The sequence below is a fragment of the Lytechinus pictus genome, chromosome 9, assembly GCF_037042905.1.
Source record: "Lytechinus pictus isolate F3 Inbred chromosome 9, Lp3.0, whole genome shotgun sequence".
Taxonomy (NCBI): Eukaryota; Metazoa; Echinodermata; class Echinoidea; order Temnopleuroida; family Toxopneustidae; genus Lytechinus; species Lytechinus pictus.
In genome coordinates, this window is record NC_087253.1 from 13325012 (window position 1) to 13385959 (window position 60948).

At 37.9% G+C, this 60948-nt stretch overlaps 2 protein-coding genes across 2 annotated transcripts; one reads left to right on the forward strand and one right to left on the reverse strand.

The window, feature by feature from the left end:
• Positions 1-16831: 16831 nt before the first annotated feature.
• On the forward strand, positions 16832-20330 carry LOC135155405 (uncharacterized). Its single transcript, XM_064104318.1, has 2 exons — positions 16832-17023; positions 19176-20330. Exons 1-2 carry the CDS (start codon positions 16962-16964, stop codon positions 20233-20235), a joined length of 1122 nt encoding a protein of 373 aa, XP_063960388.1. The 5' UTR covers positions 16832-16961; the 3' UTR covers positions 20236-20330.
• Positions 20331-29883: 9553 nt separating this feature from the next.
• On the reverse strand, positions 29884-60626 carry LOC129268255 (palmitoyltransferase ZDHHC17-like). The gene is made up of 14 exons (XM_064104728.1): positions 60465-60626; positions 58752-58869; positions 57855-58077; positions 52916-52980; positions 51682-51844; positions 48672-48797; positions 47327-47466; positions 46632-46734; positions 45995-46114; positions 45227-45383; positions 43974-44057; positions 42594-42751; positions 39351-39454; positions 29884-36817 (listed from the first exon to the last, which is right to left on the reverse strand). The coding sequence occupies exons 1-14, from the start codon at positions 60613-60615 to the stop codon at positions 36652-36654; spliced, it is 1878 nt and encodes a 625-aa protein (XP_063960798.1). The 5' UTR covers positions 60616-60626; the 3' UTR covers positions 29884-36651.
• Between the last annotated feature and the right edge of the window lie 322 nt (positions 60627-60948).

Genomic DNA, 60948 nt, shown 5'->3' on the forward strand with positions numbered 1-60948 from the left:
TTGGTAAATTCTGTATTATGAACATGATGGACCTGAATTTTCATCAAAATCCTTAAATACGAAATATCTTTATATTTTCCCCATGATTAAATGATTCTCGTGCGCCGTAGAAGCAATTACTCCCAATCTATTGACACCGATGTTACTTCATGTACAATGTAGGTTTGCCGGTAAGTATAATAATGCCGGAGATGTTTTAAATCCTGCCTGAATCTCAGGTCACATGACCACGGTCAAGGTCATTTAGGGTCATTGAACTTAGACCATGTTGGGGGAATCAACATCGAAATCTTGAAATTTCGTCATAACCAAAAAAAGGATCTAGTTCATGAAACTTAGACAAGTATCAGTAAAAACATTCTAAGTGAGTTTCAGATCACATGAGCAAGGTCATATGTCGTTTAAGGTCAATGAACTTTAGCCATATGCATGTATTGGGGGTATTTGTTGAATTGCCATCACAACTTTAAAAGTTTATTCGATGTGGTTCATGAAGCTTAAAAGGGCATTGTATCAGTGAACCTCCTACCTAAATTGTATGTCACATGACCAAGGTCAATGAACTTTCTTCATGTTGGGGACATTTGTTGAATTGCCATCATAACTTTGGAAGTTTATGGGTCTCTAAAAACATGAACATAAGGGTAATCAATTATCACTGATCATCTTGCATGAGTCTTAGGTCACATGATCAAAGTCAACGGTAAAGAGTGAATGAATTATTATCATAGATATATATGAATGGTGTTTTTTGTAAATAATTATTCCATAGTTGTTTTCAAAGTCAGCACTACTGCTATATTAAATCGCGTGATGCAGGCGAGACTGCAAGAGGCGTCCCATTTGTCACGAGTATTTAATAATATGAGATTATGTACGTCAATAAATGGGGTCTGTTGTACTTTTATGAATAATATCGACAACAATCTGATTGTAGGCCTACACATAAAAATGGCCAAAGACTCCAGAAGGACTTTTGAAATGCATAGTGATGTCACGTGCGATTCTCTTGAACTGTTTCATACTACTAGTTGGCGCTGAATAGGGCATTGGCTGCATCAGCAAAAGAAAGTAGTGGAAGAGCGGAAGACGAGAATAAATTTGTGTGCCATGCAAAAAAAAAAAGCGCGAGATTTTAATAGTTGCTGTGGACTTTGACGCCTTGACGTCACCACTGAAAACATCTCTGGATGCAATCGAGCTCAAGGGCCTAGGCTCCTTTGAGCATGGGGAGATGGAACTAACGTTTGGAAAATCAGCTCTTAAAAGCAGAAGAAGGGGTACAAATTTCGTTTTGCTTGCCAATATCGGAACTCCTCTGAATCAGCGGGAGGGTGCACCCCCCCCCCCCGCCATTACGCCCTTGGAACTGAGAGTGAGAGATTATTATTTTCAATGGGGGAATTCGGTAATCCGAACATGGACCACAATAATCAGGCATTGATGTACTGATGGGGGTGGTTGGGCCTCTTAGTCTAGGTGATGGGTGAAAAAAATGTTCAGAAAATGGTACAAGCATAAAAATTGGCACAAAGGTAGAGTAAGTTATTCTAAACATTTTTAGCAGGGGGTGCCAACGTGAATTCACCAAACATAGCAACGGTTGCTAGGTAACATATTTACCTTAGTAACTGAGCTTAATTGGGCTTGAGTAACATTTTCACGAGCGATATATCATACAAATTTTAATCTAAAGCATGTTTCTTTGTATCACAACAGTTTTTATCAATTTATTCATAGCAACGGTTGCTAAGGGACTCTCTTCCGTAGCAACAAATTCTTTATCTTAGTTCAGATTATTATAATCTACTCAGAACAGCTCAGAAATTAAATCTGGCCAATAGATATGTGGTGAATGTTTCCATAGGTAGACCTAATGAGCACCATAGCAACCGTTGCTAAGTAACATTTTCCACGGTAACAATTAATATAGGGTATCCTTTAGGATTATAATTTCTATGAATCACATCTTTTCTATTGAAGCATTAATGCATTAATCACAACAAACAAAGAACAATGTATACAAACCCATGCGAAGTACCAGTTGCTAAGTAATATGTTTTCTGTAGCAACCAATGGTTAAAGGCCGTATGGTAAGATTATTAATGTGTAAATCATAGAGGTCCTAATAGATGCTTAAAATGTAAAACCTTGCACAAATTAAACTACATCATGATATGGTTCATAGTTCCAAAGACGATGTCTATGGTTTCCATATTATTGGTATAATAATACTTCTTGCATGTTAAAAGAACTTCACCTTTAACACCAATCTTTGTCCATTTGGAAACCATAATTAACTCAAACATATGTAAAATATCGATTATTGGAAGAATTCTACACTATCAACATTTATACCCCCATTCCACAGAGAACAAGACCGCTGAAAGACCTTTGAAAGACCATGAATTCGGGTTGATCTTTCAGAGGACTCTCAATGAACCTACAATGGTCTTTGAGGTCTTGCACGTGTCCTGACCAATCTTTCAGAAGTCTTCGTGGTCTTCATGGGCTCCAAAACTTTTTGAAACGGTTCAGTCTTACAGGAAAATGGTCTTTCAGGAGAATGGTCTTTCGGTGGTCTTTCAGCGGTCTTTCGATGAACTTTCAAAGGACTTAATAGTCTTTCAATGATCTTTCGGCAGTCTCTCAAGATTTTTGCGAAGATCACTGTAAGACTCATGAAAGATCATTGAAAGATCATTGAAAGACCATTGAAAGACCAGGCAAAGTCTATGGAAAGAATTCTCAAAGATCACTTGTTGCATAAAATATCTCTGAAAGACCATTGAAAGATCTCTATAGGACTAGTCTAAGACCAGTAAGACAAGAAAAGTCCATCAGTCTTTCAGAGTTCTTTGAGGGGTCTTTCTGAACTATTCCACAGAGATAACAAATTTCAGTGATCTTGAAGACCGCTGTAAGACCTCACCAATTTTAAGTCTTTCAGTGGTCTTTCAATGGTCTTCGTTCTGTGGAATGGGGGCCTTAGCAAGAGGTCACTCTTGTAGAAGAACGGTTACAAGAGCTCCCCAGGAGGTCATGGGTACTTACAACCTAAATATCTCTGATCTTAGAGAGATAACCACGAAGAGATGACCACCAAGAATTGATTGAGTCAACTAAGTTTAGAATTATTTCAAACACCAAAATCTTGCCAGAAGTTAATTTTCAAATGAGTGCTTGGATACCACTTTATCCCTCGATAACAGTAGTCGTTCGCTAGAAAGTCAACACACTTTGCCTTGGTTTACCCACTCCCTTCCGTAGCCTGCAATGAAGATCAGATTAGTTCTCCATGCCGTTCCCAAACCGAATGTCATGGGCAGGAGTTGATTTTTACCAGGCGTTTTGACTGAGATCAATCCTGCGCAGCTGCAGGATCTATCATGACATGAAAGATCTTGCTAGAGATGATTTGGACATGTCAGTTCCGTTTCTAGGCATGTTGACCTGGATTCTGCAGCTATATGATTGATCTATCATGGCTCGATCCTGCAGAAGTTGATTTGGACCTGTCTCTTCTGTTTCCAGGTGTTTTGACCTGGATCAATCCTGCAGCCCCAGGATCCATGACTAGCTCGAAAGCACGTGCAGAAGTTAATTTGACCTGTTAGTTCCAATTGCAGGTATTTTGGCCGGGATGTTGCAGGTTCAAGATCGATCATGACTTGATAGATCTTGCAGGACTATGCGCATCTGACTTTGTCACCTACGTATATGAAGCACTTATGATATCAGGTTGTCTCGACGCGATCCATACTCGGCCACAAAACATTAGCATGAAGTTCTGATATGCTTCTTCCTTCCATATACCTCCAATACTTCTTGGCATGTCCAACTCAGATGGAAATGATTCTGCTGATGGCACTACCACCTTGTCGCGCAATATAATTTCCTCATGGAGAGAAATGTTTCTTTTTTTGTAATTCATGTTTTATTGATCCTTTTCATCAAAATATACATAACAAAACATTCATGATATAATGGATCACATATAAAAGTTCAGATGACGTTGGCATATAAAATAACATGTCTAACATACAAAATAGTATATAATAAAAAAAACATATGTTTGTATACAACAACACAAAAAAAATCAGGCACTTGGCCTATATAAAAAAATAAATAAACATAACAAAAACAGCCTTCTGCTTTATCGCCTCTTTAAAGTATTCAGAATGATAGCCCACTTGCCATCATGTTTTTCTAATTTGCATTTCCTTTGTGCTATGGTATGTTCAACAGTTTCAAATGATAAAAGAAAGTTACAAAAATGGGGGAGAGTAGGTTTTGTTTCGTCACATCGACATCTAAAAATATATTGCTTACCTGACAGGAGCAGAAAGTTCAATATAAATATATATCTGGGAATTTGGGGCTTACAGATACCAAAAAGAACATATCTTTCTGAGAGGAAATCAGGAAGATCTAGTGAAGCAAAAAGTGTACCAACATTATTCCAAAATTGGTTAACGACATGGCAAGAATAAAAAAGATGCACTAGAGTTTCTGGTGATACTTTACAAAATGTACATAGTGTATCAGTTACCTTGTTGATACGGAATAACCAAACCTTGGTAGGAATCAAAATATTAATAATCTTGAAATGTAAAGCTCGAAGTCTCGTATCTATAGTAGTACGTAGAGATAGTTTTAAGAGTTCTCTTACTTCTTCTTGTTGAAACCCATAAGTGTCTTTTAAACGTGTAAATATATTCGAAATTGATGGGTTATTTTCATTCATAAAAAATGTGTAAAAAATATACTTTGGTACACCCGTTACTTCTCTAGTGATGCCATCAATAGTTAAAGTTGGAATCAATGAAATGTTGTCGACAATGGGATGAAAGTTTTGAGATAGAAAAAATACTTTCCATTTTGATGGCATAAACTTGTAACAATCAAGAAGCAAAAAGTATTCAACAAATGTAAAGCCTTTATTTTTGGCATCTTTCCATCTTAATGGTCTGCCATACTCATCCAACATATGTGACACTTTAACAAAACCTTTGTTTTTTATCTCTGGCTTATAAAAAGATTTTCCATTTTGTAATATGCATCTATTATTCCATAGCATTTGGTTACATATTTTTATGTTTTTTTGAAATACTGTGCTCCAACTAACCATGACATCTTTATACCGTTCAGGAATTGTCAGGTTTAAAATATTAAGATCATAATTACAATGGAATATAAAGTCACCACCTACATTTTGAAGCAGTGTCAACAGGATAATCTTCCATCCCTTTGAATTGGATGTAAAAACTTTTTGTATCCACTTGACTTTTTGCACTTGTAGAAGAGATTTTAAGCATATCATTTTGAGCCCCCCATCTTCATACTGCTTAACAAGTATCTCCCTTTTGATCCTGTCAGGGCCGTTCCAAATGAACCCAAAAACTAACTTATTAACTTCTTTTATATAATAATCTGGGATTTTTAACAAACTTGCAAGGTAAAGTAATTGCAAAAAGGCAAAGGTTTTGACAATTTGTATTTTGCCTATTAAAGATAAATGACGAGATTTCCATAAATTCAACTGTACTCTAATTTTATCAAGTGTTCTTTGCAATTGTAAAGAAAAAACATTGGGTGAATAAGCTATATCTACCCCAAGAATTGTCAAAGACTTCTCAAACTGGATATTCTCTAGTGAATGTTGATTATCTTTACAGGCTCCTATCCACATTGCCTTTGTTTTGAAAATATTGATAGAGAGTGATGATTCCTTTCGGAAATTCTGAAGTGTATTCAAAAGGTGTCTAAATGAAATATTGTCTGAAAGGAAAACCGTTATGTCGTCCGCATACAGCGACAATTTCAATTCTAAATTGTCCGATATTTTCAAACCATGTATTGTCTTGTTTTCACGAATATTTATGGCAAATGTCTCTATAGCTAAAACAAATAAATAAGGACTCAATGGGTCTCCCTGCCTAACACCTCTTTCAACGGGAAAATAACCCGATGACAGACCCCGATTCATTACCGCGCTTTCTAAATTGGTATATAAAACTTTAATAGAGTTACAAAATCCTTCTCCAAAATTGAATGATCGGAGGACGTTCAACAAAAAAGAATGGTCTAGTGAATCGAATGCCTTTTGGAAATCCAAACTTAATAATATTCCGGGAATATTTTTCAAGTCGGAAAAGAAAAGAGCATCTTAAACTGTCCTGACAGCTTCTCCAATAAATCTGTCCTTTATAAATGCTACCTGATCGGGGTGAATCAAATCAGGCAGAACTTTCTTTAATCTTTCTGCAAGAGCTTTAGAACCAATTTTCAAATCAACATTCACTAATAATAATAATAATAATGATAATAATAGTTGGATTTATAAAGCGCTTTTTGCCAGAGGATACAAAGCGCTGCTATTATTACCCCGGCTTTAGCTCGAGCTACCATCACCGGCGCTCAGTGCATGTAAGGAATTACTCCTGCCGGGTACCCATTCACCTCACCTGGGTCGAGTGCAGCACAGTGTGGATAAATTTCTTGCTGAAGGAAAATACGCCATGGCTACGATTCAAACACACGACCCTCTGTTTCAAAGGCGAGAGTCAGAACCACTAGACCACGACGCACCCACTAGAGTGATGGGTCGGTAATTTTCGATTAACATTTTGTCTTTCCCTTTCTTTGATATGAGTGTAATTAAACCTTGTCTTTGTGAACTAGAAAGTTGACCTTGTTGAAAACTGTAGTTAAGATTATCTACCAAAAGCTGTCCAATTTTACCCCAGAACTTGCGATAGAACTCAACCGTTAAACCGTCGTTTCCCGGTGACTTGTTTTTTGACATAAGTAATAAGGATGATGTACATTCATCTAACGTTAACGGCAAGTCACATTTACTCTTGGAGTCTGAGGGTAACTTTGGAATATTTTCTTGTCCTAAGAATAAGGAGTTTTGCCTCGATTCGACATTAGGCTTTTTATATAATTGTGTATAGAATGATTTTATTTCTGGATTAATATTTTTCATATCTGTAAGTATACAATCGCCTTGCTTAAGTTTAAAAATTGATGATTTATTTTTGTGGCCTTTTTCTAAATTAAGAAAAAATTTAGTATTTTTCTCCCCAAATTCCATCCAATTTGCTTTAGAACTTAATATGATGCCTTGTGTTATATAATCTAAATAAGACTCATATTCTCTTTCAAACTTTTTATATTCCTCAGCATGCCTTTCACCCTCGGAATCCAACAGAAATTGCAACCTTTTTAGCTTGTTTTCCAGTTCTCTTCGCCTTTCTTTCCTTTTCCGTGCCTTTTCAATACTGTATTTACGTGAAAATAGGCGAATATTATACTTGAGAAATTCCCAACCTATTCTCATATCATCAAATTGTGAAATATCTTTAATCCACAGATCTAAATTATTCGTCATTTCAGAACAAAACACTTCATCCTCGCATAGGGTGTTATTAAATTTCCAATTCATAGCATTACATCTTGTTTCTTCTTGTACTTTAAATTCTAAAATAATAGCCAAATGATCAGAACCCACTCCGGGTATCATATCTACCTTGCTAATATAATCCTGAAATGTTTCTTACAATTTGATTGATGAACAAGTAATTGTCCCACCGAAGAGGATGATGACTGTAACTTTCTTGATATATTCCTCTGTTGCATCTGATATTCTTTGTCGAGCATACTGCATCTTTGACAGTGGTCTTGCTTTCCCGCACTTATGATTAACCCAGACAGTCTTAACTTAAATGTTGGACTAAATATATGCCCTACTCTGAGAAGGCATGTGCGACACATAAAATGTATGTTCGATTAATTCGCTAGAATTCTACCCAAAGTCCCAAGCTATTGGAAACTTACAGTGTAAATATAATTGATTGCCCAAAATTATGATAAAATAAAAGAGATACATACAGTGGCAATTGCTTCTAGTAAACTTTTGATTAGAATCATTAGTTTTTGTTTTGTTTAAAGATGCTGAAATATAATGGGAAAGAATGATGAAAGAAGTCATTTCAAGTAGGTTGGAAAGCTCTGTACCAACACATTTACATTGCTTTCCATTTTCCAGCCAAACTTTTTGATGTCCTGGTACAGCATACAATATCTTGCATATTACCGCTTCATCTTCATGATAGGATGCGACGTTAATGATTAGTGTCAATTACAGAGATAACCATTTCTATCAAAATGTGTTGTTGTATAATCGACAAATGTACTGCTTCGTGATGTATTCACAAGTGGTACATGTACATGCAGTCGATGCTTGAAGCCGTTTCAGGTATACTGTCCATGCTATACAGTGAACATACAGTCAATGCTGCTTGGGGCTGTTTCAGGTCTACTGTGCATGCTATGTACAGTACACATACAGTCAATGTTGCTTGAGGCTGTTTCAGGTCTACTATACATGCTGTACAGTGAATATACCGTCAATGCTGCTTAGGGCTGTTTCAGGTCTACTCTGCATGCTATGTACAGTACACATACAGTCAATGATGCTTGAGGCTGTTTCAGGTCAACTGTACATGCTCTTCAAATTAGTAAAAAATATCAAAACTTTACCGACAGGTAAGTGTGTGGGCATTAATCGCCATTGCTTCCCAATGGCGCTTTGTCATTTGGGAGCGATTAGTTCATATCAATCAAATTTCAGCTTCCCTTTGCCATAAAAGTTCATCCACTGCAATACCCTGTCTCATTTTTATAACAGGCGAGATCCTATATAATCATTAAATAATAAGCACATTCAATGACGCAGTGATGATTTTTGTCGGTGTGTTAGCTGTGTCATGTATGAATATATAGTATGAAGAAAAAAAATCAAATTAATAAAATCATGCACATCAGAAATTAGGTTTGTTACCTAAACACCATTAGTATTATGCATATATAATATTATTTTGACTGCTATGTATTTTTCAGGCTTATGAGATATTTTTTACTCCCAGGTTTCATACTTTGACCAATTTTTACCATTTCCATTCAAATTTTATGACCAGATGTTATATTTACTAATATTATCTATAGTTGCTATGGAAAATGTGTTGCTTAGCAACTGTTGCTGTATATGGTTGAAACGTTGCTTGATATGTGATTGTAAAATTGGCACTTCGAAGTCAAAATATAGTTTTTAAAATGTAGAAACACCCCCAAAATGGTGGTTGCTACGGTAAATATGTTACTTAGCAACTGTTGCTATACGAGGAGAGATCAGGTTGGCACCCCCTGCTAGAAATGTTCAGTACTGTTTACTCTACCTGTCAGCCAAATGTCATGCTTGTACCATGATTTGAACAATTCTTGCTAATTTTTGCACGGATCATCCAGACTATCTGCCCTCAAAAGGTACAAGAGAAGAAAAGGAGAGGAGAAAAAGAAACGCCTGTGTCTGCAAGCCAGGTTCTGAAAGTAATCAAAGATTCTTCCTCCATGCAGTACATGTAATCTTGATCCAGTCCCCACCCTATTCTTAGATAATTAAGTTTCTTGACGAGTTAGTTCCTATCATATAACTAGTATAATTAATGACTCTTTTGATAATGGGCTATTAATTCCTGGAAACCTAAACTGTGCCAATACCAAACCAAAGCTGAAGAGCTTGTCGTATGACCGTAACGATCTTAAGAATTATCGGATAATAGCAAATATCAAATTTTTGGCAACGGTTGTAGAAAAGATGGCAACTATCCAGTTACAGGAGTATATGTAGGAGAATCTCCCTGCAGAATACCAGTCCTCATACAGACCTTTTCATAGTGCTGAGACCGCATTTTTTAGAGTGGTCCGCCATGATATTCTATTGACACTCGATATTAAGGGGGAAGATGTTATTTTTGGTTTTATCTGATTATTCCTCCGCATTTGAAACGATCAAATGTGATCCTCTTTGACGGTCTATTAATTTTATTTGGAATAAAGGATAAAGCACTTACATGGCTTGATTCATATATCGGCACGTACTCGTAACGTTGTAATACTAATAGGAAATGATCGGTCTTCCACCCACGCACTTACCAAATGTGTAACACTGTCCATATAGGCGGCGGAAGCGGGGAGGGGGGACCTGTCCCTCCCCCCCTAAATTTGAGGTGGTGGGATGATCCCCCCCTAAATTTTTTGTTGATAACTTTTTTTATTTTTATTGCTTGTCAAAAATATTTTGGTGGTCCCCCCTAACATTTTTGGCTTCCGCCGCCAATGCCAGTGTCAACACATGCCATTTAGCATAGAGAACAATCATCATCTGTTTATCTACCTTGATGAAATAATCTTTTCAGCTTTCACAAACCAGAGAGACTATTCTTATAAACTTATATGTATGTGAAATACACAAACTCGTTTTTGTTATCCACAATTATCTATTTGAAACCACCATTTACAATAGTTGATTTACCAAGAATCTAGGATTCTATCTTCACCAAGAAATCTCATATGACATGGTGAACTTATAACATATTAAACTCACAATTAGCATTAAGTGAATCTATTGTCTCACTATCCATACCATAGGCAGATCCAGTGGGGGCCGAGACCCCCCCCCCCCTATTGGCGTAGAAAAAAAAGGGGGGGGAGGAAGACGAGTGAATAAAATAAGATGAGGGGAAGACTTGGAAAATACAAAGAATCTTTTATGCCACTATATAAAATTTTGATAAAAAGCCACGGTGTGATTTAGAAATTGATTTTTAAAAAGTGTTCCGTAAAAATGTTGATTGCAGGTACCTATCGTGTATTCCATAAAGCTTCAAAATATCCCTTTTCAGGTCTGATTGTCAAAACGTATCAGCTAGCGCTGCACGCTCGAATTTCGATTGGCTTTTAGGTATAAATCTCGATTTTTTCCGCTCGCGCTTCGCGAGAACTTGAATTGTTTAGTTATAAAGCTGTCCTGAAAATGCCCAGTTTTCAGGCAATGTTATCATCAAATTTCGCGCCCTCATTAGGCATTAATGAATAAGATATTAATTTAAAAATCAAACTGTCCCTTATGTTTCATCTCGCGCTCAGCAAGAGGAATATAGGAAGATAGTCATCATTTTCATATGATGACATATCCTAAGGATGTCAAAACTTAAAGTAATAATAATGAAAATTATCAGCTCTTTATTAAGTGCGATTCATATCCACCTCACAATTTTCCTACAAAGTGTTTGAAATATAAAGCAGAAATTGACTCTTTTTTTAGATCGGAATATCAAATAGTTAAAGCTCGCGCTTCGCGCTCGCTTTGATTTTCATGATAAAAGATATATTTAGAAAGCCTAGATTCTAGGCCTACGCGCGTGCATGTTTTTTCAGATACTCAACTTGTTCTCTATTTAAATCATTATCCAGTTTCAGATCACAATATCATTTTTTTTCTGCTCGCGCTTTGTGCTCGCATGATTAAGGGATATTACTAATCATTCTTTTCATGATTTACAAAACATGAACAGAGTGACCCGTTTTTGTCTCACCTGCATAGCAGAGTGAGACTATAGGCGCCGCTTTTCCGACGGCGACGGCGACGGCGGCGGCGGCGTCAACACCAAATCTTAACCTGAGGTTAAGTTTTTGAAATGACAGCATAACTTAGAAAGTATATGGACCTAGTTCATGAAACTTGGCCATAAGGTTAATCAAGTATTACTGAACATCCTGCCTGAGTTTCATGTCACATGACCAAGGTCAAAGGTCATTTAGGGTCAATGAACTTAGACCATGTTGGGGGAATCAACATCAAAATCTTAACCTAAGGTTAAGTTTTTGAAATGTCATCATAACTTAGAAAGTATATGGACCTAGTTCATGAAACTTATACATAAGGTTAATCAAGTATCACTGAACATCCTGCATGAGTTTCACATCACATGATCAAGGTCAAAGGTCATTTAGGGTCAATGAACTTTGGCCAAATTGGGGTATTTGTTGAATTACAGCCATAAATTTGAAAGTGTGTTGGTCTTGTTCATAAAACTTGGACATAATAGTAATCAAGTATCACTGAACATCCTGTGCGAGTTTCAGGTCACATGATCAAGGTCAAAGGTCATGTAAGGTCAAAGAACTTTGGCCACGTTGGGGGTATTTGTTGAATTGCCATCATATCTCTATAAGTGTATTGGTCTAGTTCATAAAACGTGGAAATAAGAGTAACCAAGTATCACTGAACATCTTGTGCGAGTTATAGTAGTTTTCAAAATCAGCACTGCTGCTATATTGAATCGCGTGATGCAGGTGAGACGGCCAGAGGCATTCCACTTGTTAGGTCTAAATCTCGATTTTTTTCAGCTCACGCTACGCGCTCGCATGAATTGTTTAGTTATATAGCTATTCTGTTTGCGATTTCAAAAACTAATTAAAATTTTCTATTCTCTATGTAGAAATGTCAAATATTTTCAGCTCGCGCTTCGCGCTCGCATTATTTGATTGTTGAAATATGTAACGCCTTCATGGCTAAGTGCAAGCAGTCCTTAACCTTTTCGATCAGTTCAAAACGTATATAAAAACTTTCTGCTCGCGCTTTGCGCCGCACATTATTAATGTAGGGAAGATCCCCAATTACTAATGCTTTTCATGATTTAGAAAACATGAATAGAGTGTCGTTCAGTAGGTCTAAATCTCGAAAGTTTCCGCTCGCGCTTCGCGCTCGCTTCAATTGTTCAAAGTTTCAAAAGGGCTTAGATTTTCCATTATTTAGGAAAAAATTCAGCTCGCGCTTCGCTCTCGCATTATTTGACTTTTAAGACATGTAACGCCTTCATGGCTTACTGCAAGCAGTCTTTAACAGGTACTTTTTCCATCAGTTCATTTCTGCTCGCGCTTTGCGTTCGTTGTAATTATTTAGTTGCATACACATCTTTTTCAGGATAACAAGCATTGCCCATAATGTTCAAATTTTAGGAAAAAATTAGAATTTCCAATGAAATTTAGTTGGCGCTTCGCGCTAGCATTATATAAATAAGCATTATGATATATATCTATGTTGATAAGAATAAAGCTAAGAAGTAACTGTTAGAAATACCCCTTCAAAGAAACCAAAATTCATCTTCGAGCGGCCGATCGGGGAAAATATGGCTGAAAAAAATCCCCCCCCCCCCCCTATTGGCGAAGGCTGGATCCGCCCCTGCATACATATACCTAACTCTAACGAAGGTGGGATTAGGCCCTGAATTAGCCTATCTATCCTTCACCTTTTGGTATGTAACTGTTGTACCTAGGAATGTTTAGATATATACCACTTGACTACTAAATATTTATATCTCATAACATCCTATACACTGCAAAAACTCAGGAGTTGATTTAACACCAGCCCGGAATCTATATATGTCAACACCAGAGTAGTATTGAAACAACACCAGTTTGGAATCAAACCGATGCTATTTTATTAGTAATTGGTGTTGTATAAACACTTTTCTGGTGTTAGATCGAAACCAAACTGGTGGAGTTTAATACTTCTCTGGTGTGAACATATATAGATTCCGGGCTGGTGTTAAATCAACACCGGTATTTTTGCAATGTACTGTCAGTCAACTCTCAATTCTAATATCATATGCTCTCTACACAAGTTTATAATCATAGTGAGTTGAAACGGACACCAGAACTATATCGACTTTTAACTTTTACAATCAAATATTTTGTTCAGTGCACCAACTCGAATACATTCGGGGCTCCTCGCCCTTCAACAATGACAACATCGACGAAAGTACATGTCTTATCTGACAATCGAAAGTCTCAGTTCAGTTTTCCTTCATAAAATTGACATCCGGCTTGAGGTTCGGGTTGCATGACCAAGGTCAAAGCTCATTTAGGTTCAATGGACTTTTGCAATGTTGGGGGTGTTGTTTCGTAGCTAATACTAGTTGTGAAAATATGCATTTATAAATGTAAAATATCTGATAAACCCATTAAACAATCTTACTTTGTACCAAGGCAATGCATATCGATACAAAATTAAAGTGGGATATACATTTTGATGAAAATGTTAGTATTTAGACCATAAAACAGAAATTTTACAGAGCACATTTTAAAAATCAATTTGTAAATCAAACAAAATAATGAAAGTTTTGTATATATGACTTCAAAATTTGACATTTTAGACTCCATATATTGAGCAAGCTATGTAAATCACTTAAAAGGCAATGCGAGCGCGAAGCGCGAGCGAATTTTATATTGTGACATGAAAGACTTTTTTAGTATTATTTGCCAAATCTTTCCCTCATCTTATTCATTCGTCTTCCTCTTTTTTTCCTTTTTTTCACCTTTCTTTTTCTTTTTTTTTCTTTCTCCCCCCCCCCTTTTTTTGCTCCGCCAATAGGGGGGGGGGGGAGGGGGCGGGCCCCTCGGGCCCCCTGAATCCGCCTATGTCTGGAGCAGTTGGAACATCTCAGTGCATGTGACCCGACAGTTTGTCATTCAACAGCCAACAGTGACAACATCCGGCCCTGCGCTTGCGTATAACAATTTATCATTATTCCAACATCTCAGACTCCGCATCTTTGACTACGCCGACAAACTGGTTTACCTGTTCAAAGCCTCATCTACCGGCCTTGTCCCTTTCTCTTTTTATTTTTTTCCTTCTTTTATTTACTCTTTTATTCTCATTTAGTTTTTTCATATCTCTTTGCCCCTCTTTTTTTCTTTCTTTCCTCTAATTTTCCCCCTCACGCCCATTATCCGGAGAAGGCGGGGGGGGGGGGTGTCGCACCCCACACCCTCCTCCCCTTTACCGGCGGCCCATGCCTTTGTGGGGCCCACGTGGGAGATGAAAACACAATCTTAATTGAAACCACGTACGCGTGCATGGGGGCATGGGGCTCTATATAATATAGGACCCAGATGGCCAACACGTACACGCGGGACTCATTTGCGAACCCGGCCGGGTGCTATTAAGGCATAATGGGGCATGTGGGCCCCATAATGGATAAATCTGGGACCCATATGGCAACCAGATGAACCCATGCAGATAAAACCCGATTGGTCCCCAGTTAATTTTGACATAGACTTCTACCTCATTCTAGATATTCTCATTTCCCTTTCTTCTTACCTATTTCCCTCGCCTTTTCTGTTCCATTTTGCAATCTCTAAATTGATTTTCGCTTTTCTCCGGGCTTTTCTCACACATTTATTGTTATTTTGATATAATCTAGCTGTTCGTGCTCACGTACTTCTTTTCCCCGGCTTTCTTCCGTTTCCATTCTTTCGTCCTTTCTTTTCCCTTTATTCTCGAATCCTCTTTATCTAGCTTCCTTTACGTTTCCTTTCCCTCTCTTTCTTTCTCCCTTTTTCCTAGCTGTCACGCTAAGACTAAGTACTGTTGATGGCCTTTGGAGATCGACTGTTTATTTTGATTTTCGCGCGTGGTGTGGGGGATAGTGCCATCGAGTCCTTCGTCATAATTATTCAAACTTTTAGATATAATACGGCCTTTGAAAAATAAAAATAATGATAATTCATATTATTTACATGTAAAATATAGTTTGAAAAATATAATCGTTTATTTAATAACAAATTATGAATATTTTTTTCGTTTAAATTAAATAATCTATTTTTTAAAAACAAATTGGCAATGATATATTACATGGGGATTCCCCTGATATATACAGTAGATGATGCCGGTGCAGGTGCGCGGTACGGTGTGTGTGAGCTGCGCATTGGCATACTGTAGATGAGTCGGATGTCGTCGATGTTTCAGCACGCAGCTTAATTGCTCGAGCTCGCACGACTTCGCCTTTGGAACGAACGGAAAGAAGAAGAATGTAGATTATGTTCACATTACAAATCTCCATCGTCAGAAGAATGATGCCTGGTATACTCGTTTTTACCAACTGTCTATCGTTACGTTAGTATGCCAACTTTAGCTAGGTTCTAGTCTAGGAGGATCGTCATCATTGATTGAGAATGAGATGACGCCCAGCCCCAGTCCCTTGGTGTGGTGAAATATAATAAGGTTGGTAAAAAACTAACCCAGAGAGCTCCCGCCCGCACAGCGGGCGGGAGCCCAGAAGCTTACCGTGTATTTTACCATTGTCACCGGACTAGGGTGATTTATGGTCTAAATATTTCTCCAAATGAATTGTGAAAACAGAAAGTATACAATTACCACGATTATATGGATGAAGGTCTAACGAGTGGCAGATTCCTGACATCTGGGCACAGTCTGGAACCTCAAAAAAACGAAAAGTTCTCTCCTTCTACCCCGTCTCGATCGGCCATTTTTGTTAAAAATCGTAACAAAATGGCCGATCGAGACTGGGTAGAAGGAGAGAACTTTTCGTTTTTTTGAGGTTCCAGACTGTGCCCAGATGTCAGGAATCTGCCACTCGTTAGACCTTCATCCATATAATCGTGGTAATTGTATACTTTCCGTTTTCACAATTCATTTGGAGAAATATTTAGACCATAAATCACCCTAGTCCGGTGACAATGGTAAAATACACGGTAAGCTTCTGGGCTCCCGCCCGCTGTGCGGGCGGGAGCTCTCTGGGTTAGTAAAAAACTAAACTTTGGCTCTGACTTGTGCTTGATTTTTTCTTGCACTGTCAGAGACTAGTAGTAGCTGTTCATCATATAACTTGGCTCTAGGTCTAGAATTTATTCTAAAGACCAGGTGTAGGTCTAAAGTAAATTAAATTCATTTAATTAAATATTTTTTTTAAAATAAAAACGAGAGATTGTTAGTTGACACTGACAGATCAGACCAACTTTACTTTCCACAATAAAGGGCCCACATAAAAATGTGCTCAAAATTAAAGCCCAACATAAAAATGTGCTCAAAATTAAAGCCCCCCCCCCTCTTCTTCCCCTTTAATTCTCTTGTCTAAAATATAAATATTCTTCTTTTACTGCAGATAATATCCTCGAGTCAGGAATGATACCTCTCATAGCTGCTTCATACTCATAGCCACCCTTTTAAAGTTGCCTTGGCTTTATCAGTAAGTTCCTGTGGGATCATAGGCTTACCAGACCGAATTAAAAAAAAATCTTTGAGTGTGCAGATGACAGAATTAATGGAGCAGTTTCTACAGAGCTGTGAGAGGCAAGCCACTGCTAAAGAAAGGTACCGGTATTTTGTTCTTCAGTAATAATAGTAAGCAAGTAATTAGTAATAATAATGATAAATATAGCGCATGAATAATCAAAATTGCTCTAGATGCACTTTACATACACAAATTGCTCTCCAATATTACAATAACGCTTCAACAAAAATAAGTATGTTTCCAAATGTCTTTTAAACGATTCAACGTACAGAAGTACATGATCTACGGTGAATTTGTAATTGGGACAGCAAATCATTCTAGTGCCTTCACGAGAACGAAGTCAGTAATGTGGCCGGTGATGAATGGGCACACTATCACTATCAAGGCAAGCTGGATCTTGCTATCTTTCTGTAGAGGAAGTCATAGTTTGCCTCATTACAGTTTTTGTCTCACCTGCATAGCAGAGTGAGACTATAGGCGCCGCTTTTCCGACGGCGGCGGCGGCGTCAACACCAAATCTTAACCTGAGGTTAAGTTTTTGAAATGACAGCATAACTTAGAAAGTATATGGACCTAGTTCATGAAACTTGGCCATAAGGTTAATCAAGTATTACTGAACATCCTGCCTGAGTTTCATGTCACATGACCAAGGTCAAAGGTCATTTAGGGTCAATGAACTTAGACCATGTTGGGGGAATCAACATCAAAATCTTAACCTAAGGTTAAGTTTTTGAAATGTCATCATAACTTAGAAAATATATGGACCTAGTTCATAAAACTTATACATAAGGTTAATCAAGTATCACTGAACATCCTGCATGAGTTTCACATCACATGACCAAGGTCAAAGGTCATTTAGGGTCAATGAACTTTGGCCGAATTGGGGGTATCTGTTGAATTACCATCATAACTTTGAAAGTTTATGGATCTGATTCATGAAACTTGGACATAATAGTAATCAAGTATTACTGAACATCCTGAGCAAGTTTCAGGTCACATGATCAAGGTCATTTAGGGTCAATGAACTTTGGCCAAATTGGGGTATTTGTTGAATTACAGCCATAAATTTGAAAGTGTGTTGGTCTAGTTCATAAAACTTGGACATAATAGTAATCAAGTATCACTGAACATCCTGTGCGAGTTTCAGGTCACATGATCAAGGTCAAAGGTCATGTAAGGTCAAAGAACTTTGGTCACATTGGGGGTATTTGTTGAATTGCCATCATATCTCTATAAGTGTATTGGTCTAGTTCATAAAACGTGGAAATAAGAGTAACCAAGTATCACTGAACATCTTGTGCGAGTTATAGTAGTTTTCAAAATCAGCACTGCTGCTATATTGAATCGCGTGATGCAGGTGAGACGGCCAGAGGCATTCCACTTGTTTTTTTAACTTAACCTCTGAAACTTTTTACCACTGGTGCACAAATATTGAGGGGTAATACACTTTTATTTTGCTTGCCTGATGTAGACACAACTAATGTATGCAAACCGGATTCTTAAAAAGAAATCTGTGTATGGCCTAACGGCTTTAAACTCTTCCGAAAATATCAATCAAATTAATGTATGAATTTTGTTTTAAGATTATTTTGCTATTTTTCAAAAGTTAATATTATTCTAGTTTGTATAAATTTTTAAAGAGATAGAAGTAATTTTGAGTGAAAATTAAAGTGGATTTCTCAATCATTCTTAACACAAATGTCTTACAGGCTCTTTTCTAGTGCTGTAATCTGTTTATGATTTTTGTGATTTTTTTAAAATTACTCACAATATGATGAATACCTTCTCCTTGTAATTTTAAGCAGCTTATCATATCATATTTTATTGTATTTTAGAGAAAGCATGCTGAACTGTGAACCAATGAGGTTCCTTCTCTCTTAAACAAACTTAAGTGGGTGGTAATTCTGAGAGCCATGGTTTACTTTAGTCAAACTGTGAGACAACTCCTTTATGGAATCCCAGTTGTGAAATTATTCACCAAGTAAAAATTATTCTTTATTAATATCCTGCTGCAAAAAGTTGTCAAAACTTATCGAGTTGTAGAATAAGAAGGATAGGAAAATAAGAATATACTGAAGTTTAACCAATTATTAATTGGTACATTATGATTGCCATGATAATGGAAGCGATATTATGATGCTGTCGTTCCATAGAGGTGTGGTTTAAAGTTCTAGTTTAGACTAGGGGTAAACCTATGTTTGATCATCTGAATACCACCCAATGATTTTACAGAGTATTGCAGATGGAAGCCAAGCAGGATTCAGAAGGATCTATCGAAGCAGTAGACCAAGGAGCCAATCGTCCGGCTGAAACCCACCAAGATCTAGAGGATGACACCTGTCCGCCTCGGACAAGTACCCCAAAGAAGAACAGCAACCCAAATCCACCAGAGGCACTGAACATGAGAAGCGCCAGTCCCGTTCCTTGCGTCAAAGACCCTCTTCCGGCTTCGCCTATTAATTGTCAGGAGGTTGTAGAGGAGGTAGCGGAGCTTTGTCTGCAAGAAGGAGATGATGCAGATGGGAACGACCAGGCTGAGGTACACTCCGTTGCTGGGGATCTCCAAGAGGAGGACACACCCAACCCTGTGGGAACATCTAGGCCATTTGCTAGTAGTAGTAGTACCCCGGAAGAGATCATGTCTTCCGTCAATTGGGTGACGGATGCTTCGATAGCTAATACCGAGGGAATTAAAAAGTTAGAAGACATTCAAAGGAAACATCGGGTAGCAGCTGTAAACCAGCACTCGAAGTCTATGACTGAAATACAGTCGTTAAAGAATGAAAGTCGACATCATGGTAAGGTTAATGACATGCTGATTCAGAGGATTACGGCCCTTGAAAATGATAAGGTAGTAGCATCTGCAGGTGTCGAGCCATGGAAGATTCCCTTCTTAGAACTTAAAAGAAATAAGAAGGAATTCATCTCTTCCACAATCATTAAAACTAAATGCGGGGGATGCTTTCGGGCAAAGTTTTTCCTGAATGAATTACGGTTGAGGCTAGTCGTCTCTCATATATCCGAGTGCACTGCTGCGGAATCGGCTCATAGCAAGTACCATTGTAGAGTGCATCTCCTGCACTTTCGCAACGTTGCCGATTCCATTCAGGAAGAACAGGATTTACGAATGGGTGTATGTGGCACTGAATTCCTTACCTTATTTCCCATGAGAAAGTTAGAAGAGAATGATAGTCCATTTGTGAAGGATGGGGTCATTTTTATCAATCTAATCTTTGAAAAAATACAGGCCGACAACATTCCAAGCGCAAAATGTTTGCAGAAAAGGTATTAAAAGGTTAAGTTTGAACTAATTAGGCCTGACACGTACCAGTTTCTTTTTCTCTTTTTTATTTACATTTGCCTGTTGGTGATTTTTCGGCGGGAACATCCGGGCAAGTGAAATAGCAAGATTTCACCAAACAAAAAATCAGCCAGCGATAAAGAAATGAATTTCCTTGATATGAAATTTTATCTATCAAATTCAAACCTTTTGAGACTTTTGAAAAATTCAAAATTGCTCATCTAGGCTGGTAAATTTATCTTGTGCAATCAATCAATCAATGCTTACCGTTCACTATGTGCACTGTCTTTAATTGGCCCAACTTAGCATACATATATGCAATATGCAATGTGTTTGCACGCAGGGGCAAAACGGTCAAAGGTTGTTGGAAGTCTGCTCTTACCACAACCTCTGCATCACCAACACGTTTTTTTCCACAAAACCATGCCACAAGGTATCCTGGAGACATCCCAGATCTCATCACTGGCACCAGCTAGACCTTGTCATCACACGAAACTCATCCTTGAACAGTGTCCAAGTTACCCGAAGTTACCACAGTGCGGATTGTGACACAGACCATTCACTGGTTGCCAGCAGGGTGCGCCTTCAGCCCAAGCGCATACATCGCTCAAAGCAGAAAGCTCGCCCACGCATTAACACTGCAAACATATCAAGTCGTGACCTGCAGGATCTCTTCGCCGACTCCATCGAACAGGCCCTCCAGGACTATCCTTCTGCTACTGCTGAAGAAAGATGGAATCACATTCGCGATGCAATCCATCACTCAGCCATGGAAGTATTCGGCAAGAGAGAAAAGCAGAACCCAGACTGGTTCATAGCTGGAATCACAGAGTTGGAGCCTGTCATTGAAGCAAAACGAGCAGCACTCGCTAAGTACAAGAGTGATCCATCTGTGAAGACGCTCACAGCCCTTAGAAAGGCGAGGACGGATGTCAAACGGGTTGCTAGACGCTGTGCCAATGACTACTGGTTAGGCCTATGTCAGAGCATCCAGCTTGCTGCAGATAACGGCAACACCCGCGGTATGTACGCAGGCATAAAGAAGATCTTTGGGCCAACCATAAAAAAGACATCACATCTCAAATCAACTACTGGGGAGATCATTACAGACAAGAAGCTTCAAATGGAGAGATGGGTTGAGCATTATGAAGAGCTTTACTCGCGTGAGGTGATGGTCAACGAAGCTACAATTGAGAGCATCGAAAGCTTACCTGTCATGGAAGATCTTGATACTGTACCCTCCTTAGAAGAGCTTACAAAAGCCGTGAACTCCCTGACCTCCGGCAAGGCTCCAGGAAAAGACGGTATACCCCCAGACCTAATCAAAGCCGGAAAGGACACTGATCTTCTACGCCACCTCCATGAACTGCTCTGTCAATGCTGGAAAGAGGGAACAATTCCGCATGATATGCGCGATGCCAACATCATTACTTTATACAAGAACAAAGGGGATCGCAGTGATTGTAACAACTATCGCGGAATCTCCCTCCTAAGCACTGTTGGAAAGACATTCGCCCGAGTGATCCTGAACAGACTGCATTTGCTTGCAGCCCGTGTGTACCCAGAATCACAGTGTGGATTTCGGGCTGGAAGATCAACCATTGACATGATATTCTCCATTCGCCAATTGCAGGAGAAAAGCCGTGAACAGAGACAGCCATTGTACATTGCGTTCATCGACCTTACCAAGGCCTTTGACCTAGTCAGCAGAAAGGTTCTCTTCAATTTGCTTCAGAAGATAGGATGCCCTCCCACACTGCTTCAACTGATTGTATCATTCCATGATGATATGCAGGGCACCATCCAGTATGACGGCTCTACTTCTGCCCCATTCCCAATCAAGAATGGAGTCAAGCAGGGATGTGTGCTTGCCCCTACGCTCTTTGGGATCTTCTTTTCTGTGCTGCTTTCACACGCCTTCAGATCATCTAAGGACGGTGTGTACCTACACACAAGAAGCGATGGAAAACTACTCAATCTTGCACGACTTCGGGCTAAGACGAAAGTGAGGAAAATCCTGATTAGAGACATGCTGTTTGCTGATGATGTTGCTCTGTCATCCCAATCAGAGGAAGGCCTTCAGAGACTGATTGACTGCTTTTCAGAAGCTTGTGAAGACTTTGGCCTCACCATCAGCCTCAAGAAAACAAACATCATGGGCCAGGATGTACGGAGTGTTCCAGATATCTCCATTGGAAATTACACCCTTCAAGTGGTTGAAAACTTCACCTACCTCGGCTCCATGATTTCCAGCAAACTCTCTCTCGATCCCGAGCTCAACGTACGCATTGGCAAAGCAGCAACTATGATGTCTAAACTCTCAAAGCGGGCCTGGGAGAACACTTCACTAACCACCAACACAAAAATGAAGATCTATCAGGCCTGTGTGCTCAGCACTCTCCTGTATGGCAGTGAGTCATGGACCTTGTATGCACGCCAGGAGCGTCGTCTAAACGTTTTCCATCTCCGCTGTCTGAGACGAATCCTGAACATCAAATGGCAGGACTACATCCCAAACAAGGATGTCCTCAAGAAGGGAGGAATGACAACCATCTATGCTCATCTAACACAACGACGACTGAGATGGCTTGGGCATGTCACTAGAATGGATGACGGCCGTATTCCAAAAGACATATTGTACGGAGAGCTAGCGACCGGGACCAGGGCTGTTGGAAGACCTGTCCTCCGCTTCAAGGATGTGTGCAAGAGGGATATGAAGACCAGTGAAATCAACACTGCAAACTGGGAAGCCCTAGCTGCAAATCGTCCCAAATGGAGACATGCTGTGAAGATGGGCATCCAAAGGAGCGAACAGAGAAGAGTAGATCAATGGGAGGAGAAAAGACAACTAAGACGACAGATAGCCATGGCTCCAACAGCTCAGCCACAAGTGACATTTGTATGCAGCAACTGCAACAAGACCTGCTTCTCAAGGATTGGACTATTTAGTCATCGCAGGAGCTGCACTCTATGAATTAGGAAGTAAAAGAAATAAGAAACTACCAGCGCAAACTCTATTGTCTCTCGAGACAGACAGATGCCAATACTTTGCACGCAGGGGGGTTCACTGAAGGTGGTCAATGTATGGTCGATTCACTATGTTTATATCCATTATGAGACATTGAGGTCCTTTAAAGGGGAAGTTCACCCTTACAAAAAATTTATTGTAAAAATAGCAGAAGAAACAATAAAAAATATTGCAGAAGGTTTGAGAAAAATTCATCAAATGCTTAAAAAGTTATTAGAATTTCAATTATTTGATTTGTGATGTCATATGCGAGCAGCATTCCTACATAGCGAATGGTAAAAAATCAATGAAATGTCATTTTCTCAGAAAATTGAAAATGTTTTTCACTGTAGCTTTTGTATATCAATAGACAAATCATTTCACACCCGATCATGAATAGAAAACAAAATTAAGTCATCAGGAACCATACAAAATTTGAAATTCATGCATTTTATATTACATAACACATGGGGCAGCTGCTCGTTTATGACGTCACAAATCAAAAACTTTGAACTCTAATAACTTTCTTACTCTTTAACGGATTTTCCTCAAACCTTCACCAATATTTTTCACTATTTTTTCTGCAATTTTTCCAACAAAGTTTTCTTTAGGGTGAACTTCCCCTTTAAATATTTAGAACAAATCCCTTTATTTTCATGATAGACCATGTATTGGACTTGAAAAAGCACCACCCAAACTTGATGTGTTTGACAATCGTGTTCTTGTCTTGTTCAGGAGAAAGCAGGAGAACAATGTTGTCTTCTCCTGAATATTTCCCCTGCAGAGGAATAGAACGCACTTATCAAAACAATGAGTTTGGGTGGTCCTTTCCAGGACCAACTCATGCCCACAAAAGAATACATGCATGGTATACCATGCAAACCTCTACACTTTTTCTCATTGCCATGGAAACCTTCAGAAGTTATATCCCTTTATTATTAATTTCAGATTTCTTTTTACCTTTAGGAGTTACAATTAAGCCTGCCCCCATCCCTCTGTGGTCCCTTCTTGTATGTGACTACAACATGTATGTAATCTTGTGCACTGTATTATGCATGTTTTTATTGACATGTACATGGGTCATGTATGCCTTCATTTTTTGTCTCGCCTGCCAGAGGTGAAGGTGAGACTTTATAGCAGGGGTTCTCAAACTTTTTCTTTGAAGAGTCAGATGAGACTCCCAAGTAAACCTGAAAGGGCCAGGGTGAAGTGGATACTCCGAGATGCTCTCTTGTGCAATCTGGTCCTTATTTCGGGAGCATTTAATCCAACAAATTTATAAAAGTTTCATATGGAACGCAGGCAGAATGAGAAGATTTCAAAATACAGCGAGAGTCAATATTAATGATAACAAAATTGTAGAACTTTGTTAAAAGGAATCTAGATTGTACCTATACATACCTGGTATTGGGGAGACAGACAATGTCTTGAAGTATCAATATATTTTGTAGTCAAAGTAGATTGAATAATAGAGCATGTCTGTTGTAGACTCTAACAAGGATGTCAGTCTCCTAGTCACTTTCAATATGGGAAAAGTGACACTGTCTGTCAGCAACAAGTTGCTTGAACCTTGGCACAAAAGGTGTAATTGCCAGACGATGGCACTGGTGCAATTATTCACGGGTCGGGGGGGGGGGTGGATGCTTTAGCCACCTCCCCCCTTTTTTTTCAAAACCATGTTCAAAAACGTAAAAATTACCATATGATTGTGATTTTTTTCCATGGCCAGCCACCCCCCCCCCCTTTGAAAACCGTTTCGCGGCTCCTGTCAGGGTACATGTACTTCGGTATGAGTTAGTTCTTACAAAATGTTCATTGTGGAAAATACACTTTCGCACCTGTATGTAGATCCAAACATGGTGAGAACAGCATTGGTCATCTAATAAGAAAGTAGATCGAACAGACAGAAAAGACTCCACTAAACTTTGAAAGTCAAATTAATTTGACTGCCATTACTTTTAATTACCATTAGGTCTACATGGATACACAATGTAATCATACTGAGCTACATGTATGTTTCATATTGTGACTTTAAAAGTAATTAAAAAACCCAGCAGACTCGCGGGCCGTAGTTTGAGAACCCCTGCTTTATAGGGATCCAAATGTCGTCCGTCCATCACAAACATTATGACACATAACTCAGCAACTTTAAGTCACTTTTCAACCAAACTTGGATGGTAGATATACTTAGGGGACCTGCATCTTATGCCGCAGTCAGGTCACATGTTAAGGTCAAAGGTCATTTTCAGGTCAATGTTAAAATTTGCATGCAAGACTCTCCTATGACACATAACTCTGCAACCGTAAGTCAATTTTCAATAAAACTTGGATGGTAGATGTAATTAGGGTACCTGCATGTAATGCTGCAGTCGGAGGTGACTGGTAAAGTCAAAGGTCATTTTCACTTCAGCGTTAAAGTTTACAAGCAAGACACTCTTATGACACATACTGTAACTCCGCAGCCGTAAGCCACTTTTTACTCAAACTTGGGTTGTAGATTTATTGAAGAGACCTGCATGTCATAGCACAATCAGAGGTCACATGGTAAAGTCAAAGGTCATTTTGAGGTCAATGTTATGACACATAACTCTGCAAAATCTGTAAGTCACTTTTAAACCAAACTTGGGTTGTAGCTGTACCTATGAGACCTCCATGTTGTGTTCAGAGGTCACATGGTAAGGTCAAAGTTCATTTTGAGGTCAACATTAAAGTTTACATGCAAGACTCTTATGACAAATGTTATTCCATCCCAGTGATTTCACAATGAAATGTTGATACAATTCTCTTGCGTGCCCTCGCAAATCTCCATATTTCTGGTTATTTTCATAAGTGGGCAAGACACAATTCGCTTATGCCTTGTTTTAATGCAGCGATTATTATACATGTATGATGTAATGATGTACATCATAATCTATCCCTGATTACAATACTTTATGTACATTCAAGTGTGATTTGTATTCATGTTTGCATATAAATATTCTAGGTTAACATAAGTTTTTTTTCTACCTGGCTGATCATGATGTTGTCGTAAACTGAAATGCTTTTTCTACTGAAATTGTGTTTTTATGTGATTCTTATGTTTTGCAATGAATCTTAAAGATGATATTGCAAATCGCAAAATGTAAATTTTAAGTATAGTAATATATTCTGTTTACGTTACCTGCTTGATTTTTGTTGTTGCTAAAATTGACTTTCGCCAAATTAATGCAGTTGCTTTGTGTAGAAATGTTTATTATTGAATTTATGTTTCTTGTATGCATAGTGTGTGCCTTTATGTATTTTCAGAAAAGAAATGAGAGCTTTCTTTTTTATTTAAGTTAATTGGAAACATTTTAAATGTTTGTTATGAGTTTAAATTAATGGAATTCATTACTACGTAGAATTAGCTTCTACATATCATTTTCATCATAGAGATGTATTTACTTCATATTTCATGTGCCATATCATGTACATTGTATTTTGTACCTAAGGGATCTAATCTCTATATATTGTGAGCTAAATTTTTTTTTTTTATCCTGCTGTATCCATTTTATTTCAATGTATTTATCTCAGAATCACTGGGGGATACTTGGGAGCTATACCCCCCCCCCCCCGAAAAAAACAGAAAAGAAGTTTCTTGACCAAGAAAAAAAGGAGAAAAAGAGGGAAAAGGTTTAAACCGATAAGCCGACTTTCTGATTAGTATGTCAAAATCTATGACAAATTTTCACTTAGTTACCAATTATCTATTGACCAATCACCATCCTCCTGCTTTCCTATTGGTTCATCTTTAATTACCTCTTCATTCCTGCTTTCCTACTGGCTCAGACTTAACTACTTCTTTATAACCGACCTGGTTATAAACCCAAGTTTTCAATCAGATCATCATTCCTGATGACGACCAGAACACGCTGGTCGAAAAGTCGTAAATAGTTCTTTTCAGAGCTAACATACAATCTAGAAAGAATAACAAACAATCCTTTCAGGACTACATACATGGTGTTTACCGTAAAAACCTCCAATATTCTCTCCACCATGGAATCTTTCAAAGATCATTTTATGGATATAGTTTATGAAATGTAGACATAGGGGTAATCAAGTATCACTGATCAGTCTAAGGTCACATGATCAAAGTCAAATATCATTTAGGGTCAATGAACGTAGTATTGTATCATTATATGAATGGTGTTTTTTGTGAATAATTATTTTATAGTAGTTTTCAAGGTATTGATTTTCTAAATTACTGCACATCTTTAATCTTTTTTAAATAAGTTGTACACAGAAATTGTGTACAATGTATAACCTTTTATTAAGAATATCAAAATATGCTTAGTGTATTATTCCATTTTATGAATGAAAATTATTCTGTAACAGAACTTTAAACATTGTACAAAACAATTTTTTTATCATGATGGCCAATTAGGTCTTCCAAAGTCATTGGAAATTTTGATAAAATCTGCTTATTTAATACTATGTGTATGGCACCATGTGCCAAACTTCTCATGAAGTATGATGCTTTAGAATTATGCTTTAATCATGTCAATAATTTGGATTTATCACTGCTTAGAGGAAAATGCTGCTGTACTTTCGAAAAAAGGAAGCACTGTTAAAAAGTATCATTTGTCGTAAATGAGCAATGTGTGTTCGTCATTTACATCGACATCAATGCGATTTAACAGCATATTTTCTTCAATATCTATTTCCTCCCCAAATTTTGCCTGAACGTACAACATGCATGTACAAAGGGTGTTTCAGAAACGACAATAGCTCAAATTTGACTGATGTGTCACTTGCTTCCTTTTGGCAAAGTTGGACAGTATTCATGTCATCAGGTAAACCCAATTCATTCTAGTACTTACAAACCTAAAACCTTCGGAAATTGGGAATGACATAATTCAGTAGCTCAGGTTTAAATATTCCAGAGTCTTGAAATCAACAAAACATTCCAGGATTCTGTAGCCTTAGTCAAGCAAAATTATGATAAAACTACAATTATTGTGGAGAAGTAGCTCACTGTCTCCGATTTAGTGAAGAACTTAAAAGACTTATGACGGTGTTGAGAAATGGGCAAGTAGCTCATTGTCTCTGATTTAGTCAAGAAGCTTAAAGACTTATTCAAGACAGTGTTGAGAAATGGGCCCTTAGTGTGCAGGCACAGACCTTGGTTTTTGTGATGCACATAGTGCATAAAAAAGAGTCTGAAGTAGTGAGACTAGATTCACTGTGTACATGTATTGTGGCTGCCTCTACCACAGAGAGTGGAGTCTAGTCTTTATTCAAGACATGGTGTCATTGGTTAGTGTCAAGTTTGAGTCTGTGCTTGTAGACTACTATTGACCAACTGGGCAAGTGCTTCTAAAAAGTTATGTAGTGTATGTGGTCATGATTTTATAGTACTTGAAAGTTGTGAATAGCTCTCAAGAACAACATCTATCCTGCCATTTACAGTACTAGTACCCCGGGGGGGGGGGGGCCACTTCCATTCACGAGTGGATACCATGCGCGACCATGGGGTCTCGAAAAGCACCCTAAACATGTAATTTCCATATTCTGAAAATGCACCTCTTAACAAGTATTGGCGTGTGAAACCCTACCCTTAACAAGTATTGGAAACAAAACGAAACTCTTTGCAAATATTCCCTGAAATGAACCCCTAAACAAGTACAGGAATGTTTTATTGTTACGGGTCCTTCGGTCGTCGGCTTTACCTTATTTGGTTTAGTACGACCCCACCTTTTACACCTCGCGCAAATCGGACTCTAAACACGAAGTGTTGGGGCGAAAAGGACATCCTTATAAAACATTTTAATTTTGTTTTATCATCCCCGCAAATTCGACCCTAAACACGTAATTTTCCTAGCGAAATAGATACCCTTTTTTTCATTATTTTAGTGTTTTTGACACCCTTATCATGTTACGTACGTAACGTGCCCTATTGTGAAAAAGACATCCTTTTTACATGTTTTTTTGGTCGCGCATGGTATCCACTCGTCAATGTAAGTGGCCCCCCCCCCCGGGACTAGTACGTAGATTGGTTCGATGACATTTGCTCTGGCGACAATTGCTCTGCTGTGAATTCCACACCATAATGGTCTGACCAACTTCAATCCTGGATTAAACCCTAAACCCACACCTAGACCAAACATAAATTAAACCCTATTGCTGCCCTAACCCTACGCAATAAAGCCTGGAGCAATTGTTGCCGGAGCAAATGTCGCGTCACCAGTAGATTTGGGAGATTAGTAGATTTCAGCAGTTTTTAATGGTATTTAATATAGTACATGTATCTCTGCCTTGTATACATGTATTCATGTTTATTTATACGAGAAGTGTAATATTTTGAATTTATTATTAAATAAAGACAATATTATATTTAAGATATATTACCAGTATGATAAATCGGCCCTAAAATGTGTTTTGTCTAACTGCAAATGGGTGAGAATATTCAGTGCGTGTGTATACCTCTACCTCTCCCCCCCCCCTCCCTTTTGCTTCTATTCCTCCATCTTTTTTACCCCCCCCCCCCCCGGTCTTTATCACTGTTCAAACTCTGATTGATATCTCAATAGATACACCATAACAAGTAGCAATAATGTAAAATACTACTGGTGAACCTAACATACATAAAGAAAACACAAACGACACAGGAAATATTCATAATATATACATTCATGATTAAATGGATCCAACATTTACATAAATACAAAATAAACTGACAGGCATGATATACATCAAACATAGCTTCACATGGATGTGAAAGCATAGAAAAGTTCCACTTAAAAAGCAATCAATGACAATAATGACTTGCATAATAAACCAAATTAATAATTCGAGCAGAATAGCTACATAATTTGACATTAAAAACTCATTACATATTAAAATCAATCGCAACATTTATACAAATTATCATATTTCATAGGTTTTTTTTTTTTTTTAATTAGTCCTGACATATCCCATTTCATATGTACAGTGGTGCTCAGAATTTAGTGAATCCCACCGCAAAATGAACATATAATGTAGTCAGTGTTGAGTTTTGCCAATTGTGACATCAGTTATCAAATTTTCACATTCGACGAAATTAGTTTCTCTGGGCTTGCTGAACATTGTGTTGTCCATATTTAACATTCAGCGCGAAGGAGTGCATTTTGCGGCTGGGTTCACTAACCTTTGAGCACAACGGTATTTTGGTTATTCTGATAAATTGCCACTACATTTGCTTTGTTTAATTCTACTTGGTCTTATCCCACATGGTCTAATCCTAGTTAGTCTACTAACCATTTGGTCCAATTGCCATAAAAGCCCATTTATCATTTTTATTTCCAGTTCGTCTACACCCATCATTGTGTAATACCACTTGCTCTAACATCACCAAATATATATAACCATATTCCATATGAATCAAATATTAATTTATAGACAAAGTGTACAAAATAAGTAGATAAAGGGCAGTTCCATAAAATATGTACGTCCGACCCCCTATATTTGGGACTTTCATGAAATTTTCTGTCTCTGATTTCTTGTTCTTTATGACAGTCTGTAATGTTCTCTTTATTGACAATGACTTGGTCAGTTTATGAAGTGAAGTAAGACTTGAGAAAAATGCAGGTCGGACATACAAAAAGGTTGATCATCTTTTGGAATTGTCCTAAAGTGGAAATGAGCCCATCTAGAATCTAGACTAAATTACAGTTTATAGCCTAAAGAATATCGAACCAAATAATGGTTGGACCAAGAATATTTATAGCTCTGATGGTGTATGATGATGGTGTTTTAGACAAACTGATAATTAGACCATCTGCTAGTAGACCAAGTGGGTTTAGCCATGATGGTATTAGATGATCTGATAATTAGACCATCTGCTAAAATACCAAATGGACTCTAACCAATTATTTTTTCGTCAAACCATGTTCAAATTAGATGATTAAAATGCAGTACCCACGCTTGACATACATGTAGCGTGACTTCAATGCATAGTGAAAAATTAAACAAGCGAAATTCTAACAATCAAATTAATTGTCTATATTTCACCTCTAAAATATATGAAAGTAGAATGCTAAAACATTCTAGTAAAAGGACCTTCAAATATATAGACAACACTATTTCCTGAAATATTTTCCTATTTTCTAACTTTGTGCTTGAAATAATAATGCATGTCAGCGAACATCATTTTCCAAAAGGAAAGCCTTCCTTGTTTCATTCATTCAATGTACACATTAATCAAATACATAATTTGGCACTTCCAATTTAAAGTAATTATAAAGAAAGAATCAGATTACAAAAACTACACTGACAAAATAGTAATATAAATTTATCACATTAATCACATATATTAAAAAGAAATGTATTCTTTGGAGGAAATCACATCTAATATCATCATTTTTTTTAATTAAAGCACATGTTTCAAAATTACTAGACTTTTCCAATCTGAATTCATAATACAAGATTTCACAGATTTTCTTTTTGGGTAGGGATAACTTACAACCTATGTTATTTCAAACATGAAATGCACAGCTTTAAACGCTTTGTAGCCTAATGTCATTTTCAATGCTACAGAGAGTAACATCCCACTTTGATTGATAAGAAAGAGGTTCCTCAAATCCCAAGATTAGATTTAATAATAAATCACTCAATTGAATTACCAATTAATTGAATAATTAGTTGATTTAATAGTCGATGGAAAAGAGGGTTCATCAGGGTAAAATCTTAATATTGAAAAATTTAGTACTACTTTTCAATTCAATTGTATAGGATATGTAATTGAGTCAAGTTACATGTAAGTCTTGGTTCTTTTTTCAATCTGGTACTACTTGAGGGTTACCATCAATCAAGAATATTATTCTTTTATCAAAAGATCGAAAATGTTAAAATGTCCCGTAAGACACGGCATGGAATCGCCCATTTCATTATGAGGTGGTCATGTGATTGCGTCATCAGACATCATATCATAAGCTTCTAGGTTCAAACTCCAACCCACTGATCCAAACCCAATTTTCCCTTTGATATAATCCCCCACCTATGCCATTTATTCTGGTGGCAAATCTTTCATTCAGGTTAAGGGGTCTGAATACACAGCCTGCAACGACTTGTATACTGCAGGCCTCAATTGAAACAGTAAAGTTATGTGCTAGTCTTGAGTGAAGACCCAATAGTTGATCAGAGTTTCAATCAGGCCTGCAGAGTATCTGTCAACTTTAATAATTCTTGATATTCAGAACAACAAAATAATAACATAAAAAAGTTTAAAAAAACAACATATTCTAATAAACACTACAAAATTTGAATCTACATCTAAAACCACTTTCATACTGACAGCCGAAATGGAGTTGCTCCGGAGTCCAGAAGGAGTTACTCCACTTTGGAGGGCATTATGAAAATTCTAGGATTATTTCAATCCGGATTCAAAGCGGAGTACTCATCCCACTTCGAGATGAGGGTTACAAACGGAGTTAGTCCACACCGGAAGTGCGGTATCGCTTATCTTGCACCTAACCTCATTCATTTCCGCATGGGGGAGATTCCGCACGTCACACAACTCGCTTGGAAACCACAGAAATGACTGCGGATACACCGCTGCGGAGCTTGCCAGTTTGAAAGGGGGTGTAATGTCGGTACGCAGTACAAGCATATCAACTCAGTCCGGAGTAACTCCACTTCGCCTTCCGTATGAAAACATACAGCATATATGAATTATCACACTTTGGTATGAGAAAATCATGATTTGAAGTTCTGAAGTACTACATAAATTGCTAAAATTACTACTGATAAGTTTTCAAAATATTATAATCCATGATCACCAAACAAACATAACTAAATGCAATAATTAAATAGTGATCTCACTCGTAACTATACATTTTCAAAATTTGGTCCTGAAATATTTGGTAATGAAACAATACATTTGAGGGGGGCCTCCCAGCCCCCCCCCCCCCCCCTGGCCATATGATCTCCAAAAATACCCCAGCCTTGATAGGGTTAAAACCAGACCTGTAATAACTTCTGGGAATTAGACACAGTATTCAGTGATCCCCAAAACTGCACTTTGAAATATTGACTCACATATGACCTTCGACCTTTGGTCCAGTTTAACCTGCAATTATATTCATCCAATCACCTAAACTTGTGTAAGTTTTATGAAACAGGAGACAAATGGAGTCAATTTTTTCTCAATAGGTCCAGTGGTTAGAGCATTGGACTCATAATCGCAAGGTTGTGAGTTCGAATCCCCACTCTGCCATTGTCTCACTTTAATAAAAAGGCCCAAGAGTAATTAATTAATATCTGTCTATAAAGTCAGCCACAATGACTGATTAACCAAGACATAAAATGTTTCCTAGGTAATTGGTTATATATATCAGCTTGGCGTTTACCAGCAAAAAAATGCTATCCTGCCCAGTTCCTAAGGGAGTTACCAGAAACATAAACAAAATTTTCTTTAAAAAAAAAAAATCATTTTTTTTTCCAACATAATATTGCATTTTATGAAGGAAAAAACGTAATTCCATAATAATGTTGCAAAACAGTAATAGTTTCGGCAAAATGCATAGGTTGGCAGCTCTGTGTGAATGTAAAGATAGAGAACTCATAGAGCTACATACCAAATTTTCTATTCTTTTAAAAACCATAGTACATGTATCATTGTGGGGGAAATGCACAATGTATTTTTGATAGCTACATGATATTTGCATAATTACATCCACATGATCAGCATTTTTTTCCAAGCCACTTACCACATTTTCCAATTATCCCTGTAATACTTTACTCTTCATCTATTTGAACGTAAACAATAACAATTCTCCCTATTATCATGATTTCAATGTAAAATTAGATTTCCTGGACCCGTCTTACAAAGAGTTACGAGTAATCAAATCAACCTCACTTATATGGAAATCCATCATCGTCATATTTTTTTCCACAGGAAATTATCACAATGTCCTTTGTAAACAAAGGGGAGCACACTGAATTGTCAAGACAACAATGTATGAATACCCATCATATCAAGAACATATTTTGAAACAAAACTGGCTTGCCATAGTTGTGATTGATCGGATCAATCGCAACTCTTTGTAAGATAGGGCCCAGTTATCATTTCAAACACCATTGATCTGACTAATAATTCGGTGTCAATTGAAATGCATAATATATATATATTCTCCAGATATTCCTAAATACAAATAACAGTAATAAACTATACATCAAAACATTCCTGGTGGGTGTTTCATAAAGCTGTTTGTAAGATACAAATGAATTTACGCACGAATGGTGATCCTTTCTTGTGCTATGTGACATCCCTCTTGAGTTATGACCTAAGAACATGTTACAGTTGTGCGTAAAGTCGTTAGTAACTTTACGAACAGCTTTATGAAACACCCACCAGCTCAATTTGCACAATATAATTTGAATGAGCATTTACTTGTACCTTCCTTTTAAATGGATGAGTTGTTTACAACATTATGGTCACTATATATTTTTTAATCAACCACAACCAATAAAGTAAGTTGTATTTCATTTCATCTCAATATTGTTGCTGGGAGATGTTAAAATCTGTTATCTCTTAATTCAAACAGCAACTCACAAAAAAAGTTTATTCTACAAATACAACATTGTTGCAACACAATATTGTCTGTTCCATGACAATTGCTCTGGCTACGATTGCTCCGCTCTAAATTCCACACACTAATCAAATGACCAACTTCAACCCTGGGTTTAACACTACCCTACCCTAAACCCAACATACATGTAAAACCCAATTGCAACCCTAATCCTACATCTTAGACGAAATTAGGTCCGGTGCAATTGTCGCTGGAGCAAATGTCATGACCACCATATTGTCCCCTTATTCCTGTAGAGAAACATTTCTAGGTACAGGCATCTTTTACTAGGGCCTCGTCTTACAAAGAGTTATGATTGACCAAATCAACCTCAAATATAGGGAAATCCATCCATGTCATAATTTTTCGACAGGAAATTTGCGAAATGTCTTTCGCAAACAAAGAGAAGCACACTGAGTTTTCAAGAAAACGGGGAATGCATGAATGTACATCACATCTAGAAAATACTTTGAACAAACATGTAGTTTAGATGTTGACATTGCTGGCTTTCCATAGTTGTGGTTGATTGGATCGATTGTAACTCTTTGTAAGACTGGGCCCAGTGCTCACACTTCGTCATGGACAAGACAATGGGGGGATGCCCCAAAGAAAAGATGCACATTGGCTGTATAGCAGGTTTTCCTGCTAAAGGACTTGGCGCAGACTTATGACAAGGTACCCTATATGATATTGATTTGTAGTGCATTCAAAGTCAGCAGGATTTCCAGCTAAGAGACTTGGCGCAGACTTCTGACAAGGTACCTTATATAAAATTGATTTATAGTGCATCTATAAAAGTCAGCCCCCTTTACATCTCTTTCGCATCACATGTCCGGAAAAAACAAACACTCCTTCAGCCAGTTGATGCTAATTGGTATGTGCAAAAATATTCACATGACCAAAAAAAAAGAGAGAAATAAATACCTGAAAGATAATTTTGTGATATCTGAGGTCCTTTCTTAGCTATTAAACTGAAAGAACAGGGCAAAAAGGCAACTTCCACAACACATCACTTATACAAAAAGCAACATAGTATATACATACATGTACAGCTATACAAACATGAATTTATATATACGGGACTTCAATGCATATAGGAAGTCTTAGAAGTATAATTTGAGAGCATTTCAACTTTCCTGTGAACTAGAAAACAGAGCAAACTTATTTCAGGAAGGTGCCCTATATAGGGGGTCATACAACTACAGAAGATTTTGGGGAGTGCCATGTCAAAGGTCAACCAGAACCCTTTCACTTGATCTAAGAAAAACAATTAAGAGGTTTGGGTTCTGATTGGGAAATAAATGAGAAGTTAAAAAAAGAGAGAGAAAAAGGAGAATGAAAGGTGCTTCCTCCCAAAAGCAGGAATAAAACTAAAGATTTTTCTGACTTGACTTGTCAATTAAAAATCCCCCCCCTCCACTAAAAAAAATGAAAAAAGGCCACAAAATCTGATTAATAGTTCATTTTCGCCCTGTCAAGAGACACATGAAAAATACTTTTCACTTCCTTCAATTTGAGTACATGATTTATATATTCAATTAACATGATTGCTCAATATTGATATTTTCTGGTATCACTATGATCTAGCCTAGAGTCCAAAAAGGACATCTGGGTGAAAAGGTAGGAAGAAGTTGTTTCATGAAAATAAATAACACAAATAATGACTTGGATAGGCATCATCCGCAGGTATGCCATAAAGGTACTCAAAAACAAAGTTTAGTGATTGAACACATGTTGGATATTTATGACTGATTATACATTGTAGTCAATGCAATCAATCATACGACATGTTCTATGATCATTGCTAAGCTTTGTGTTACAGACCCCTGTTCGATCCTATACAAACTGGTAGTTCTCATGGCTGCTAACACTGACATACGTCGTTGAAGATGATTGGGTGAGATCGGTTGTGAACTGCCTGGCCCAGTTGACCTTCAGAGGGCGACATAAACCTACGCAGCGAAGGCCAAAGAAGTCTACACAGTTCTTGACCAAGCCCCGGCTGTAACATGAAGAAGAAGAAAAAAAATCACAAAATTTATGAATTTGTGGTGCAACATTTAAAACTCTAAAAGAAAAGAAAATAGTTTGAAGAAAATCTGGTTAGAAATACCACTGACTCCTTTTCAGGATTGGTAAGCTCTTACACGGAATTCATGAGGAACACAGAATTTCATGCAACATGAAAATATTCAGGCTAACGAAATTGAATTACACAAAAATCACAATGGGTGATTTTGAGCTCGGTGTTGGTGTATGGTGTTGGAGGCACAGTTTCATCATCATTGTACGGAAGAAGTAGGTAATCCTGTAGTGCTCCCGATCATTCCTTCGAAAATACTTTAACTGGTTTTTAAAAACAACTAACGTGTGTGGAGGGCGGACGATTATGGAAGAATTTGGTGCATGGAGGACCAGTGTTTGTCCAGTCTAGTTTTGGAAATGTTTAAAGTGGATGCCAAGATTACCGAAGAAGGAAGACTGTACGAGGAGTGAATCACTCTCTGACTAAAACAGTTTTTCCTTAGCGATGAGCCCAGGGGGCCACTTACATTGACAAGTGGATACCATGCGCGACCAAAAAAACACGTAAAAAGGATGTCGTTTTCAAGATAGGGCACGTTACGTACGTAACGTGATAAGGGTGTCAAATACAATAAAATAATGAAAAAAGGGTATCTATTTCACTAGGTAAGCTACATGTTTAGGGTCAGATTAGCGAGGGTATACTAAAATGTTTTATTAGGGATGTACTTTTTGCCCAATCAACACTACGTGTTGAGTCCGATTTGCGCGAGGTGTGGGAGGTTGGGCCGTATACCCAATGTCAATGATGTGGTAAAGGTAAAACCGACGTCCGTAACATAACTAAAATATTGCTGTTATTGTTTAGGGGTTCAATCAGGGAATACTTGCCAAGGGTATCGTTTTGTTCCCAATACTTGTTAAGGGTAGGGTTTCACACGCCAATACTTGTTAAGGGGTGCATTTTCAGAATATGGAAAATACGTGTTTAGGGTGCTTTTCGAGACCCCATGGTCGCGCATGGTATCCACCCGTCAATGGAAGTGGCCCCCCCGGGGCGATGAGTTGTTTCTATATTTGTACAGCTTCACGTGATGACCTCGTGTGCTACTTTGGACTACAGGCGTAAATAATTTTTGTAATTTTTTTATTTTTTGGATTGCGTCTCCTAGCTCCAAAACCTACTCTAAGTTTTAAAAAGTAATCCAAGTAATCCAGATTGGCAGCTCAAAATATAGCGAGTTTTCAGGACCAAATTCATTTTATGTTTGGTGCTATGCTCGTGTAAAAATTGACCTAACACTAACACCAAGGGGGCAACATTGAACTTGAAATCACCCAATGATTATAAAAATAAAATTGAATAAGAAGATGGCACATCATAGGAAAACCTGCCAATCAAGGAATTACACAGTGTTTACCTTGTGTTTGTCAAGCTTTGCCTGCATTCCCCTGAGTGCATGTATTTAATGAAAACTTTTTTTTTTCTGAAATATTCACTATTCAAAATTGATTTATTTATCTGTGTGTTTTGTGTATGTCCCCACTGAAAAACAAAGTATTTGACATTTACAACACCAAAGAAAACAGAATTTCCATATTTAGAAAATTAAGAACTGGGGAATTTAGCTAAATCCATTGCAGCTGTAGCATCATACATTCAAAGTAGATAGATGGAGAGAAATTATGTCCAGTACTACAGAGGATTGTGATTGATCTGGGGTCTGTTGCAGAAAGAGTTACGTTTAAACGCAAGTCAAAAAATCAAACGCAAGTCCCAAATGCGCGCTGTTGATTGGTTGAAAATCAAGTTGCGCATGATTTTTAGAGTTGCGATTGATTGCAACTCTTTCCGCAACGGGCCCCTGATCAGTCTCAACTATGGAAATCCATTTATGTCATAACTCTTTGTATAGGAAATTTACAAAACATTCCTTTGGAAACACATTGTTTGGTCATATATCAATGATGTAGGCATGAGAGCTATGATGAAATGTATTGATCTGATTCATCTTATCTATGGAAATCCATCGATATCATGATCAGGCCTGGATATCATAATTCTTTATTACACAGGAAATGTACAAAAACATTCCTTTGGAAACACACTGTTTGGTCATATATCAATGATGTATGCAATGAGAGCTATGAAGAAATGTATTTGTCCAATTAATCTCATCTATGGAAATCCATCAATGTCATAATTCTTTGTATAGGAAATGTACACAACATTCCTTTGGAAACAAACTGTTTGGTCATATCAATGATGTATGCATGAGAGTTATAGAAATCCATCCATGTCATAATTCTTCATGCAAGAAATGTACACAACATTCCTTTGGGAACACACTGTTTATATATTAATAATGTACGCATGAGTATACATCCTAGTCAAGTTTGAAAACGTTTCAAATGGAAATGCATTCTATACGTTGGTGTTGCTGGCTTTCCATACTTGTGGTTGATTGGATCAATTGCTACTCTTCATAAAACAGGCCCAAGGTACTCACTCGAATGGATTGGTGAATTTTCCCGGTTTATCAGGAACCGTATCAAAGTACGAGTATCGTGACATGTTCAGCCTTTCATTCGTGGTTACACCAAGCCAAATCATCTGATAAAACAAACAAAACAAAAAAATGTTTCTAGACATTATGTACATGTAAATGTGACCTACCACCCCAAAACCACCAATAAGTCGCCAGGCAAGGTTCTCTGTAAATAGCCAAAATAGTAATTTAGTCTCCAAGAACCAAAAATTTGAAAAAAGGCTTATCTGAAAGAGCAATTCTTTTTCTTCATACTGTAAACATTTGAAGTTGTGAAGTTGAATAAAAGAAAAGATACAAGAGTTTCTAGGACACTACTTTTTTGGACTGCTTGGAAGTTTCACTGAGATTACACAGTATGCATAGCTCATGCTTGAGTGAACCCCAAATTTCAAACCTTGTATTCTCCTTATTTTTCAAGCTCTTGCTGAATTTCCTTTGCATTCAATCAAGTACTTGTAATGTTTATTGTTTGTCAATTTAAACATACCATTTTAAAGCTTAGGAAATGAATTTTCAAGCCCGATAAAAATCTCACTATTCATTTGGGTCGACTTATTGTTGGTTTTGGGGTGGCAGGTCACAAATGATATCAATAAAATTTGACTCCTTCAATACTGTAATATAAGACATTCATTATCACATGTGCCTTTGTTAACAAAATTATGATTTTCATGTGTTTGGAAATCGAAAGAGACAGTATGAACAAAGAGGAAAGAATAAATACACCCTTCGAGCCAAAAATTAAGTACAAGATAGATGACTGTAAGTGTTTTTCTGTAACAGGTACGGATTATACCTTTCTCGTCATCGAACCGTACTTATAGATAAATTAATCCATAAGAAAAATGCACAGCCAGCATTCAATATATACATAATATAATGGGATTTTTTGAGGGGGGAGGGGGTTACAATTCTGTTCATATAATTATTGAATAACTAATGGAGGCACAATAGCTCAGTCGGCAGAGCGGGGGTTTCGGATTCCAGTAACCCAGGTTCGATTCACACTTGGTGCGCTAGTGCCCTTTGGTAAGGCATTAATCCTCAATACCAGGTCCCTCAGAGAGGACCTTAACCCTAAAAAGACTGGGGGGGGGCTGATTCAGCCCCCCCCTCGACATTTTTCGCGATAAATCCGCCACGCGAAATTTTTTGACCGCGTCGCTCGCTGACTTTTTACCTTCAAGTCTCTCGCAACTTTTGAGACCAAAATTGTGACCCCCGGGTACGCGGTTCCGAAATCACGCAACATTTCGTAAGTGCATGCAGACCCAAAATTACTAAAAAACGTGAATTTGTGTACAAATCCAATGCAAATAGTGTTTTTAACCAAAATTCATAAATGTATCATTATTTTTCCTTTCACTGCTTAAAATCAATTAATTTTATCTATTTTATGGTCGAAGTAAAGTCCCCGACAATTTCCATTGAAAAAACAATAAAAACAAAAAGTCGAAAAACAAAGAAATACATAAGAAATTTAGAAAACAATAGAATACATAAGAAAATAAATGTGATGTTGAAATTTTTTAAAAATAAATTTGATCAGATGCCTATCTAGAGTATGTGAAACAAAAATTAGCATTTCAGGGGCATTATTTTATTAATTAGAGCAAACTTATGATTTTACGCATAAATTAGCATAATTAATGAGACATGAGATTTTTTGCAGAATTTGATATGATAGTTTTGTAGATAATGCCATGGGTAACACGTGTGCCAATTTTCGTCGCAATCGCGCGATCGACGGCCGAGATCATAGGGGGGGCTGAATCAGCCCCCCCCCCCCCGTCTTCTTAGGCATCGATATAGCCCAGTCTATTTAGGGTTAAGCCATCGGTCATCTAGTTGCTTGCTTACAAGCATTCATACTTTCTTAGCAATCAGGTAAAACAAAAATTCCACCACTATTATGAAAATTCCATAAGATTCAAGAAATGAAGAGATAGAAAAACAGAAAGAAAAATTGGGACAAAAATTGTCTAGTCACTGAACTAGATTTCTGTTTTAATGACAGACATATTGGGATATTACATGATACTATGGTATAATTCACATTTGTACTCTTTACTAAAGCTTCAGGCAGGCTTGAACTCTTTGCACGCCATGGACAGAATCACTCCTGCGCTACATTTATTTCAAGAACAACCTTATTTAGCACAACCATCTGAGACAGGGGTTTTGAACGGACTATGCTAATTCCACTCACTACAGCTTTAGATTGGTTTATTGTAAAGAAAAGCTTTGTGTGTACACAGTACAATGCAATGCATATATCACTATTGTGTATGTGTGTATGAACAATAGACTCTACACGCCCTGTGTGCATTCTGAATGTGACTCGAATCCAACTTGGCAGTCTGCTGCACGCGACTTAGTCGAACAAAGCAGGCAAAGAGATACAGAGAGAATGTCTGTTTTCATGGGGAATTTCATACCATTCGGACAAATATCACGTATGGTTGAACTATGGTTGATTGATATTTATGACAGTTGTTATCTAATGCCACAGGAAAATGCCTTTATTTATCTCACCTGGGGGCAGTTTCATCGAGCTGTTTGTAAGTTAAGAGCGACTTGTGATCCTTTCTTAAAGTCGCTCTTGACTTACGAACAACTTTATGAAACACACACCAGGTCTGACAGATGCCAGAGGCTAATCAGGGATGGCCGAACTCGCTGGTACACCGAGTTTGCTTCCCCCAAAGATGTCTCTGTTACAGGTATTTCCAACGCTTTTCACAAAGTCTGAGGTCAGCAAATAATAATCGAATCCCCAAGAAAGCTGATACCCAACTGAATGCAATAGAGTACCAAAGCGATGACGTCAGTTGCCATGGTGTCATGGCGGCCTGGTTTTAAACAAATGAATCTGAAGGCTGTTTCATAAAGCCGTTTGTAAGTTAGGAGCGACTTTCAGAACGACTGGTGATCCTTTCTTATGCGCTAAACCATTGCCAATTTATTACACCATTTACCTCAAGAAAGGATCACCAGTCGCTCATAACTTAGGAACAGCTTTATAAAACGGTGCCCTGTCACAACTCTTAGAGTGATGGTAATAACCAGGGACAAAACACATCATCATTTTTGCAATACAAACGTGTATAGACGATCGTGCAGCTACGACTCAGTTAAGAACCAGCCGGTTCGTTGTCACGACATCGTGACGACACAGTTCGGTACTCTATGGCTACGCACCTGATAGAGTTGACTGAATAATAAAACAAAGACCCAGGTCATGTGGAGTAAGGAGTTGAAGCTGGTCCAGAAAATCCACGGAGAACATGACATGATCTGGCCAAGGTAGACCCAGAAACCATCATCTTGAAACGTTGTGGTACATTGTTTAGACCAATCTAATGGTAAAGAACATAATAAAGATGGTAATGTTGATGATGATGATACAATAAAGACAACAGAAAGACAATCATCAAATGGTAAAAATAGTAATTATAAGGTAGACCCCAAAACCACCCTCTTGAAACTTTGTGGTAGACCAATCTAATGGTAAAGAACATCAAGAAGGATGGTAATGTTGATGAAGAAGAGATGATGATGACGATGATGATATGATATTGATGATGGCAATGATGATGATGATGATGATGATATTGATGATGATGGTAAAGGTGATGATAATGATGATGATGATAATGATGGTGTAGATGATGATGATGACGGTGATGTTGATGATGATAATGATGGTGGATGGTGAAAATAATGGTGATGAGGATGATGACAATGATGTTGATGGCAAAGATGATGATGTTGATGATGGTGAACATGATGATGATGGTGATGTTGATGGTGATGACGATAATGATGGTGGAGATGATGATGGTGATGATGATGAAGATGATGATGGTGATGTTGATGATGATATTGATGATGGCGATGATGATGATGATAATGATGGTGGTGGTGATGATGTTGATGATAATGTTGATGACGATAATGATGATGACGATGATGGAAATGATGATGGTATCATCATCATCATAATCATCACCCTCAACTTGAGGGTGATGATGATGATGATGATGAAGGTGTTGAGGGTGATGATGATGATAATGATGATGGTGTTGATGATGATGATGATATTGATGGCGATGATGATGATAATGATGGTGATGATGATGGTGTTGAGGGTGATGATGATGATGATGGTGATGAAGATGATACTGATGGTGATGATGATGATAATGATGGTGATGATGATGATGATGAAAATTGATCATCATCATCATCTGCTAAAATCTTCAAAGGGCTCAGCAGCCTATCTTGAAGATGATGATGATGGTGATGATGATGAGAGAGATGATGATAGTGATGATGATGATGATATTGATGATGAAAATGGTGGTCATGAGGATAATGACGATTAATACACATAAATAACATTATACCTCAAATAAGCACAATGTACACAAGACATAGACACCATAATCCCCATTTTAGCTTGCCTATGATGACTCAGTCTACCTCCAACGTTGACTATATTTGTTGACAGCTACCAAATGTATGTGACAAAATGCCCCCCCCCCCTTCAAAAAAGGTTGTATTCGCTTGTATACTCACAATTGGTGCATGCAAAGAAGTATAACCCTAGACATGGTAGTAAAGCCATCAAATATAACACAAAATGATGATGGTTGCCAGCTCCTGTGAAAAAAAAAAATAGCATGAAGAGCAACTGAAATGATGATTTGGGCAATTACCTCCAAAATCAATAACCTTGTTGCACATCCAACCTCAATTTTCTTTCCTAATTTCAACTTTCCTTCATGAATTGCATATGCGATGATAATTTTATAACTTTTTCACACATAATCAGAAAAAAAACAAAGACCGAGCAGATCATTGTAAGGAGGTTCAACATATGACTTGCATAAATGGAATGGTTAAAACAATAAATGCTGATTTACGAGCATTTTTTTATCAGCACTTTTGTGTTTTTGTTTACATATTTGTTTAATATCATAAGAGGCAGCTATGTCAATAAGTTTTCTTACCCCCAACTTTCAAGGAATTCATTTTTTATATACAAAAAGTATTTTAACAAAATGTAATTGCTCTTCTCTTCATTTGTCAAAAACAAAACAAAAATTGTGTGGCTTTCTGCAGATAAAAGATACAATATATTCTACAGATGCATAAAATTAAGAAATTTATAAAAGCAAAGTAAATTCACTGAGATGGATGACATTATACGACACCTAGACAGATCCTTGTCATTTGATTGTTTATTTCATATCGATCATTCAGCCCATTTTACAATGACGTCATCAACCGTTCAATTTTTTATCCATTCATCGTGCAATTTTGGATCCAGGCACCACAAAACCACTCGTGTTTGAAGCGTGCATGTTGTATGTACAGTACGCGATAATCAGCAGACCGAGCTCGCACTGCATGACCATATTTTGCATCAAAATTTATATATTTCATATGAAAAAGAATCAATTTTTAGGTGTCATATAAACCAAATAATGAAAGTTCTTTTCATTTGGGCAATAGACAAAATACTTCATTTGGTGAAAGATGAAATGAATGATCCATTCAACTCGGCTATGCCTCGTTGAATGGATCATTTTTACCTCATGAAGTATTCTGTCCATTGCACTCATAAACATTCATTATTTGTATATTTCCCAGACTATCTTTAAAACTAATGAACATGACACTTATAAAATTCCAAACACTTTTCAAAACTTATATCAAATCATATTTTGTGCACGGAAATTCATTTAATCAAAGCAACAGAATTTTTTTTACTTGTTTCATATTAAGCCAATATCAATTTTATCAATAAGAAATGAAGATTGACTGACCGACACAGTTGTCCACCCACGGGCAGTGATGGTCAAATCTGGCAACACAGTGGTCACAATGAGAACAATGCTTGCTTCTGATTGGTCGTTTTATCAGGCAGGTCGTACAGAATTTACTCAATTCTAGCTGACCGGTCTCCGCTAATTCTATGATGGTCTGCAAAAAATTAATAACAATAACAATACAAAAAACAGATAATACTTAACTGACATTTGTGAAAATTCAATGAAGCAAGATACAAGTACATGTAAACCCCCCGAGATCAAAATGGCCAATGCAATTCCAGTGTTCTACAGCAACATGAGCGCCGATGCACACTTTATAGACTGCGCAAAGGAAATGATGTGACTAGGTATTTTACAATTGATGCATAAAAATTTGTCTATAATATCGAAAGTAAAACCATATTTTATAATTTTGTATGAATTGAATAAAGCCAAAGGAAAGTAGTTGCAGCAAATATTATGATTTCATGACAAAGATCAAGGTTAATTGTCACCGTATCATAGATCTAGATCTGTTTTTTTTTGTGTTTGTTTTACATAAACCCAACTCTGTGAAATCATAAAATCTGAGCCCCAAAATGACCATACTGAAGCAGGGTTGGCATGTTTAAGACACCCATTTTCTTACCCAAAAAAATGAATAAAATAAATATTAAAAAAACAGACTTTGATTGATCAAGAGAAAAACATTCTAGAGAAATTTGTTCCATAGTTGAGGATTTCATTAGATTTTCTTTGTTCTTGTGTATATGTTTTACTCACTCTTTTTCTGTCTTCTTGGGTGCATTGGATGACCCCAGGGTCTCTTTTCATTGTTGCCCAGAAATGATAATACATGTAAACCGATGACGCACAGAAGATCACGTTGTGAAGAAATGACTGATGTGAACGGAACCGTCAAGGAACAAAAACAGTTATAATGAATTTACTGCTTGAAAATACATCACTCTTGTGATGAAAGATATTTAAACGGAATTATTTTTCTTTTGATGTGAGAGACATTTTACAGAAAGTAAAGGCAAGAGCCGAGGTAATAATACCTGAAGTGCTTTTGAAATATAAAGAGACATTAAGTGATCATACATGTACATACTGCACAAGAAGGGGATGTTAAAATAATTGTTCATAGTGTTTCATCATACCATCGGTATATTGGAATTTTAATTATCATCATATGAACCAAGTAACATAATTAACTGATTGAACCAAAGTTGCAAAATAAGAGATCAAAATTAATGTTTACAGAAAGAGCATTAATTGCATTTCAACTTCCCTATTAAAAGCAACCTTAAAGTGTTTTTAACCCTACTGGGCTTAGCACATCTATTGTTCTCAAAGTCATTCATGATATCATGAAGACTTTTTACGACGCAGGGCTCTGATGTTGTTTGCAAAGGATATGAGGCCACAGGAAGATAGCATAGGTTCCGTAGAGAAATGTTTTGGTTGCTATGGAGATACAGAGTGACACAAGCTCGCCGAACCGGTGATCAAAAAATGTTCTAGGGAAAGAACAAAATAAAGCAAACTTCCACGGTAATAATTGCATTTTGTTATATTTGTCATTGTGCATTTGAATGCAATCTTTACATAATGGTTTACATGTGTAGGTATAGTCAGTATAATGTATCATTCATTGTCAGTTCATGACCACTCCCCACCCCCCCCCCAAAAAAAAAAAATCATCATCATCGTCATCACCATCATCCGCCTGCTCCTCCTCATGAATATCATGATCATCATTATCCCCCCCCCCCCCGCTCCTCCTAATCATGAACATTTCATCTTCAAACATCATCCTAATTTGAAAATGATTACAACATCATGCTAATTAAATATCATTATTGTTTTCATTGTTTTTCGTCATCATCATCGTCATCATCATCGTCATCATCATCGTCATCATCATCACCAGCACCACCACCATCATCAAACATGCATACATACAGTATTATAATCATCAATCACCCCCACCATCGACACACCCAAACAGCATCATTACCACGACATCACACAAGAGAGGTCTGATCAGTTACTGATGAGGCTACCCTGCTAAAATAAGACAAAATAAACGGATGAATAAATAAAACTAACCTGAATAATGTATAGACGGCCCCGTACGTGCAGAGCCCTGCGATGACTTTGACCCACCAAGGCTGACTGAGCTGAGGAATGAAGCCCATGAGGAAGATGACCAGGAATGGGACGATCTGCATCACCCGTTTCCTTACCGCCTAGCAAAAGAAAACAGACAAATCAATTTTCAGAGCTACCACTTTTAGAACTATTTATTCTACGGTTGTATGGTATGTATTGCATGTGTTTCTTTTTTGTGTTCAGATCATCATATTCATTTCATTACTGGCCTGTGTTTATGTAAATCTTATCTCAGATCAGTAAAGAAATTTCATAGCCACCACTTTTAGAACTAGTTATTTCATGGTTGATTAGTACTGTAGGCATTTCAATTCTAAGTTCAGATTACCATTTACATGTCATTACTAACCCATGTTTATGTAAATTTCATCTTAGATCAATTGCATACATTACTGAATTTTTTCTAGTATTATTATTTTCATTTATTATTATTATTACTATTTTTTTTTTTTTTTTTTTTGGGGGGGGGGGGTGAAATCAATAAATTCAGCATTCGAACTGCATGTCCTTTTCTATTGTCCATAAACCTACTTGATTTGAGTTGTCAAACCACTTACAACCTATCATTAAAATTGTCAACATCGTCAATAATATCAGAATTGAACTGAACTTGGATTGGAATAAGTTGATCTGAACTGAGCTAAAGTGAATACAAGTGAATTCAATTCAAGGCTTTACACTGAAAAACTAAAATCAACAGAAAACATGAAAATATAGTTTTAAAAACAAACCTTTCAATTAAGAAAAACAAAATGAATTGTTTGAATTTCCTAACAAAGCTGTTTCTAATAACCAATCAGTATTTTTTTTCTTGTGAAGATAAATGTGTAAGAATGATAGAAATTATTATAAAGAACCAACTCAAACAATTCTCAGAATTAAATGAATACTTTTTCATTTATTTATTTTTTTACATTTTTCTCTCATTCTTATTCCAAATATAAATGTGTCTTCCTGCCACCTAGAGAGTGTTTCATGTAGCATCCTCTCAGTGATTTTCACCGATATATTTGCCCTGAGCCAATCAGATACAAGGATTTCAGTAGCTTATAACAATCGTAAGTGAAAATCACTGGCTACTTGTTTCATGAAATATACCTTCAGGATGGTAGATGGCTGCAGGGGGATGTTTCACAAAGCATCCTCTCAGTGACGTTCACCGACATATTAGCTCTTAGCCAATCAGATACAAGGATTTCAGTAGCTTATAACAGTTGTAAGGTTACAATCACTGACTATTCATTTCATGAAATGCTCCTCTGAATGTTCTTGATGCACATACCTTATTTGATTTCAGCCTCTTTAGCAATGTTGAATTGTCGACCTCCGCCTCCCCTCTGAATTCTTTTATTCTCATCACTAGGTAGCCATTCCGTCTTAATTTTGCCAGATCCATACACGTTTGATGCTGTACAAATGAAAGAAAATGAAGATAATTATGATAGCTGGATTTACATATTTAGCGCTTCTCCAGAAGGATACAAGGCGGGTGTTTCATAAAGCTGTTCGTACATGTAAGTTCAGAGCGACTTTACGAACGACTGGTGATCCTTTCATGTGGTAAATGGTACACACCATTGGCGATGATTTAATGTGCAAGAAGGGATCACCAGTCGTTCTTAAAGTCGCTCTTATCTTACAAAAAGTTTTATGAAACGGACCCCTGGGGCAACCATTATTACTTGGGCTTAACCCTAAATAGACTGGGCTATTTTGATGCCTAAGAAGACTGGGGGGGGGGGCTGATTCAGCCCCCCCCCTATGATCTCGGCTGTCGACCGCGCGATCGCGACGGAAATTTGCACGTGCATTACCCATGGCATAATCTCCAAGACTGTAGGATAAAATTTCCGAAAAATCTCATAATTCATTAATTATGCTAATTTATGCATAAAATCAAAGATTTGCTCTAATTAACTAAATAAGGCCTCTAAACTGCTCATTTTTTATTCACAGACTCTTTGAAGGATTCTGATCAAATGTACTTAAAAAAAAAATCAATATCACAATTCTTTTCTTATGTATTTTATTGTTTTTTAAATGGAAATCGTCCGCTACTTTATTCTGACCATAAACAAGATGAAATTGATTAAGTTTGATTAGTAAAATTGAAAATAATGATACATTTATGAAGTTTGGCTAAAAACACAATCTGCATTGGATTTGTACACAAATTCACGTTTTTGAGCAATTTCGGGTCGACATGCACTTACAAAATGTTGCGTAATTTCTGAACCACGTACATGGGCGTCGCAAATTTGGTCTCAAAAGTTGCGCAAGACTTGAAAGAAAAAATTCATGGAACGGCGCAGCGCCAGCTTTTAGCGTTACAGATTTATCGCGAAAAATGTCGAGGGGGGGGCTGAATCAGCCCCCCCCCCCCAGTCTTTTTAGGGTTAAGCTCAAGTTACCCCTCCAACACTTGGTGCGTTTACGGAATTAATCCTGCCAAGTACTGTACCTATCCACCTTGAAACAATTTGGATATATTTCATACTGAAAGTAAGCATGTGAGGGCTGGGATTTGAACCATGAACCATCTGTTTGAAAGGCGGGAGAAAAAAAACCCCAGACCACATGCAGTATGTAGTATCTAGTATGGTCTGCTTTAGATGATAACATCAAACAAAGTCCGTCATTACGGCAGTTTAAGATGAAATACAAAAGGTATCTGTGCAATTCTAAATAATCATTAATCAAAATCAGTGTGTAACTCGTTTTAATTCCCTTTTTTTCTGTCCCCCCCCCCCCCTTATTTCCATTAGGTTGATTTTAAAGTGTTCACTGGAGGAGAGAGCTACTCCAGGAGCTTAGTTGGTCACGGCCAGAGTGCCTAATGCCTCTGACCGTACGTGCTCCCGGGGTGGGCCTCTCCTTCCTCTTGTATTCTCCATTTCTGCCGGGGCTAGACTCGATAAGCTCTGCTTTTTCTAGCCCCGGTCACATTATTTACCATTGTATTTTAATGTTTGTTTTCTCTCTCTCTCTTTTATATATACATGGAGTAATTTCCTTTTCTGTCTTTTGTAATTGTGTGTATTGGTTTTTAATGTGAAATAAATGAAATGAAATGAAATGAAAATGAAAATGTGAAGATGCAGATCCAAGTCCAGCCCACCCTCCTTTCTTGTCTTTTCCCTGACTGTGAGTCACCAAGTTTTGTATCACTGGCAAATTATAGAATAAGATATCACATGTAAGCAGGTACATAGTTTACTGCTATCAATGACTACAGTCAATGTCACCTAGCTAATCAGAAAAGCAGACAGGCAAGTTAGATTTAGGATCAACTCATTGCAAAGGGGCAACTTGACAAAATCACGATTTTGAAATGAAGCTCTTGTTTCCCCACAAGGCCATTGAATGTCCTAATATCGAACTAAATGCCCCTTTCACTAGCCTTTTAATATTCTTTGCACCCTTTTTAATTTTTCCCACTTAACCCTAATTCTCCCTGGGGGGGGGGCCATAATGGCCCCCCCCCCTCGACAATTTTCGCGATATATCTGCTGCGCAAATTTTTTTTACCTCGCCGCTCACTGACTTCTTACTTTCAAGTCTCGCGCAAATTTTGAGACCAAATTTGTGACGCCCGGGTACACGGTTACGACATTACGCAACATTATGTAAGTGCATGTCAGACCCAAAATTGCTCATAAACGTGATTTCATGTACAAATCCAATGCAAATTGTGTATTTAGCCAAAATTCATAAATGTATCATTATTTCTACTTTTACTGATTAAACTTAATTAATTTTGCCTTGTTTATGATCAGAATTCAGTCTGGAACGATTTCCATTGAAAAAACAATAAAAAACAAAAAGTAAAAAAACAAAGAAATACATAAGAAATTCATAAAACAGTAAAATACATAAGAAATTGATTTCCAAACCGAAATTTTTTTAAATTGCGATTGTTAAGAATGCTACAAAGAATATTTTTACAAAAAATTAGCATTCTAGGAGCTTTATTTAGTGAATTAGAGCAAAAAGTATGATTTATGCATAAATTAGCATAATTAATTCATATAAAATAAAATCTCATTATTTTGGAAAATTTTACCATACAGCCTTGTAGATTACATCGCACACTACCAGCATGCAAATTTTTGCGTCGATCACGCGCGATCGGCAGCCGAGATCTTAAGGGGGGGCCATTATGGCCCCCCCCCCCCCCCCCCCCCCCCCCGGGAATGACAAGAATCAAAATACCCCGGGAGAGTTAGGGTTAAGATGTAATAAAAAAGTTTATACACCTATATTCTGTAAGAATATTTTTAGTGGGCACTTACACTTTTGTTTTCCATATAGGTATCTGCCCCGAACTTCACCAGGCAGTTGACGGCGGCCATGTTGCCTTGCACTGCGGCCCAGTGGAGGGCGCCATTTTCAAATTTCTTGTCCTGAATGTTAGGGTTCGCTCCCATGGTGAGAAGGAGGCGAGTTGGGTCCATCCTGCGTTGATAAATTCAGAAAAAGATTAAAATATTAGAGATTAATTAACATGAAATCTACTTGAAGTCAATGGAAAAACAATAAAACACTAAGGGCCGTTTCATAAAACTTGGTATAAAAAAAAAATCTGCAACAACAGTTTAAAGCTACTGAAATCATTCAATTTGATTGGCTGATAGTAAACTTGTCATCGAAATTGTGCATTTGTTATAATAAGAAGTTTTTTTTTATGAAACAGGACCCCAGAGTTATAATATTAAAAGCATTAAGAGGCATAGTGTAAGATAATTTTAAAGCAGTAATAACCAGAACGGCAGGTCAAAGAAAAAAATCCATCTGAAATAAACAAAAGGATATGTGACAAATCTTCATATTTACAAACGTTTGATTATGTCATCTTTATCATTCTTAAATCTCTTCCTAGCCAAAGTGATAAATTGCCAAAATATACAGTGTAGACAAATGGAAAACCAAGAATAACTATTCTTTAATATCTCTATGTAGACATTTTTTTACAAGAATGCATTATAAAGTATGACTCCATATCGCCAATCCTCCAGTCCTTACATTGGCTGCCTGTTGGTAAAAGAATCACCTTCAAAATTCTTTTACTAATACATCATTCAATTTATTCTCTCTTCCCCACATATCTCAGCAGCTCTATCTCAAAATATCAGCCTTCACGTAGTCTTCGCTCATCATCTGATTCTCTATTGCTCCAGACACCCAAAACAAAACACAAATGGGGGGACCATGCATTCTCTGTTATAGGACCAAAGCTATGGAATCAACTGCCTATCCAATTACGCCAAATTTCATCAACAGAAGCATTCAAGTCCCAATTGAAAACTTATTTAATCTCCCATTAGCAGTTTAATATTGTGTTTATTCAGGAGAATTCAAATTCTATTCTTTCTTTTTTTCTATTGTTGTGTTTTGTGTTTATTTTCCTTGAGGCGCCATGAGCACCGAAAGGTGGACCTGTGCGCTATATAAGTAGCCACCATTATTATTATTATTATTCTAAGTATTTTCGAGTTGTAATTTACAATAAAGGCGGTGTACACTTACGAGAAAGCTTTATATGCAGCCCACATAAGCGGTGTCATCCCACTTCCGTCAATCATGTTAGCATCCTACAGATTAAAGAAAAAAAAAAGGGCAAAAATTGTACTGTTGTCGAAAGTTTGCATCTTGGTACTTTTTAGAAATGAAATTCAGATAGTGAAACTTTTTAAATGTGTCAGACAGCAAAACATCCAAGAGAGTCTCCATTTGCAAGTATATGAGAATTCTACAGATAAAGAAAAAAAAGGGCAAAAATTGTACTGTTGTCGAAAGTTTGCATCTTGGTACTTTTTAGAAATGAAATTCAGATAGTGAAACTTTTGAAATGTGTCAGACAGCAAATCATCCAAGAGAGTCTCCATTTGCAAGTATATGAGAATTCTACAGCACCCTCCTCCATACTAATTTTAGGGCATGAAGTAATTTTTTTTTGGGGGGGGGGTCATAAGTAGGAGATTTACTTCTAAAAATGAGAGAATGAAAGCATATATTTTTCATGTATGATAAAGAATTCACTTAACATTTTAGATGAAGCCATCACCCATCCATAAGGCGACAAATAATCGAGGTTCGCCAAACGCCGTAACTGAGAACACTTAGGAGGGAGACCACAAAGGCGGTACGGAAATTGATTTTGGGCAACTAAAGGCCACCGCACACCTTACGACCCGACTGGTCGGCGACTGGCTTGCGACTGAGTGAGGGAAGATGTGACGTCACGGCTCTTGTCAGCTTGTGCATCGCAGACCGGTCAGAGACAAGTCGCAAGGAAAATCGGAAGGATTTGACATGTCGAATCCTTATAACTGGGTCGCAAGCTCAATCCAGCTTCCAGCCAATCAGACAGCAGAGTTGCACGACGCGTATAATGATAAACAACGCGCATACGCACTAGTAAGCGCACTTTCTCAGTTGCTATGCCAAAAAGCAAAAAGCGCATGCGTGAGTCGCAGATCGGATCGCAAGGTGTGCGGTGTCGAGGCTTATGACTACCTTGCGATTCATTTCCCCTCACCCAGTCGCAAGCCAGTCGCCGACCAGTCGGGTCGTAAGGTGTGCGGTGGCCTTTAGTGTTTGTTTTTGGGTGGCTTGTCGCGTATCACACAGAGGTGCAATAGTGACTTTCAATTTGTCTTTAGCTGCAATCATAATACTCTTGCACTAAACGTCAAAAGTGTACTCACTTGGTCGAGTAGTCCAAGGCACCCGACGAGGCCCATGAAAGTCCGGAGTTCAATCCCGGCCACAAATCCTATATTTTGTAGGCAAGGTATTTAATCAACAGTGCTCTTTCATCCTACATTCAAATGATCTCTCTAAACACAGGTCTCTCCTCACTGAACGCAGGAACAAGAAAATAGGCAACCTCACAAAGAAGCGACAACGGTCAAACAGATTTAGACGACATACCAAGAACAATGATGCATCCCCCCATTTGGTTGTTAATCTCTCATCCTCCCCTCTCTCCCAAGCAGAAACCTCTCTTCTCTGTAAAGGTCTCAAGTTTTGCCCCACGCCACCAGAAGTTGAACAGATAGCTCTCAGCCAAGACCTCTCTACATTCTATCGCAGGATACGTCTCAAAGAGTTCTTTTTAGATGCACCCCCTTCTGATCCCGAGCCCTTCTACAAGAAAAGCACATGGATTCCACCTAAGAATAGAGTTCCTTCCCTTGAAACTTACATCCAAGCTGTCTCATCCCAAGTTCGCTCCACAGATACCCTCGACACCAGAGCACATGACAACCTTCCTCGAGAAGAACGCCAGGCTCTCTCATCACTCAAAAACAGGTCCGACATCATCATCAAGCCTGCAGACAAAGGATCAGCCGTCATTGTTATGGACCGCCAGCAGTACATCGATGAAGCCATGAAACATCTCAATAATCGATCTCACTATGCACTCCTCGATTCTGACCCTACTTGTAATTTCTCCCTACAGATCCAATCGCCACTGAATGACATGAAAGAACACAAGCATCTCTCTGAGAAGGCCCACAAATTTCTCTCCCCTACTAATGCTAAACCTGCCCGCTTCTATCTCCTCCCGAAGATCCACAAACCTGGCAACCCCGGTCGACCCATCCTCTCAGGAAATGGTTCCTCAACAGAGAACATCTCCCTTTTTGTTGATTACCACATTAAGCCCCTTGTCTCACGTGCACCCTCTTACATCCATGACACTCCAGACTTTCTCAGGAAACTAAATGACATCAAGGACCAGATACCCGAGACTGCGATCATCGGCACTTTCGATGTTTCTTCACTGTACACCAGCATTCCCCAAGACGAAGGTATCCAAGCATCATGTGAAGCCTTGGCCGTCAGTGGCCATTCCAGTCCCCCCATATCCGATATCAAATCTCTGATGTCTCATGTACTAACAAAAAACAACTTCACATTCATGGGCAAGCACTACCTACAGATATTCGGTACAGCAATGGGCATCCGGATGGCTCCTTCATTCGCCTGTCTCTTAATTACCAAGCTGGAGCAGCAGATGTTAGATTCAGCCCCCTGTCGCCCATGGATTTGGTGGCGTTACATAGACGACATTTTCTTCATCTGGACCAGGGATGAAGACAGCCTCCATACATTCATTGACCACATCAATTCCTTCCACAGGACCATCAAATTCACTTCTGATTTCTCCCAACAGGAAACCCACTTCCTTGATGTTACAGTCCAGAAAAAGTCTAATGGTATCACCACTACCCTATACTCTAAACCCACAGATAACCACCAGTACCTCCACTCATCCAGCTGCCACCCCCGTCACTGCAAAACCGGCATCGCTTACAGTCAAGCCCTCAGACTTCGCCGTATCTGCTCCGAGGACCCTGATTTTTCCTTCCATGCCAGGAATTTGCAGAAACATCTCTGTGCCAGGGGCCACGGGGCCAGGGCAGTCCAACTGGCAATTAACAAAGTTCGTTCTCTCCCCAGATCTGAAGTTCTCAAACCAAAAAGTGACAAGGAGACCACCGACAGAATACCGCTTGTGACCACCTTCCATCCCAAGCTACCCCCTCTCCGCAAAATCCTGTGTGATAACCACCACATTTTACACACTTCTGATCGTCTCCAACAGGCCGTTCCCGATACTCCCCTTCTAGCATACCGACGCCCACCAAATCTCAGGGACCTCATTGTTCGTGCTGAAGTGCCCTCCCTCACTAACCATTCTTCTCCCATACAGCATGGCACCTTCAAATGCACCAGAAACAGGTGCATCATATGTGAAATACACCTTCACGAGGGTGATACTTTCACCAGCAACTCCACCAGCCCGTCTCACCAAATCAAGGGCAACATCACATGCACTACCACTAATGTTGTATATCTCATCACTTGCAGAGTTTGTAGGGTACAATACATAGGGGAAACCAAGACCACACTCAAGAAACGATTCTACGGGCACAGATCCACCGTCAACACAGCAAAGCTGGACACTCCAGTTGGCCGCCATTTTAACCTCCCCAACCACTCCATCACTGACATGATGCTACAGGGCATCGAATCTTTAGGTACCCAGTCTGACTCAGTCCGTACTAGCAGGGAGAAGCTCTGGATTGAGACGACTTCGCACCACCCAACCTCATGGCCTGAACATCCAAGAGGGGAACGACTGAATATTCTTTCCTATCCACTTTCAATTTATATATACATATAATTTTTCCCCTCAGCTCTTTTGAATAGTTACATTATAGTTTCTTCCTCTACTTTCCTCCCATATCTCATACAAGCTCAGCTCCAATTTTTCCTTCCTTATTCAGGCGATATAATAATTATTATATATATATATATATATATATATTTGTTTTTTCTCCACTCACCTCTTTTAGATTTACCACATTTGCTTATTTACATGTATACTATGGTTTCTTCATAATACACCCCCTCTCTTCTATATTTGCTTTTACCTTTTTAGGCAATTTGCTTCCTCTTTTTCACATATACAGGTTTTTTTTTTTTTTTTTTTTTTCCCTACTATATAGTCTTATGTTTTTTTCCCGTCACACCTAGCGGATTACAATATCAGTTACACCATATGTGTATTTATATTTTTTCATATACATTTCTTTTTTGGATATATGTATATACATATCACTTATAGATACATACTTACACTTACCTTCTCTTAGTTTGTTTAATGCTTTATCTTATATAGTTATGTCTTTTGCACATTAACAGTTGTTCCCCATTCTTTTCCCTTTTTTTTTTCCCCCACTCTTATGCACCAGTTTATTATGCCTTTCTTTGTAACCTGTTTGACCCACCTCTCACTAATTCTCTTGTTATTCATCCCATTATCACTGTTTTGTTCCAGATCCTGTTTGATGTTGCCTGCCTCATTATCTTAATCCCTCTTGGCTTGAGGTCTTTTACTGGCCTTACTTACACTAACTTCCCTTTGTGTCTGCCTACTCCTTTTCTTTCATCCCCTTCACTAACCTGATTGGTCTTCTCTACTCACTAATGCCCCTTTTGTCTCCTTGTTTCTAGTGTTGCTGTAGCTTGTTTGTGGTCTATATTATGGTTGTTCCACTTTATATGTTTGTCATTTTGCCTCCGACAAAGATTCTGCTAGGATCGAAAGCTTAGGCCCCTTTTTGACTTTCTACATTCAAATGAAATGGAAATGCTATACGCATTCTTGGGAACTATTTAGTGGGCGCGTCGTGGTCTAGTGGTTCTGACTCTCACCTTTGAAACAGAGGGTTGTGGGTTTGAATCCTAGCCTTGGTGTGTTTTCCTTCAGCACGAAATTTATCCACACTGTGCTGCCCTCGAGCCAGGTGAGGTAAATGGGTACCAGCAGGAAGTAATTCCTCAAAAACATAGGAGCGCTTTGAGCACCTAGCAAGGTGGATACGTGCACTATACAAATCCTATATCATTTATAACTATGTATATCAAAAAAAAAAAAAAAATTACTCACCTGGCCTTTGGCGATGAGATAAGCCACAATAGGAGTGTGAGCAAACTGGCAAGCCAGGTGTATACCACTGCACCCCTCCCCATCCCTCAGGGAGGGGTCTGCCCCATACTGCATCAGCAGCACAACCATGGGGAGGTGCCCCTGGCGCACTGCCCAGTGGAGGGGGGTGGAGTTGAGGTCCCCGCCCAGTTTATCGATGATGGCTTCCTTGGATACGAGGTACCTGTTTGTCATTAACGGGAGATTAAGAACAGATAGTAATGATAGTAGTAGTAATTATGACATTAATACTTACATTAATGTAGTGCTTAATAATTGCATTACTATTAAAGTGCTTTACATTGTAATTACTACCCCGGTCATCGGATCAAGAGTTTTAGGACTCAACTGCTCAGCAAACTACAAAAAACTTTTGCATCTTACAGGTTACCCATTTAACACCTGGGTGGAGAGTGGCAGAGTGTAAATTGACGCCTTGTCTAATAATAGAATTCTGTTGATGGTTTTGTGTTTCACATTTTTATGATAGAGACCCCAGTTTCCCATTTTCTAAATTGCGAACTCTGTCCTCTCTAATGTTCTTAATTTGCAATGATCTTTGGTGACATATGCAAAACATATGACAAAGCAGTAATGTTGTAAAAAGTAAAGATTGGCAAACACACTGCGGAGTATGATTTTTTTACATGCACAGTTTCGTTTCATTGGGTTTGACTTTTATTTTTAAGATTTTCTTTGTACTTTCATAATTCAAACAAATTTTTACATTTAACTTAAATTAGGTTTTTCTGAGAAATTATGTGAATTCCATATTCTTCCTGAATTCTGTGACTTTTCCGCCCGCTGTATCGCAGAAAACTGGGAATGTCACAAAAAATGTTCAGAATACTGACTCACCTCACGATATCAGCTCTATTGTTGATTGCTGCCCAATGCAGTAATGTAACATTCTCTTGGTCTGGTTGATTCACATCGTAACCTTCTTCAATAAACTTACGAACTCGATCGATCACACCTGAAAATACATGAATATTTGCGGTTTAATAGCATAATCAATTTGACAATTTAAAAAGAAAACCTCTCTCCTTGCGCTTGCTTTCCTTCTCTCTCCTTTGTCTCCATCACCTACTCTTTCTTCTTCTTCTCCACATATACATTCTCTCTTCATTTTTCTTATTCTATTTTTTAATATCAAAAGCATTACTTTTTTCATTATCATCACACACCAATAAAATTCCTCCTCCTTTTTCTTCTTCTCGAAGGAAACCAAAACCCAAGAAGAGAAGCAATCTTATTGGAAAGAGTAATTTGAGAGGAACAATTTTAAAAAAGTTTCATCAAAATCGGTTATGAAATCAAGCAAGTTTGGATGTTTAAAAAGTCTTGTTGTACTTTCTATGGGGATCCTCAAATTGGCAAACATGCTTCAAAATGGCTGAATTTGTGGACAACTCTCCATTTGTTTTGTACACAAATTTTCAAATTTCCCCCTTTATTTTACATATTTCACATCTTTTTATCTCCTCCTGACTATGACATATGTGATGTGAATTATATTTTCCCATGACATATGTCATAGTCAGGAGGAGATAAAAGGATGTGAAATATGTAAAATAAAGGGGAAAATCTGAAAATTTGTGTACAAAACAAATGGAGAGTTGTCCACAAAATCAGCCATTTTGAAGCATGTTTGCCAATTTGAGGATCCCCATAGAAAGTACAACAAGACTTTTTAAACATCCAAACTTGCTTATTTCATAACCAATTTCGATGAAATTTTTAAAAAATTGTTCCTCTTATTTTACTCTTTCCGATAAGATTGCTTCTCTTCTTGGGTTTTGGTTTCCTTTAACTCTTCTTTTCCCCCCTCTTCTCTGCCTTTCCCCATTTCTTATTTTTGTTCACTCATCTGTGTCACTAAGTTTCTCCCTTTTTCTCCATTCCTTAATACCATCTGACATAGATTTGCTATGGTTGACTAACAAAATCTTACACAATATTCCCTGAACCATTTATAAACAGTACGTTCAAACTGCTGCAAAAATTCAGACTGGGAAACAGGCTTGAGAAAGGAAGGGGGGCATGGCGTGGCTGATGTTTGTGAGGGATTCTTGGTACCGTTCAAAGCGATGCATTTATATTATTGGCAGTGCGAGATACTGGCACTGGTCCGATGGTCCCAGACCGGTAAAAATTGCTGTCAGGCCAGAAATAGCCATATTTACTGGTCCAACATGACCAGTAAAAAAATATATCAAACTGATACACATTGATATTTTCTTCTCTTTTGTATATTACAAAAATGGCTCTCATGAATTATGTCGTGTGTGTGTGTGTTTGTATTCTTTGTTTGGTTTTTTTTTTTTTGGGGGGGGGGGTAACAATAAGCAATGAAAGACAGCAAAATGAACTAGCTCTAAAACCTTTTTTTTTTAGTTTTTCTTAATTTTGGGGTCCAGTTAAATTTTAGGTCCGGACCAGAAAAAATGGAAAAACTTGGTATTTACTGGTCCGACACGAACAGGCTGGACCAGAAGAATCAAATGGTTAGTGTGGAGCCCTGTATATTGGAGCCCTGTATATCTAAATTCAAGTTTAAAGACTTCTCACCATACTGTGTAGCTTTTACAATGTCCATCTGATCCGGGTCACCTTTAGACTCTGATTTTGGTTCAGAGGTGCTGTCGGCCGAGTGAGGGTCATAGTAGCCCAGAGACTCCCCAGTCGGCTGGACCGGGTACGGCTTCACCTCCTCCATCATCTTGCCTTGGTACCCTGCAGTAAAGATCAAGGGGAAATGAACTCCAGTTTGGCCTGGTAACAATATGCTTAATTAGCAATTATGGAGATCGTGGCTGGATCGTGGGCGCACGCATGGTACGTTGGGTCGTGACCTCAATAGTGCCGCGAACGAACCATGCGTGCGACCACGCCATAAGCATATAAATAGCCCCAATCTCCGAGTGATACGAGTTAGTTTCTCAGTGTATTAAGTTCAGTCAGTTCAGTCAGTTGTTGGTTCTAGTCAGTCAGAGTACAGAGTTTGTCTTGTGAGAATACACGTCGAGTCAATGGACATCTAGAGGTAGCCATC

Coding starts and splice junctions, on each gene's coding strand:
- LOC129268255 (XM_064104728.1), bottom strand. CDS start 60,615: ATGATGGAGGAGGTGAAGCCGTACCCGGTCCAGCCGACTGGGGAGTCT. Junction 48,798..51,681: donor CCTATATGGAAAACAAAAGT/GTAAGTGCCCAC, acceptor TCATTTGTACAG/CATCAAACGTGTATGGATCT. Junction 46,115..46,631: donor CTATCTTCCTGTGGCCTCAT/ATCCTTTGCAAA, acceptor TTCCGTTCACAT/CAGTCATTTCTTCACAACGT.
- LOC135155405 (XM_064104318.1), top strand. CDS start 16,962: ATGACAGAATTAATGGAGCAGTTTCTACAGAGCTGTGAGAGGCAAGCC. Junction 17,024..19,175: donor CAAGCCACTGCTAAAGAAAG/GTACCGGTATTT, acceptor ATGATTTTACAG/AGTATTGCAGATGGAAGCCA.